This window comes from Glycine soja, chromosome 10, assembly GCF_004193775.1.
Source record: "Glycine soja cultivar W05 chromosome 10, ASM419377v2, whole genome shotgun sequence".
In the NCBI taxonomy this organism is placed as follows: Eukaryota; Viridiplantae; Streptophyta; class Magnoliopsida; order Fabales; family Fabaceae; genus Glycine; species Glycine soja.
The window spans coordinates 48560839-48632083 of NC_041011.1; the positions used below are offsets into that span (position 1 = coordinate 48560839).

Here is a 71245-nt window from a genome sequence, read left to right on the forward strand (position 1 = left end):
AATAAGTTGAATAACACATATATGTAAAAGCTTTTTACATGGTTAACCAATCAGAATTTGTCAGGTCTAATAACTTTATTAATTTTTACAATAATTACTTTAGAAGTCATATCTAACATATTTTGATTAGCTCTCGAGTGTATAAACATTAATCTCAATCTTAAATGATATATGAGTGGACTATTCCAAATCGAAAAATTGAATAGATCAACAAATTAATATCCAAACTTCAATATATGATGTTGATTAATTTTGATTTCATATATAACTATATACTAGCATGGTAAGATATATTGATGTAAATAATGAGAATTGAGAGGTAAAAGGAGCACATACACTAAGCCTTCTGCAGCTCCAATTGCTATACTCATTCTTCTAGGCCAATCTAGTAAACAATCCGTGGCAAGTTGACCATGCAAATGGGTGAGTAAACTGTGATTAGGCATGTAATCATAGACAATCAACCGTTCATCGCCTCCTGCATAGAATCCACGCAAGCCTAACAAATTCTTATGCCTCACTCTTCCTAGTACTTCCACTTCAACTGCAAACTCCATCTCTGCCTTTGCAGTCATAGTCTTCAAGCGCTTCACTGCAATCTGCAAGTTCCATTCATTATATATTAGCCCTGCAGGTTTTTTTGTGCACAGGAAAGATGTCTCATATCTTAAATTAAGTTTAGCAGAAACAAATTATATGATCAAAATCTTAAGGAAAAAATATATTTTATATATTTATAATTGCCTCGACGCCTTTACTTGTTCGACCCCAATAAACACTTCCAAATCCACCCTCTCCTATCTTGCTATCTTGATGAAAATTGTTTGTTGCACGAAGCAACTCCTTCAAGGTGTATATTTCCCATGGATAGTCCCTATTTTTCTTGTTGGCATTCCTACAAAATAAAAAATAAAAAATGAAACTCAAGAGCCGGAATATGTACATATTTGTAACAACTATCATCCCAAATTTGTGGACATAAAATGAATTAAGCTGATGAAGCATACTGTATTTCTGATTGCTCCTTTTCACAAAGAAAACAACTGAAACATTTAAACTGCATTTCTTTCTTGAAGAATATGGTATTCAGAATATGAATTCCCTACTGGAAAATAGATGAATAAGTATGAGAATTTTTTTAGAGAAGTGGGAAGAAGAGAAAAAAATAGATTTGCAAGAAAGGACCAAAATATATCGGCAAATGCAAAGAAACAATATAAGAATTAAGAACTAATAAGGCCCTACAATAACGACAAAAGGCCTGCCTTGGAAGTCAAGGACTTTGAACACAAGCCAATTTAGTGAGTATTATATGCCTCTAATGGTTGTATGCTAGTGTTTACAAGCTTCTGTCGAGCAATATTTTCCATTGAAAATGTCACACTTTTATAAATATTCCTGTCGGAGTAAACATTCTTATTTAATAACTATTTGTTTTATCTCTATTATATCAGCTATCTTATTTCATAAACCTTTTCTTTTTAACTCTTTTTTTGTTGTATAATTTTTTTTTAAGATTTTAAATTATGGTCACAATTGCAATTTTATCGTATTTAATGGTATTTTGGAGAATTGCAAACAAATGCAATTGATGTAACCACAGTTTCAGTCGCGTTACGTTTGCGAACATTCCAAAAACCGTGATGTTGTGGATAAATTACAGTTGCAAACTACTTTTTAAAAACTTATTTATTTATATATATATATATATATATATATATATATATATATATATATATATATATATATATATATTTAATTGCTTCTATACCAGTTGTATTGGTAATTTAAAATTTAATGTAGTAGGATAGTAACACACGCAATCATAGCTAATTCTTCTCTTTTTTCTAATAGAACATTTTACTGGCCATAGGGTATGCATACAAGGCTAATGAAGCCTGTAAAACGTTCGGCTTCTAACAAGTTGACAAAATGTCTTGATCAAAGACAGTTAGCAGTGTCTCGTTGATATTGTATTAAGGAATTAAAAAAGAATCGTTATGGGTAATTACTTATGCTTTTGGGACAAGTTCTATGGGAATAAGGGTCCAATGAAGCGTTTTGATGTAAGCAATCCATTTTTTTTTCTAAAATAAGATTGCTAAAAAAATATTTTAGAATAGTTTGTAAAATATCATAGTTGTTGTCATCTTAGTTTATTTTTTGAAATTTATTAAGTCAATTTGCATGACAACTATAATAAGCATTGCGTGACATGAAAATAAACGCAATCTTTGTTTAAGAAATTTTTTAAATTAACACAGAAAATACTACATGCTGTTTAATTTGTATTGATAAATAAATTATAAGAAACTAATTATCCTAACTAACAGATAAACTTCTATAAATATACTATTTGTTTAAAATTATTACATACATTAATAAAAAAGAAATTAGTTTGTTTTGCCTCTTAAAAAAACAATAAAGTAATTACTGATTACATTAATGTCCGTCACTTTTGGGTTACACTCTTTAACTTTTAGTAACTAGTACTGTAGTAATAATAATAACGAGAATTTAATTTTAATAAATTGTAATTTTTAAAAATGTTGAATCGAATTTTCAATCAATTAAAATTAATCTAAATGTAATTTTTAAAAATATTATTATAATAAATTATAATTTTAAATTATATAACATGCAATTTATGACTAAATGACATAGCAGTATATAAAATATTTACCTTGATAATATATTTCATTTAAATTTTAATATTACTAGTGTAATAAATTGCTGCTGTTAAAAAATCAGTAATATCCGTTCACTTTTTTTTTTATAATAATCTTCTGAGTTAAAAATTTATCAAAACTGAGCCTAACGTATTCTTCAGATTAAGAATGAAATAGAAAAAAAATAAATATGAAGAAAAAAAATTACAATGGTAGAATTAGAATGGATGTGTGTTATTTGGATGGATAAAAATATGATAGAAAGAAGTAGATGAATTATTTGGAAGAGTGAAAAAATAAGTATAAAAAATATTTTTATACTTAGTAAAAGATGTAAACTTTAATGCATTATCTTTTTAACTAAATAAAAGAAAATGCATTATTATCTATATTTTTTATATTTATTTATTTCCCTTTCTTTTTTACTCACCATTCTTGTAGTGACCGGCATTACATCAGTAGTCCATTTTTCCCGCCATTATCAAAATAATAAATGGTGTTTGAAGATAAAGAATATATAAATATAATTAATAATTAAAATAATTTATTTGAAATTACTTTCTACATATATTAATACTTTCACATATTTTATCTCTCTCTATCATTTGATTTTTTCCAGCCATTTTATAAGTAAAAAAAACTCAGGTTTGTGGTGATTAAGTAGAATTTAATTTGTTGACGTACTCAATACTTTTACCTACAGACTTCTTCCATATGTGCCTTTCCTCATTTTTGCTTGCTTTCTTATGTCCATATCCTATTTGTTGTGAACATCATAGATTATCCTAATTATTATAGGCCAATCAAGGTAAGTAAGATGTCAATTTATGACGACAACAATATAAAATTAGTACTTCATATGTTCTTTTTTCCATTCATCATATGTAAATGTCTATTGTCATGTCAAGGATAATCAGATGACATGTTGGAATTACATTACAATTTTTTTTGTTGGTATTCCATATCTCTGTGTTAAACGCTTTTTCTCATAATTATTTGTTTATATCACATGGTAGTATGAACATATATTAGTTTTTCAGTTATTAGGTATTGGAGAGGGATTTTTCTTCAAGAATAACATGGACTGCATCCAATAAGTTAGAAGTGAATAGTTCCATTTAGAGCAACAAGAGAAAAAATAATATAAAAAAATCAAGAATAAAAAAAAAAGAGCAACAAGAGAAAAACACCTCGCACGTGATTCGTCAGTTAACTTGTTAGATAGATGGTGCAAATCAAAACATATATGTAAAAATTTTGGCAACAAATGATCATGGGCTTCACATTACTCATATCTTACTAACAATTCATTTGGATCATATCTCATAATATGGGCCTGGGCTTTGTTATTTTTACATCCTTTTTGTTAAGTTCACACATTTTGTTAGGATTGGCCTAAGAAGGCCTAAAAATGCCTTGAAAGTTGAAACCAAAATTGTTAAAGGACTTTGTTGGATGAGAATGAGATTAAGATATTAGAATATTAGGATATTTTTTTAATATTATTTAGTTTTTTTTAATTTTCTAAAACATTAGATGATGACACCTGTTAAGATTGTCATTCATTAATTTGTTGTTTAATATATGGTTTGCAATGTATTCAGGTACCATCTTCTTCACAGCTTCCTAAAAAAAAATCTTCTTCATAGCTTTTTAATGCTAGTTCTAGTTATAGTAGGAATAGCTCTTTTGCACTCTGCCCCAACCCTTTCATAAAAAAAACTCTTTTGCACTCTATCACCTCCTTTACTTTTTATTTTTATACTTTGACAAAAATATTCTAGATGAAAATGCATTTTTTGTGTGTTTTTTGACAAAATCTGATCAAGATACACAAACATGATTTACGGAGATATACAACAAAAATGTGTTTCTATCAAGAGTATTTTTGAAAAAAAGAGTATAGAGGTGAACTTAACAGTAACAGTTGTGTTCTGTAAAGAAAAAAAAAACTAGTAACAGATATGAGAATAACAGCTCGTTTTGGGCTTGCGTTATGGCAGATAGCCAGATACTATCCTATGCAACATACTCAATACAATATACATCATGGATTACCTCACGCATCTATAAGGTGAAAAATCTTCACCTTTATTTTCCATTTAACCATTTTTTTAATGTTATAGTATTTATTTTAAATATTGTAATTTATATTTTATTTTTAATCAAATGTTTACAGTAATAACAAGGGTTCAAAATTTACTTAAAATCTAAAACTATAATTACATAAAATTATATTTTCACTTGAAAATAATATATATATATATATATATATGTCTTTTTATATAATCATATATTTATTAGTTAATTAAAAAAATAATTTTAATTTAATAATTATCACTAAATTAAAAATTAGCTGTTTAACTAGTTAACCATAAGACCCCAAGTCAAATCTTAAGTTAGCTTCGATCGGCTGAACTTAGCTCGACTTACCTTCATTCATATTAAAGCAGTCTTCAATTCATTTATTTATTCTTTTTGAACGAGTCTCATAGCTAGCAGTGACTATGAATCACTCAATCACTCTAAACCCCAATTAATTTTAATCGAATCAGATAAAGACCCTTAGATTTGATAAGTGTTCTCAACATTTATTATTATTTTTTCTACTTACAAAACTCTAAACTATGTCATTTTTGTTTGCAAAACTCCACATCGTTCGGATCAACAGGTGTTAGATATAATTGTTTATTAGTGAAGACAAGACATACATACTACATAGTCATATTGTGCCGGCAATTTTACAATAAAATAAAAAATACATATAATTTTTTTTATAAACAAATATTAGTTGTTAATATTATTAGTTTTTTTAGCATTAGATTTAAATTTGAGACCTTTTTTCTCTTTTCTTATTTTTTTCTTTTATCATTAAACCAATCTTATATCTTTAACATAAATAAATATATGAACAACTGATTAAGCCAACCTTATATCTTTAACATAAATAAATATATGAACACCTGATTCACTCCCCAGTCCACTCAATTTGGCTATAAGATATATTTTTTTTTACGTGAGAAATTTAACACATTTGTGCTCCACTAATACTGCTACTGGGTCTTTGTTTGTGGAGGCATTCCCTTGCTAGTTCCGAGCATGATCTTGTTATAAATTAGACGTCTATCACTAATAATATAACCAAGCAAACAGATCATATCGTATCGATTAATTAACGATCCTTTAGGTAGTGTGGGACTGTGGAAGATTTGAGATCATTATCCTCCATCATTATCTCTCTACATCCCAAGATAATTAACTATACGAAATTGAAAATGAAAAGGCTTTTTTTAATCAAAATAAACAATTGAATAAATGTTGTAATTTTCTTTGAAGTTAATGTAAAATGATGCAAGTTGTGCCACTTTTGCAATGGTCACAACAATTAATGAGCCAGAAATTTAATTATTGAAAGATATGCTAGCTGAGTTCACTATATCCAGGAAACTAATTACTGGTTTGAAGTGGCAAGAGTTTGTCTATACTTCTTCCCAAACTAAAGGTTATATACTCGTTAGGGTTAAGGAGATTTGGATATGATCATATGATAGAAATCAATATGCTAACCGTGCATGTGTTAATACCTCAAAATTGAATCAGTAGATACATTAATTAATAACAAGCATGTGCTCATAAAATATTGCAACTGTGTCGGAGATTCCATAAAGATGCATCACTGCCAAGATTAGCTTAGTTGTCATATCTTTGCTTTGCTAATATAAGTTGCTTAGTAGATACTTAGTGGTTACAAATCCATCTTAGGATATGGAATTCATTACATAATATAGTAGCTGAATAATGGGGATACTGTTTAGTTTAACGCATACATCAAAATCAAGTTGTTTGATGCAAAATGGTCCCAAATACAGAATGTAATCACTTGATATGCAGTAGGTCTGAGCTGATTTTAAATTGTTTAGGATGCCAAAAGAAATATTATTAGGATTAAATGATTTCTCTACCATTTGTATTTTCTTTATTTTCTTTTTAGTCCTTTAGTTAATAATTAATTCTGTTGGTCAATTATTGACTTATCTTCTTAGTTAATTATCTTTTGAATCATAGCTTTGCTTGTCTTGTAATCTTTTTTGGTGATTTTTTTTATCAAAGCATAAGGAGAATTTTCCAGAAATTATTTTTCCCTCTAAATTCAGATTATGTTGTTTCATATATCGAAACATATTTTGTTTATAGATACAGTAACTTTGACTCAATGGTGCCCATATATACAGTATATTTAATTCTAACACAACTGCAACAGACGGATAAAAAAAACACAACTGCCACAGTTAACATCCATACATTTCCAATCAAAGATAAATGGGGAGATGCTCTAAACAATTAGAACGTTTTGATTTAATATATGTAATCCAACCTCTCATATCGTTCGAGACCGTGACTTACATATACAGGGAATGTTTTAATTTAATTCATTATGTTTATAATTGCTAAGATTCAATTTTGACTGAAGCTGCGTTTCATTAATTAAATTCCCAGCATATGTTTCTGTAATGCCTGTTTATGTAATTTTATAACATGATTAGATCATTTTTATTTTTTAATATTAGTTATTTCCATTAATCAACGTGTGCTATACGTGTGATATCAATTTTGACACTCTTTTTGCATTCCACCCATGTATAAGATTAGAGATGCATGAAATATTTAGATACTCATTCCCAATTCTTTAGAAAATAATCATTTTTCATTGCATTATTCCCTAAACATTATATGAATTGTCAAATCATAATAAACAATTAAGCACAAAAAAGAATAATAAAAAAATGATTGCATTAAATATATAATAAGAAAGAGTTACATTACAAGAGTTGGTGTTCGAGGCTCCCAACAATGGGGGTTTAGCCTATCATCACCATGAAGGGTTTTACACTTTAAGAACTAATATCGATAGAAGAAGGGAAGGGATGAATAAAGGAAGAGAAAGAGATAGTGAACATAGAAACAAGATTTCCCTTATTAGAGATGCTCAGACATAGGATGTATTCATTAAAGAGCTCTGAGTGACTGTGTCCTAGTGTGTAGGGATTCATGTTGGTGTCTTTCTCCTTTGCTTCTTACTCCTTTTATAGGCTTAAGGTAGCTTAATTTTCACGCAATCTTGCGCTTAGCGCAGACTTTCACGCTAAGCGCGCCTTTGGGCTTCTTCGTGGGCCTTCTTTGCGTTAAGCATGAGCTGGTCGCTAAGCAAGGAGACGCGTTAGACCTATCTTGTGTGCTAAGTAAACTGTCATAATCTTCAACTTTTTCTTCAAGTTTTTGCATCAATTTTCCTCCAAAACATTTGAAATTTTCTTCTTTTAACTTCTGTTAATCAAAAACTATAAAGATATTACTTTCTTTATTATTTCATTAAAAACAACGATAAAGTAAAGAAATTGCAATCATTCTTGACCAAAATTAACTATCAAATTAACTCAAATTTCGCAGTTATCAGAATCTTATTTTAGACAAAAAAATGAAAATAAAAATACCCAGTGAGTGTGAAAAAATATTGTTACTCTTTCTAGAACTATTTTATAGAACAATATTATAGATATACATGATATATTGTTCTTTTATTGAAGTATTACATGAGTTGGCAGCAGGCCTTGAGTTTTTCAAAATCTTTATATAAAATCAAAGTAATATTCACCCTAAAGAAGCTTAATATAAAAAGCCAAAACTTCACCAAGACGATAATAAGTATTTTCTTATGCAACAAGTATATATATACATTGTGCCCAAAAAAGTTAATATTGCAACAAAAAAATATACAAAAAATGTGCACCGATTATTATCTTTTCATCTTCGAACCCCTCCAGTAAATTCATAAACACATAAGATATTGTTTAGATTCATGCTTGATAATTATTATGCATACGTAATTTGAATATTTAAATCAGATAACAATTATATAAATTTTTTCTCTTTTATTGCTTCTTTTATGTTAAAACATTAGAAATTTAGCTTCTTCTGAGTTTTTATCTACTAGATGCTAAAGTTAGTTAATTTATAGTGTTTTTTGTTGTATTTTTTTGTAGAATTACATAGCAGGAGGCCTAGAAAAGGGTTGAAGAATTGAAGCAGAACGCTTAGTGCATCAACAACCGCTCAGCGTGAGGAGCTAACTTGGAGGCCAGGCTTAGCGCGTCTTTGGCAACTTAGCCCGCATCTGGAGGTTTAGCGCACATCCGATGACTTTACCCGCATCTGACGACTTAACGCATGGTCACTTATGTCAGCTAGACTTTGCATGTGTGCTTAGCGCATAATCAATGTAAAAAAACATGACTACGTTGTGTTTTAAAGGACAAAAAGGGAGAAATCAGGGACAATTTTTTTGGGACCAAATAAGGGGCTAGGGCACGAGAGAAGAGGGAGAACCCATTCACTTGGGGACCTTTTACTCCATTTTCTTTCATTTTCTTCCACACCTCTTGTTTTTTTTTTGTAGGAGAGACTAAACCATCCATTGTTGGGAGTTCAGTAATCAAATATTCTTGATGTAATGATCCTAACTATCTATTTAATGCTATTTTGATATTATTGTCTCTTTTCTATGCTTAATATCTTGTTTATGATTTAATCACCTATGCTCATGTAGTGTTATAAAGTTTATCTCCTAAGAACTTGAAAAGAGCTCCTAAGAAAATGTTTATTTCCTAAGAACTTGAAAAAAGTATCTAAGTAATTCATGTCTAGGGATAGAATGATATTATTTAATCTTATTTATGCATCTTTATTCTTAAAACAAATGATTTGATGCATCTCTTAAGGGATTAAGAGTGAAATTAAGTAATTTAGGCTCTTTCACAAAAGGAATTATGGTTAAGGTAGATTAGTAGATGAATGTAATAATCGGAATAATGTTAAATAGTGAAAAATCCTTAATGTTACATCAAGAGTAGTTTCAATAGGCTAAATCCCAACACATTATCTAATTTTCCTTCAACCGACAACTCACCCCCGAGTATTTGTGTTCTATCTCTTTAATGTACTCTGCTTAATTATCTTTATTTATGTTGAATTTTACATTCCATATTATTATTCAACCAATATTAAATTTAATTTATTAATTGTTTAAAATTAGACACATACAAATTCTGAGTATTCGACACTCAGTTTTACTGTTTTAAAATATTACTTTGACGAATTGATACACTTATCAAGGAATTAACAATGTTTTCTTGCATAAACACATAATTATTAAGTGAATGAAAAACATTGCTTGTCAAAAGTGATTGCAAAACATTCAACGATTATGCATGACATGGTTCTAACTCCACAAAAAAAGAAATTAAATGAGCTCATGGAATATACTGCATGACCATTTTGAACTTTACTCTTTCAACTGGATTCGCTTTAGCCTACTCTAATGGTCAATGGCAGCCGGCAACAAGTGGTACAATAACATGTACAAATGACTCAAGTTAATTGTCTACGACATCAGAAACTTCACCACACACGTACAATACACCTTTCTTATATATAAGATATCAGCAGTTTTCAGGTGCAGACAGTCTCTCCTCCAAACCTACAATTGTAACAAATTCTGTAATATTAATCTTCGGAACCAATCAAAGAAAAAAAAAATGAAAATCTTGTAAAAAGAATAATATATTACTTGAAGATGATATTGCTTCAACAAACTTTCTTTGCAGTTCAGTGTAATTATTCCCAGTCATCATATGCGGAACCTTGAAGGCCGATTATAAAACGATATCAATAATCAAAATTGAACTAAAGACAACATAATTATAACTTCATGCTCAGTGACAACTAACAATTAATCAATCTTGTATGGTACCTCACATCGGATAGTGTGTATGAACCTATCATCTGGTTTGGTGGAAGTACAGTTTACCACATCAAGCCCTTCCTTAAGCACTATGTCTAGCACTCTTGACAAAGGACACGCATATTTCCCGAAGCTATAACTACACTTAATCTGAACACCTCCTGGACAAGGATGAACAATGACGCATACTGGAAGATGGGTAGTACTCAAGCTTCCACTCTCAGAACCAACGGGACTCAAATTGGACAACTTCATAAGTTTGTCCCTCGTGGCTTGCAACTGTTTTACCTTATTCTGAAGGTACTTGATGTAATTTGTACCCTCATGCATGTGATCAGAAATTGAGCGCTTTCCCTGATGATAATTAATAATCAAGATATAATATACTCAATATTGTAATAATGCAATAATACCCTTCAATATGACTAATGAGATGAACAACTACAAAGAAAAATGGTAAATAATTGTGAGTCTAGGGTGTTAATTAATTAATTACCTTGATGTATTCAAGAGGAAGGAGAGATCTAAAGTTGGTGCAAAGCCTGGTCATTTCTTGCCTTCTTTGTTTTTCTGTCTCTCTATGCATCCACTTCTTGTTTTCATCTATGGTTGTAGTCTTAAAATCTTCTCTTTGCTTGCCCTTGGTTCCCATTTGACTCGTAAAATGGATTAGGGCGCTTCCATCCATCACAGGATCATGCAAGATCTGATTTTCTGGGGTAGTTTGGATTGGTAGGGAATAATAATTATTATCTGGTGCTATCTGAAAGTACAACTCATCAGTGGGGTGTAAAGGATTCATCGTAATCTTCCTTTGGGCTCTGAATGGCTTTGGTGAATTAGGGTTTCAGATCGCTTCCCGTATTTGACTGATATATCCTAGGATCCTCAAATCCCCTCCCGTATAAGATAAGAATCCATCATACCTGCCATATCAATGTTCTTGTTTCCATTTTCTTTGCTTTTTTGTCCTTTTCTTATTTAATTATTGTTTTCGTGGGACACGGTGTTTGCTCTAGTTTTATAATCAGATGATCAACTTTTAAACAGTGTCTTTTGAAACTTTTTTGATTTACATACCCAATTTTTGTTTGGACACTTCTAATTTTGACTTTGTCGGTTGGTACGTTGTGAATAGAATCTGAACCTTGAAAGTATTAATCCAACCATATAAAGGTGGCTATATAATTTTACTCTTTTATTGAACACAGTGAAAGAAATTACAAGATGTGTATACTATTTTTTAAGAGTTCTTTAGTGATGGTCTTTGGTTAGAAATAGAATTTCATTTCAATAATCTATATAATAAAAGTTTATATTAAAAATGAGTTTAGGTTACTAAGGTAAAATTGTAATTTTGAAAAATACTAAAATATCTCGAAAAGTATAGCCAAGTTTTATTTTTAAAAAAATTATGCACGCCATGTTTGAAATATTATTATTTTACCAAAACTAAGTTAGTAAGTTTTATCCTTTTTATCCTAAAGCAACCATACACGTCATGCTTGAATTAATATTATTTTACTGAATATGACACTTCATAACTCAACTCGTTAGTTTTTCTTGTTGACAGAATATTATTCCTTTATTTACTTTGATTTTAATCTATGATTATATTTAAATTCTTAGGCCTTGTAAGTCTTAGGGTCTATTTTTTCACAAAAATATAAGTAAAATTTAATTATGTGCCTAAATTAATTTCAAACATATATAAATTAAATTTACATATATTACAGTGAAGATAATATATTGATTCGTAGTGTAAAACAAACCAATCATTAACATCCTCATAAGCTAAAGTTCTAAATTAAGGTTGCTTGAAGTTTAGTTTTATCATTTCATTTTTTTTCATGACGTCATGGTCTCCATGTATTTAAATAACACTTGTGATGTATGCACAAAGCTAAAATATTTATGATATGCTAGTTATTTTTCTTCTTTAGACAAAATGTTGTGTATAATTATAATATAGACAATTTTTTTGGTACAGACATCAGCGATGGTTAACATTGCCAAAGTTATAAGTTTTTAAAATATAAAAATTATCCATCATTTTATTAACAAATTATATATAAAGTTATCTTTCATTAATAACACACAAGTGTCATAATAAATTGAAAGAAAGTTGTACCAATACATATGAATCTTGGTTTGTTTTTGAGAATGAAATAAATAATGTTGGAAGAAAAATATTTATCTTGTGTGTATTAAGATCTTGACAAAAATTTATCATTATTTTCAATAGAGCAATTTCGTATTAATACCATCATTAAAAAAAAACTGAAAGAAATTCATAACAAAACCCTTACTAGCTTTCTATTAATGAAACTAATCAATGAGATATATCTGATATATTACAATTTTGGGAAAATTTACTTAATTTCTATAATTTAGGCACATGTAGGTAGTTGTATAAAATGTTACGTATGCTATGATCTTGACCTTTTAATGTTTCCATGATAAAATTAAATTACATATTATGCTAAACGTGCTTTTCACTGTAGTTTTAACGGCTTAATTATAGATGCATATATTATCCATTTGTTTGGTCAAACGGTAGTAGCTGTAAAGCCTAAATGAAAATAGAAATTCAGAAAGGTGACAAAAGAAAACCAAGGATAATGTCAAGTCAATTTTCCATTGATAAGCGCACACAAATTAATTAAATAATGTGTAATTTTAGTTATTATTTTTTAAAAATAATTAATTGTGTTTATTTTTAAAATTAAATAAATATAATTTTCTGTCATTTTAATTTCATACAAGCACATTAGGTTATATAATTTTTGTCTAAATATTTGGAAGTTTAGAATAAGTATAAAATAGTTTTCAAAGTTTAATAGTAAAAAATAATAAAATTTGAAGGAGTTTATAAATAGTAGTATTAGATAGGGATTTGAAGAGAGAGAAACATAAAATTGAATTTTATTTTCAGTAAAATTTAATGATTTGGTTAGTAAATTTTGAGTGGAAAAAAATTAAAACAACTTAAAAAATTTAATTTGTTAATTTTGAATAAAACATGAGAATTTGAAGCATTTAGACGCAAGAGATTTGACAAATTTAATTTAAAAAAGAACATAATTGATAACGGTTATTTATAGTTATATTTTTAAATTAAATTATATAAAAATTAGTAATTTTTCTCTTATATTGCTTTCTTTTTGTGCAAATAATTATTATTTTAATATTATTTAAATTTTTATACAGAAAATATTAAAAGTTGAGAATTTATGATGTTAAAGAGAACAAATTGGAAATCTAAAGATGAGTGCTTAGCGCGTACAAAGCGTTCAGCAGGAGGCATAGGCTTAACGGGGGAACTGGTTTTATATATTACCCAGCCGGGAGTAGCATCTTTCTAATTTATATATTACGCAACTGGTTTTTCTCTCAGCTTTCATTCTACTTGATCCGTTGTACTTAACTTTGAATCGTATGGGAAAAGTTAATCAATAGAGTTTTTTCTTGTCACGTTCCCAGCACTTCTCCTTGCTCATTTCGATCTCACCTACTCCCCCACAAACCTAACCTATAGCAAAATTTGCCCATCTTCAAAGTTTTATTACCTACAGTAAGTCTTAAACAGAACATCGAAGCCAGTATAATCCCTCTCAAATTCTTAATTCAAATTATTACACACGATGAAATTCACGATCAGCAATTGTTGGTATATATGTAGCCATTTTGTTCAAATTGGTTCTTCGACAATATTACTGAAAGACAACATTTGTATCAAGTTCTATATATATATATATATTTTTATTTTTTTTTATTTTTTTGATATGTCAGCCTCATTAATTATGTGAGATCCCACATCATGCATGTAAGTATCATAAATATGAAACTATCATAATTTTGGTGTACATTACAGTGTTCATGATGGCACAGGTTTTATACCAATGTGATTTTTAACTGTAAGATACGTACCGATTAGTTTCAACTGATCACCAACCAGGCAACCACGATTTCAATCGTGAGCTTCAACCTGCAAATCAAGAAAAAGAAAAGGAACTTACATGCATGCTTTTACCTTGATGCATGTGGTTTAAAAAAAAAAAGTCTGTGACTGATGCAATTTTAATTTGGCTACAACGTTAAGGTTTTTTAGCCTTATCGCGACCAAAATTGCAGCAGCATCATCAGCTGTATTTATCCACCATTTTTCACAATATCAAGGATCTCCACGAAACTGTAACTTTGATCATGATTGCAATTTAAAATCTTGCCTTGATGTATTCTTTCAGAAGGGACTAATCTAGGGAAAGCCTGAGGTGGTGTCTTCTGTCTTTTTTGCTTGCACAGAACATCATCTTACTTCATGCGACCTTTTATAGGTGGGGGATTATAAAAGGAAAATACTAAGTGATCTAAAGATCTTCAAGAAACCCAATAAAATGCTGTTTTTGAGAATCTTGTTTCACGTTAAACATAAAGGGGGCGGGGGGGACAATGGAAGAAAAGAAAAATATACTTCTTCTCCACTAAGGTGTTCAGTTCTAGAAACGCTGTAGATCCTTTGCGATATTATACTATATCACCCATGATTTACGGTGAAATTTAATTAAAAATTAAATGCCTTTATTATATTTACTATATTTATAAAAAAATTGACACATAAAATTAAAATATATTCTATTAATTGTATGTGTATTAAAATACTTTAATTAAAAACTGTATCAACTATTTAAAGAATATTATGATATTTTTCTTTTACGTGTGTATATATATTTTTATTATTTTATTATTTAGCTTGAGGTCTATTTTGAAAATATTATTAAAAAGATGAAAAAACAAACTAATATATCTAACTTATATATTTGACTTCTCTAAAAAAAACTTATATATTTCATAAAATTAAAGATATAAAATATTTTTAGTGAACAACATTTGTTTTAGTGTAAGATAAATATATCATTAAATTCGATCTTAAATTATTTAAAAAATAAATGTAGCATTTTTTTTTATCATAAATCATATAAGAGAGTCTCGATCACTTTATACGGTAAAATTAGGTATTTGACAGCTTCTGAGATGTTCGGGAGAAGGGTGAATGCATCAGCGAACATTCTAGAGAAAAACTCTCCATAAAACAGGGGAAACCACTGTTCTATTATTTTGGAGATGAATGTTTTAATAATGTATGGAAAAGGCTATCAACATTATTGAGAATATATAAAAGTTGGGAAAAGCAAGCACTCAGGTCAGGAACCTATCAGGCTTTACCATAGTTTTGGATTCAAATGGACCTACAATTTGATTAGCGGATTATTTTATTTGGGTTGAGGCCCATGTCTATGTTTTTTCTTTAGGTGATTCAATTACTTAGGACAAATTAAAACATGAAGGTGAATTGTTTAAAAAATAAATATTTAATGTGATTTTATTTTTAAGATTACATGAATAAATATTTAAATAAAAATTGAAAATTTATATTTAAATTATAGATAGATATTTTTGTTGTTGTACTATCACAACATACTGAACTTAAGTTTTTATGCATACTATTCAAATTTTCTCTTTAGGTCGACCTTAGTAGATGATAATGTTATGATTCTAAAATGCTTTAAGAAGACATGATTTTTATTGAAGAAAGCATTGTAATCTTGCAGATTGATTAAATTATATATTTTTATTTATTATTTAATTTTTTATTTGAAATATGAATGAATTAAAAATTATACAATAAATTTGACTAAATTAATATACTTACTAAATAAGGTTATAAGAAATAATTGACCAGATCATCATATTGATTCAGGTTGAAAGTATATAAACTCAAGAATCAAATTAGACGTGGCAATGGGACGGGGCGGAGACGGGTATTGTCTCCTCAATCCCTTATCCCGACTCCCCAATATGTCTCCCTACCCATATCCGATACCCGATGGATTAAAATTTATTATCTCATCCTGTACCCGTTGGGTATCGGGTATCCTAATTCCGTCCCGTACCCGATTCAAATTAGAAAAATAATTTTTTTTGTAAAGAAAATATTAAAAATTTGATTTTAAAAAAAATAAATTGATTGTTAAACATTTATTTTTAATTACTTATATATCAATAAATTTTATGTAAAAATCCTAAAATAAAATTAACTAATAATAAAAATTCTAGGCCTTTTGATTAAATTATGCAAAAATTCTAAAAATTAAGTGGCGGGACGGGTCCAGGTTTGGGGTCGGGGCAGATGTAGTAATCTCATACCCGTACCTGTATCCGACTTTTGGTTATCGAGAAAAACTCAAACCCGAATCCATATCCGATCAACTCAGATATTACCCGTCAAAGTCGGGATGGATTCAGACGAGTATCTACGGGTACAGGTTTTCTTACCATGACTAAATCAAACTAATTCTAATTAATTTGGTTTCGATTTGGAGTTAAATTAATTGATTAACTGAACCAACTCGAATCAATTTAATTGATTTAATATGGGCTATGAGATTCATTGGTCAATCATAATGATCCAATAAATTTGAAATAAATATAAAAGCATTTTAAAATTGAGTTAAAAAATATTTTAGCTAAATATGTTTTGTTTTAAAAATTAAAAACCAAAAATTCACAACCACCTTCCAACTGACCTCAATGTGTTGTTCATTCATGTTATATTATAATATGTTATACCAACATATATAATATGACATAAAGACAAATAAATAATTATATTTCTTAAACATATGATCAAGAGTTTCATCCTTAAACTCAGGTGTATACAGGAACATTTCTTAAAAAATGTCAACCTTAAATAAATCTAATTAAATACTTTAAGATATTATTAGTCTTTAACTTCTAACTAGAAATACCTTGATGAATTCAACCAATTTATTTTTTTAATGTGTTGTGTATCAAATTCACTCATAATATTGCTAAAAAAATTAAGAAAATTGAACAGATAGAGGTGGTGAACTTAGAGTGATATGTTTGTGATATGAAGTAAGCTATGAAAATATTCAAATCGAATTAAGCAATATTAAGATTGAGAATTATCATTTTCAGAATATTCCTACATGTCATTTTTTTTTTCTTTTCCGGGGTACAACTGCACACTTAAAATACTCTGATAAGCATTATGTAAGAGCACAAGATAAACTGCTCTAACCACTGTCTTTCCCCTGCTATGTCTGAAACATTTCCATCCATTGGGATTTTGTTTGTTTGGTGGGTACCAAAAGAACATCCAAAAACAGCTCATTCCTTTGGTGTAAACTGTAAAGGCAACATTTTCTTATCCTTCTATATACATATTTATTCGTTGTTTTAGGATGCAATGTTAGATAAGAAGGCCAGTTTGGATATGTTTGTTAGGGTTTGTGATATTTGAGGGGCCATATATAGATACAAGGATTCCGTCTTGTGTCTGACCTTACTCTATTGTCGGAGGGGGACTTCCATCGCTGTCGCTGGACAATTGTATATTCACATATAAGGCAATGAAAACCTTTTTTTCACATATAATCCCTGATCCCAAGTACAAAAGTTAGTTATAAATGTTATAATTTTTTAAATATTTTTATGCAATTAAAATTGTTAGATTTTATTTATATTTCGTACAATAAATGGTAACATTAAAAATTAATAAAAGTTTTCAAAATAAGACTTCAATTTTAATGAAATATATAATAACATAAACATACAAGAAAATAATTCATTAGAGAATTTTATATTATCATTAAATCATAAATTATCATGTCGTAATAAATTATCTATCATAACTTTTTTTGTTTGAACGTATAAAAAATATTCTAATTGTGCATAGAAATTAGACTCAAAACAAATTACGTAAATTATTGCACCTAAATTATAATTATAATATATATACAGCATGGCGGCAGCATGCAAGAGATCTACTACAGATCGAGTTCGCCAATTTGATATACCTATAAAAGCGAGGGGAGAATAAATGTTTAGTAAGACCCAGCCACGTGGTTGATAAATTACATTGTTTAAAGCTTGGTCAGATGTGAATTATATAAAAGAACTATATTTTCGTATTAGTTCAAGTCAAACATCTTAATATGGTGTTATTTAATTATAAATTTATTTAAAATTAATAATAAATTATAATTTGTACTAAAATTAAAATATTTTGCATTATATGAAAATAAATTTTTCTTAATATAATTTATTTTGGATATGTATTATAAAACATCTTTAAAAAAATTAATGAAAATTGCTCACATACATAATATCTGTTTTGGTGGCAGTGGCACCTGAGAGGGGGAAGTTACCTGGAAATCAACTATTGAGACATGCAATAACATCATATAGGATAAATCTATTTTATAAGTCGATTAAAAATATGTAAAAAGTTTAATCTCATATTTTGTTAAGATTCATAGTTATAGATTAGTTTAGGTTTGGCTTAAATAATATTTTGTTCTAGTAAAATAGGATGTGTTGTTTAGTCCTTTAAAGTTTTTCTTTCTTTTAATCTTAAAAATATAAATTTTTTTTGTTTTAATTTTTGTTGTCAAATAACAGTTTTAACTTATGATGTAATAGTGCCGATAACCCATTAAAATCACATTTTATAAATAATAAAATCACATTTAAAGATATAAAGTATATAATCTTGAACTAATATCTTTGTTAGTTTAATCACCAATTCTATTTTTAAAACATTAATTTTAGCTTCTTGACGTGCTGTTTGTAATTTGTAACTTTCCAATCATTGTTTCCCGGGGCCCATAAATTATTGTTAATTTGTCAATTGAACAGGTTTGCCGTTTTGAGTTTTAACGCTGAACTAAAAGGCATAGAAGAATTATATATATTTATTAATCAAAAGAAGAAGAATTATATATTTACCGAAATACACCACGTGACCTCAATTCCGTTCGCACTTTTTATCTTTTCACAATTAGCAATTTAACATGATATGTCGTTTATTTCAAAGTCACAACTTTACCAAAGGAGAAGTTAATTGCAGATGGAATTTTTTTCTTAGTGGTGATGTTTATTTGGATATTTTAATCTGAAGAGCCACAACTTTTGACCTGAAGATGTGATCAACACGCACCGCCAGGTTATGGAGTCGTAAACACCATTATAGCCACTAATTATCATTATTCTAATGCAATATCCCATAATTGTGTGCAAAGAAAATATCATAAAGCATCTAAACTCTTTTTCCCAAGCATTATTATATAGTGCTTCAAAATGACGTGGCAGCTTCGAGTGAATATGATAGCACACAGCAACATGGAGTTGGGTACAACACAAAATTGACTTAATTCCTTCCATAGAAAGAATATTGTTTTTATAGCGGTTAATTTTTTGTCCCATGTTGATCATTTATAAATTTTATTGAAAATGGAAAAAGATAAATTATGAAATTCAATTCGTTTAATGAAACGTAAGTCCATTATATTTTAATTTATTAATGTTAATATCATAGTATTAAGTTCATTATAATTTTTTACTACTGGTATATTATAGAATTAATTATGAAAGAGAGTCAAATCAACTTACTAGAATTGACTCATCACTCATTAACACTAAAGTGAACTAATCTAACTTTAAAAAAGTGAATTAATCTAAATTAGATGACTTTATTATTGAAGCAAGAATTTGCCATTTTGGCTCAACTACCATGAGTGATGGATTAATGGATTGACTCCCTGTATTTTTTATAAAAAAAAATAACAATTTTAAATGAAAGATGCTAAGGCCATTCATGTTTGTAGTTTAAGTTTGAGGTTATAATAATTAGGATAATTAAGGATGTTTAGTGTTTGGATCAAAACAACCAAATGAATTTAAGAATTTAAATCGAATCAATTAAATTATTTTTATTTTCTTTATTCAAACCGATTTAACTTGAATAAAATCAGTCTTTGTGTGTGTGTGAGAAAACTCTATTGATTCAGTTCTTATGTTTTTTTAAACTAATTTAACTTGAATCAAATCAATCACTTTTATTTTCTCTCACATGTGTGTGTCTCTCTCTTTTCACGTGCGCGTGTGTGTTTCATGATTAGATTAGTTAGCAAAAGACTATAAGATTAATATAAGTATGTTTTCATATGTTGGAGAGTCCTTGAATCTAGGACATCCCAAACCATGTGCATCATCAAACATTTAGAAACATTGTGACACAAGAACAATGTTGTTGCAATCAACAACGCAACAAGTGTCCTAACTCTGACAATTAAAGCAAAATTTTCCCACTCAACCTTGAATGATTAAATTCATGTATAACATTGAGTTAGAACCAATATCTTAAAACTCGAACCAGTTAGTGACTGAGTCATGATACTTGATCAATGGGTTAATCAACTAAAGGGTCACTTATTAAACTGCATGAATTTGTATTATGTATTTTTGTCATAAGCTTAAGTAATTGACCCTAATTTAGTGGTAATTATATTTAACTTTAGGACTTGTGTTCAATTCTTGTTAAGACCTTTTTAACTTTTAATTTCTATATTTTTTTTCTAACGTGCAATAGTGAGGACTGAGGAGCTTAGTAGGTCGCATGGTGCAACGTAGAAGAAGATTCAATCAGTTACCAATAAAGTCATCACTGTAATCTTCCCTAAGCTTGTTAATCATCACAAGTCCTTCACACAATTACAACAAGGCATCTTTCAGTACAAGATTGACCAAGAATAGGAAAAAAAAAACGGATAGATTGAGAAAAAGAATGACAACAGATTAAGATCGAGGCCTTGGGAAAAACTCAAAAATCAACATAATTAGGAGAATAAAACACAAAACAGTGATCCAGATGAAATGGATAAAAATTGGTACAAACTTGATAATTGCACCAAATCATACAAGTAATACAAAGTAAAAGTGGCATTATAAGGAATTATCATCCAAAGTATCAAAATAAAAACTTATTACAACCTTGAAACAAGAAATTTAACTCATTGTGAAAACTAAGCTAAGTGAGCATGATGAAAAGTAAATCCTAAAGTAAGGCTACAACATATAGCACTTCCCTAAACAAAATTAAGATGCTTGGATCATATGATTCCTCCAAACCTTCACCTAAAAAATAAAAAATTCATTCCAATCTAAATTCTAAAAGAACATCAAAAGATTGAATTCACAATAATAAATGAAATTCAATTTCTTAACAACACTCTGTCCTATAATTAGAAACCCTACTTTCTTAATTACAAATCACTAATCAAAACAAGTAATAAGTTCAAGAATTTACAGGAAAGCAATAAGTTTAAGATAAATGAACATTAAAGTAAAATGAATTGCACGTTACGTTTATCACCTTCACTGAATACTTTTTACCGAAACAACTAAGGGTTTCTTCCGATAATGATGATAGAATTGATTCACATTGTCTGTTAATGGTGTTGTCTTTACCGGTTCAAGTGTAACTTATTAAGTTGCGCAGAACAAGTAAAAGCTCGAGAGGAAAGTAAAAGGAGTTCTCATAAAGGATCTTATTGATGGATCCGGAAAAATGATGGGAGTTTCTTTTTTTTTTGGTGTATGATGGGAAATTGTTTGTCGGGTCAGTTTTAAATTTGGCAGCTGGAAAAGGAAAAAAAAAAAAGTAGAAGGAAAATTATGGTTGGTATAGAATACTGTTGTTAAAAATCAAACTAAATTGAAGTAAAAAAAAAAAAATCAAACTAATTTTGACAGGTTGAACGGTCTACTTATATTAGAAATATTTAATTAGTTGCAACTCAGTTTCAATTTATAAAAGTAAATTGTTTAAAACTAATCAAAACTGCATTCAATTAAATTAATGGTGAAATCAATTATTTTATCTTTTATCTTTTTTTTATTAGTTTGATTCTTTATTTTTTAGAAAATTTATTTTGATTTATTTATCTTTTTAAAAAAGTTTAAAATAATTTTTTCATCCATCTAATGTTAACGTTGTTAATATAATAAAGGCATTGACTATTATAAACTGTTACAAAATGTAAGTTTTTTTACCTAATTGCAACAACTTTGGAAACTAGGTTTGATAAAATGGACAAGTCAAGTCAGTCTGGTCCAGCCCATTGGGCCACACATTGAAAATGGGTTGGCTCAGATCTAGTTTATATTCTTTTAGGTTGGAATTTCTTAAGCTCAACCCAATCATATGGTGAGCTATCGAACCTATTTGGACCAATTTAAAAGTTAATAAAGAAAGTTAAAAAATTGATTTTATGTAACAAAAATATTCCAAAGGAAAAAATTATTTATTAAGCATTTATTCTACTTAACAATCACTGGCAAAGTCATTTTAATTATGTTTAATGAATATTCAAATTAATAATACTGTTTTGGGGTTGTCACTTCCTTTGGGCACACTTAATTTTATGTTTAATGAATATTTTTGCCTTTAAAAAATATAAATTGTAGTTTAAAATTATAAATTATGTTAATAAGTGTAGAAACAAATATCACAAGAATTAGGGTTGAATTGTATTTTTAGAAATTTAAAATTTTTCTTGAGATTGAAAAATGCATTTATCGTCTGATAAATATAAACATAAAACACTTAGAGAGGATTTGATTCAAATTGTATCAGAAGACGACAAGAAAAACAATTTTCTTGAAAAACAAAATGAGATATAAGATCTAAAAATAAATTCAAATCATTTGTCAATTAACCAACAAGAAAACGCACAATGAATTTATACTGATTCATCTCATTCTCGAGACTACATCCAGTTCTTGACAACCACCAAGTTCTCACTAACTTATCAAAGTTACAAGTATTGTTCACTGTCACTTTTGACTCTTACACTTGCATGCTCTACCCCAAGCTTGCCTTAAAACCCATTATTCTTTGTTCTAATAGGTCACTGTTGACTCTAAATAAATCAACAAGATTTTTTGGAAGATTGCACACTGACTAAAATATAAGATCGTCTTATAGACGGATATACCACTCAACACTTTTAGTTTTTTCTTTCAAAGTATACAACATGTTTTGAGATCTTTGTATCTTTACAAGAATTTGTAGAAAGCTTTACAAAAAAGAATGAAAGAATAATTCACATAGATTGTTCATTTTTTGATTCTTTAAAGTTTCTTCTATATATAACTTACATCTCCAAGTATTCGTTGTCTCACAACGGTTGAATTCTTCATTATGTTCTTCGTCTAAGGTCTTGAGTTCGTTAGAGCATTTAATGCTTGCATTAAATGCACATCTCTTCTTCATGTAAATTCTATGATGATAGGTTAGCATGTCTTGTATTTCGGCAGAGAAATCACTTTGTTCATCATAGTAGGTCTATAACAACAAAACACGTCTTTTGATGAAGATCAACGTCTTCCAAATCGTGATCTTCATTTATTTTTCATAGGACTTTGACAGATCCTAAGAAAATATTTTATGCATGAAAGAATCTCAGACATAAAGTATTAAATGAAGGTCTTAAATACATTACTTAAATGTTATATAAGATCGTCGTATGAGTACATCGTCTAAAAACTTCAGACACACAGAGACAGATCATGATCTGATTGTATATCAGACACAACTTTTATCATTTGTATCTATTTGCATCTAATCAAAATAATTAGGAATCATTATTCATCTTTAAGACATAAATATTTTTTGACTTAACAATAAGTTATTATATTTTATTTAATATTTATTATATATTACTAATTGGGTCATCCCGACCCAAATCCATTTCGCCCGTTAGGCAAAATGGGTTGGGCCAAAAAAGGCTTGTTTATATTTGAGTCGACTTTTTTTAGCACAACTTGATCCTAATTGCGAGCCAATCGGCTCATTGGATTAAGTCCATTTTGTTGGCCCTACAAGAAACTCACTCTATTCTTCACATCATGCTCTTTGGAAGCAACAATATCGGGGTTGCTCTTAATCTCTTTCTCATCAAAATTGTTGTCATCGTTGTCATGGTACCTCACTGTCTTGGAACTTCCCTCGCTGTTACCCACTTGCTGTAATGACACCGTTTTGGAATTCGAAGGCCCGTCTCCAAAATCCCTAACTTCAATACCAAAACACTTTTCCTCTCCTGCCTTTTTATTCTCCTTTTTCAAGAAACCTCTTTCTCTTCCATTTATTTTGTGTTATGTTTCATCTTCTAATTTGGGGTTACTCGCACTCAACTTGAACCGGTATGGATAACTTGAGTAACCATTATCAATGGTTGTAGATTTGAGTTGTTTTGGCCGGATCTAGGTGATGATGGTATTTTGGGGGGTAGTTGGGCACGATTGGTAGTGTTGGGTCTCTTGAAGGTGGCACGATGGCTTGGAGGTTGCAAATCTAAGTTGTTTTTAACATATCTAGGCAGTTAAGATTGATGGTGAGCATAATGTGGAGGTTTTGATGGTGCATAGGGTTGTCAGAGTTTGAGTCACGATGGTGATCATTAGGTGCATGCCAATATTTTAGGAGGAGATGGTGGCACGCTAGCTCATGGTGGTCATGGTTGTGGGTGGTGGTGATGGGTGCACGATGGTTGTGAGTGGTGGGGGTGGGGGTGTAGAAGAAAAGAAGGAAGAAAAAACTTACATTTTATGTCAATATCTTTATTTCATTAAATGTTAACATTATACGAACAAAATGACTATTTTGAACTTTTTTAAATAAAAAAGGATTAAAATTAACTTTTTAAGAGATAAATTATCAAATTGAAAAAAAAAAAAAATAACACAAAAGATCAAATAGATCATTTGACCTAAATTGATTTATCATTAATTTTTTCTAAAAAATTAATACTTTTATATTTCATTAATATTTTCATACAAATTTACATTATTATATACGAATTGTTCTTATAATATTTTCGCTCGACTAATTTATTTAAACACGACGTAAAAGTCCCTTCAATTTATTAATTATCCTGATTTTTTTTGGAGTACAGCTGAAACAAAAATTACTCAAATCAATTTAATTCAGAAAATTACGGTAGACAACAGTTCGGTTCTTTCTTTCTTATAGATCAGACCTGTTGTGGTGATCTGTTAGAGACACTATATAAAAATACAATAGCTGCATAGATATCCAATCAATTAAATGCCATAAAGAATGAGAGTTGTTACGATATTCATAAGATCAAGAATTGTACAATTGAGGTTTTCTATTTTTATTTTTTGTAGTGGAATTGTAATAGGTTGTGATCATGAAACATTAATCCTCTATATATTGGTTTTATATTTTAAATATTTAAAATCTTATTAAATATAACAATGAATATTAAATTAATAATCGAAAACTAAAGTTGGGTATATCCTTTTAAATTAAAAAAATTACTGGTTGAGTATTTTTTTTTATAAAAATAGATAGATGTTAAGTTTAAGATGATATTTTAGCAGAATTTAAAGAGAAAAAAAATACAAATTTAATTAATAATTCAATTAGAAAGAATAGTTTTTTTTATGTCATTTAAATTTGTAGAATAATTTGGTTTTTCTTGCAAGTTTACTTGAAAGTCTGGTGGGAGGGGACCAAATTAGACCAACTAAACCTACGTTATTTTTATTGAGTTATAAAAATTAAGAAATGAAACTTGATACTTGATTGAGGTATAAAATGTAGGGCGTCCGAATTCACCAACCACTGATTTTATCATTTAAATGAATAAAAATAAATAGATAAAAAAAGGTTTCTTTTATTTACCATATACAGGCTTTTTTCTCTTATCTTTCTATCTGTATTATGCAATTTTAAAAAAAAAAATACAATTTCTCGTGCTTAATTAAGTTACTAACGTCATTGATTATGTGAAGGCATAAAAAGGTGGGGTTGAATTATGAACAGTCGCCTCAAATAATTACAATATACTACTATACACCGATAGTGAGGTGAGGTCAGTCTCCGCATACTATCACTTTCCCTGCGTCGATATAATAAGACCCCCCATCCCATCCCCCTTTGAAAGAAAACAAGACATTTCATTACCCCAAACAATAATGTTTGTGTTACCTTTGCCAAACCAAAATTAAGGAAAATAATTTGGAACACTCTCGTTGTGAGCTGACCAACCATGTTTCCTTTACAACGCGGCAATGAGCTGGTAATCCATTTTTCTAATGGTCTCTACCCGCAGCACAAAATCTCCCAAGATCTCATTCGGGACGATCAAAATATCGATCAATCTCCCCATGTCGGCTATTCTGATAAAAAATGGCGTACAAGCCGCCCAAAAAAACTATTTTATCATGAGGCTGCAGCTACCAGCCACGCTAATTCTTCTAACCAAGAATATGCTAAAAAGATGGTTCATAGAGAGATTGAAAGGCAAAGGAGGCAAGAAATGGCTACCCTTCATGCCTCTCTTAGATCCCTTCTCCCTCTTCGCTTCATCAAGGTAAACCAATTCATTAATTAATTAATCACCATCTACATGTGTATATATATATATATAATATGTATTTATATATTCATTTTCTTTTTTATTTTTGCTTCTGTTGTGTGTTATAATTAATTAGGGTTATTGGGGTTTCAGGGAAAGCGTTCCATATCTGATCAAATGAACGAGGCAGTGAATTACATAAATCACCTTCAGAAGAATATTAAAGAGTTGAGTGACAAGAGGGATAAGCTGAAGAAGAAACCCTCCATAAATTCCACCCCTGAAGGCCATGAGAATTGCAAGCATGTATCTAGTGGTTTCACTATCCATCAGAATAGTGGTGGAGCTGTGGGGATTGAAATTAGTGGATTCAGTGAGGAAGAGGTTCCACTTTCAAAATTACTTGAACTAGTGTTAGAAGAGAGACTTGAAGTTGTTAGTTGTCTTTCAACCAAAGTCAATGGCAGATTACTCCACAGTTTGCAGTGTGAGGTACGTAGTACTGCAGGGATTCTTGTCTTGCCATTATGTTACACATTTTTTTCTTGTGGAAAAAGTATATGGTATACACTAAAATTTTATATTTTCCCTTCAATTATTGATGAAATGGGTTCACTACATACAGGTTGACAATTCCGACAGTGTAGATCTATCTGAGCTGAGAAGGAAATTTTCCAATGTAATTCCATCACTTAGATGTTCTGAGTAACTTTGTGGACTGGAAATTAACACATAACACATGTATCTGCCCTTTCTAACTAGTTTGTAATTTTGGTTGTGTGAGTTTGCTTGCACCGTATATATTTGGAACCCCTTTGACTCTTTGGTTTGGAACCTTCTGCTTCCATTGTCAGGAAGAGAAGGACAAAACATGTGTAGATAAAATTTGCTTTTTCCTTCCCTTCACAGCTGTCTTTGCTTTTCAAAATTTACACATGATGATGAGCGTTTTGTTTCATTGCTTTGATAACCTCATTTAATCTCTAATTGCATGTCAGATCTAGTACAGAAAATATATTGTCCACTATTATATAAATTTGAAGTTTTTTGTTTTTTTGGGGGGTAATGACCTTTTTCATGTTCAACGTATTTGACACCAAGTAATTAATTGGTATTAAGCCTTCTGATTTTGAGTCTTGCCAGTAACTTCTTTGCCGTTCCTCAATTCTGAATTGTTTTTATGTTGAATTTCCCAGACACAAAAAAATGTATGCAGCTACAATTCTACATAAGGAGATAAAGCCCGTCAACTACCACTAATAATTAAGACTCTAGAACTACCACATTCAGGAATAGAATTATCTCTAAATGCTAAACATTAATTTTATCTTGTATTGAAATTGAACTTTTTAAATAAAAGAATGATAGTATATAAACTATCTCAAAGCTTGTAAGTTTTTAGGTAAAAGCGAGCGTATATGATGATTTTCTATCAAACAAAAACCATATTGGCCAATGAGCTACTACATTATAACTTACAAAACTTATAAAATTTTATTAAAAAAAAACTAAAATTTATAACCTTTTATTCTATTCTCCCTGGTCTACTTTACTTTTATTGATGTGTATTAAGAGTATCTTTTTAACAGACAGGCAAAAAACTAATATCTTTTACCATATATAGAAATGAGTTTTATATATCTCTTTTAACCAAGTTTTTTTTTCTGACATATATGATAGCGAGTAAAACTTTGATCAACTATGCTCAAGGAATTCAATTATTTGCAACTGTATATAAGATTTTGTTTGTGTTCTTCCCAATGCATTTTAACTAGCACTAATCTATCTCCATCCAAAAAGAAAATATATAAAAACAAGCAAAAACGGTTCTGAACATAGTGCATGGCTAGCTTGCCTATACTACTGCGCCCTTGCATGTAATATGTGATGAGTTCAAGCTTCTAGGGTACATTCTGCTTATCGGTAACTAGTAGTTTAAATAGATATATAGAGTAATAATATAGTATCTATAGCGATACCTTGTATTCCCAGAATTGCTTTAGATAATTTTTCTTGAAACAATTTGGCGTAGAGAGAGTTTAGTTACTTTTCATATATATTGCTTTCAGTTTATCACAAAGTGATGAACACCAGCGCAGAATATTTTGATAATTAAGTCAGAAATCATAGCATAGAGATATAACGCTAAGAAGAAGAAAATTATTTAAATAGCGTAACGAATCTGCTTCATGCTTCGCTTAGCTTAATTATATTTCCATCATAGCATCATTGTTAATGCTCTGCAAATATGTGAAGATGTGTAGATGCCTCTTATTAGCCACTTCCCCCTTTCCATTAGTTTATCATCAGAAGGACCTTGTTGATATTCTTTAAGTGATTATTTCTGCAGTAGAATCTGAATATTTGGTTCTATATACATTACTTTTGTTTCATTTCTTTGTTCATTCTTTTAGCAGAATGTGTTGTATGTGCTTCTTATATATGGCAGTATAAAGCATATGATTTTTTTATTGTGTTAGGAAACTCCCAAGTTAGGAGTTTCATGTTCGAACTAAACGATGAAAATAAATATTTTCAAACTCGTTAGTTTGATATGGTTTTCCCACGTTGATTTTAAGTTAGATTAGACTACTTTAATTTGTAACTGATTGAGTGGTTGAATTAGTTAATTTTACATTCTACGACTAATTTTCATTCAGAAAATAAGAGAAAGAAACCCGAACTTCAAATCATTTAATATCTAATTGATATAAATATTGCAAATTTAAAGCTAAAAATGTCAAGTTTTATAATTTAATCTACTAAGTGGATCTAAGTTCGATAGGATAAACATGATACGTCTTGTAAAAAAATTTATATATATTTGTCTATGATTGTTATCGATAAAAAAAAATTGTATAATTAACTTTGACAGGCTCAAAATCATTTAATTCAATGACGCTGACATCCTATTCACAGCGTGTTTGGGTGGGCACTTACAAGCGCTTGACCGAAAACCTTCTAAACAGAAGCTGCAAATATTCATGGGTATCTTCTACCTGCATGCGACGGGATTCTGAGTGAAAGAATACATGTGTGTGTCAGTGAGAATGTGAGATGAAATGAAGCAGGAAACAAGAATGGAAGAATATAAGAATTATCCATTTTTTGTTTAGCTTATAAGCGTTCCAGAAAGTTAAGTGTGCAGTACTTATGGAATAAAGTGACAAGAATTCTATCTTCGGCTTCAACGACTTATGGAATTAATACGTGTTAATTACAAACTTGAGTTTCGTATGTGTATAGATTAATTCGATAACAATGCAGCCGAAGTTATCTAATGATATGGTTATATATATAAAACCTGAAAAGTGAGTTTATATAAAGGCGTAAAAACATTTAATTAAACACAGCATGTACCGTATCACGTCATATAATTAATCATATTGCAATAATAATAGAAGTAAAATATTCGCACAAATATTAAAAAATAATAAAAGTAAGGCAAAAGCATTACCCATTTGGCATGAGTTTTATAAAAGCAACATTATATTAGTGGCTTAATTCCTAAGTCAACTATATATCTAAGGAGTGCTTATTTTATGTTCCTGCCGATCGACGTACGTTGGGGCAGGGATCAAATCAATTTTGCCTTGATGATACGTCGTTAGACTGCAACCAATTAGCTAGCTAGTGACCAACAATGCTACTTTAATTAATTTGTCGTCGATCGTTAACTCGTTATACGTACCGTGCCAATGAAAACATTGGTGTTTTGCATTGCCGGTAGGATACTAGGATAAGTCTTCAATGCTGTTGACAAGACCAAATAAATTTGACTATGTTAAAGTTGATAGAGATTTAATTGAAATATGCTTATGTATGTAAATGTAATTATGGATTTTCATATGATTAAACTGGTTTTTCTAGTGTGTGTGCAACATTGCGCACAATAAAGTAATTAATTATTTAATTTTATTCAATTTAGATTAAGATTTATATTTTTTTATTTGTAAAAATTAAACATGATACTAGAGAGAGTTTATAACACTCACAAACTATCGAGTTAAATTTTCTTGGTGATTAAGACTTGTATTTGTAATGTTTCAAAAAATATAATGATTATTTTTTATTTAAATTAATTGAATCACTTTCAACCAAAATAATAAGTCTCTCTGTCTCATTTATTAAATAGATTAATTTCTTATAATATTATCTCTCTCTTATAATATGTACAAACATTATAAGCTTGCTCTTCTAAAGGGAATAGAGTTCGAAGTGATCTATGAAATTGAGTAAATATCTGACCTTACACACACACAAAAGTAGATATATTATTACTATTACTGAAAAAAAAAATAGAAATGAGTAAAATACATGATAGAATTGTAACTGTTGTCACAATGGCTCTCTTCTGTTTGTAGCATCTTTGACGTTTTGGGTTCAAGTGAATCCACTCTACAACACAAATCTATTGGAACATAGTAACCCAGACGGACCTGGGTTTGTTGGCTTTACACAATAAATAGTGTTGGGCTTATGGGCTCTATGAATGTGGGCTACAGAGGACTAATCTCCACCGGGATTGCTATTCTCACCCATCAATTGCTATTTTAACATTCCACCTGTTTAGAAAAATTTCCATTGTCATCATTAATTTAAATTTAAATTAAAAATAATTTAAATAAAAATTAATTATATTACTATTAAAAAATTATTATGTGTCACCATTAAGATAATTTGTATCATAATTCAAAAATAATTAAAAAGGTAACATATTATTAATTATAAAAAAAATAAATTATATCTACAATTAATTTAATTTTTTGTAAAAAAATAATAAAATGAAAACATATTTCCATTATGAAAGAGGTGTACAAAAAAAACACAAAAAAAAAATATATGTTTGTGCATAAAATATACAACGGAAGCATATTTTTGTTGTATATTTTTTTCACACTCTCTTACAAAATGAAAATATATTTCTGTTAAAAGGATATTCTTAAATAAATAAAAAAATGGAACACGTGAGAGGTGAAAATACCCAAAACGGGCTTATTCTCAAATTGGCTTGGATTTCGTGAATCTAATCCTTTTGCTGCTACTGTGGTCTGTGGACTAGCCGTTCCAAGTGATATATGGTGGCTATGAAATAACATCGCCAGTGGAACACTATAAAGTGTTAATCCCACCATACTAAGGAAACTTGATACTGTAATACGTCATGCAACCCCTATCCATTGTCATCATGTGCGCCTTCCATTTGAACAATCGGACAATGGAAATTGTCTGTGAACCATGGTATTGCCCATTACGAATCAGAATCCATATATATACAACCTTGTCGATAGGTAGAATAGACAAATTATTTTATGCATGAAAATTATCAAGAAAGCAGATTCGATCCCGAATTGATTCGTTCCACTTATTGTCTTATTAGTTAAGGAGATTTCTATCAGAAAAACAAGTTGCTTAATATCAGATTGCATATGTAGTTTGGTTTTCATCAGCTATTCACCGTGTTTGCTCCATTTTCCATACCCAACTGGGTCTTCAGAGTATTATAACGTCCAAAAGTAGTCATAAGTATCACCGTGTTGCATTTTCTTGTAGCACAGCACAATACTACCAAATAATCATCTCAAGCTTAGTCTGCTAAAGAGTAAAGACCTAGGAACTATTAAGTCAAACAGCAGCTTAAAACAGGTAAGGAACCCTGCTGCAGCATTGATTAAGGGAACATGGGTCGGTTGGGATTGGATTTGACATGAAATAACACATTAACACCCTCTTATGTAAAGCACAAACTTGTACCTCATTTAAGTATTATGAGCACATAATCAAATCGGATTGTGCTTCTATGCCTGTGCAAATCAAAATTCCAATTTCCAATATATGAATTACTTCTAGTAGGCATTACTATTCCAAAAGTAATGTGAACTAGTACAAAAGATGGCCCTCCACAAAACTAAAGCACGGACCATGATTTGCAATGCAAGCCTAAAAGTCAGAGGGAAAGAAAAATGGGTCAATCAATTTCCACCATCTAGAAGTCCACAACGTAAAATGATCAAAACCATGAAAAAGTGAAAAAAATAAAATAAAAAAGAACCAAAAAGTGGAACAGTAATGGGGAAAGCATCGAATGGCAAGAAGACAACTTTTCTGACAGTGACTGTTAATGAAAAAAAGTAAGCAGGTGTATGAAACTTGGAAATCATGGGCCTACTTTCGGAGGCTGGAACGGGAACTTGGCCTGTTGCTGCTGCAGTGAGTACTGCGGAGGCTCCATCTCCCCACTGAGCATTCCCACAACCTCCTTCATGGAAGGACGACGAGCAGGTGACTTTAGCAAACACATCAACGCAACCGTCACGCACAGACTAGCCTGCTCTTTATCCAACCCTTCAACGCTCTCATCCACCACTTCCAGAAGCTTCCCTCTCCGCTCGCATTGCCTCGCCCAAGACACCAGATTCGCACGCTTATACTCCCATATCGCCGAACCGCTCACCTGAAGCGGTCTCCTCCCTGATACAATAACCAGCAACAATACCCCCAAGCTGTACACGTCACACTTCTCTGACGCATCCCCATTGTAACCATACTCGGGTGCAACGTAGAAAACCGTTCCCCTCATACTCGGAGTGCTACTCACACCCCCACTCTTTGCTACTATCTCTCCACTCCCCGTCGCTGAATCATAACTATTCCACCCAATTCCACGTAGCTCCCCGCTGAACCATGAATCTACACTGCCACCACTTTTCCTACTCCGGTTCTTCTCCCTCTTGTAACCATGTGCATCACCGTACACATCATCTACCTCCACATTATTATCATCATCATCATCATCATCATTACCCTTTCTCTTCTTCTTCTTCTTCTTCTTCTTCTTCTTCTTTTTCTTCCTTGAAAGCTCCTCCGAATACTCCTCCTTCCACCATTCCCTCGCTTGCCTTCTCTTTTCCTTCTTCAAAACTCCACTATCGTCCATGGATTCCCACCATTCCAATTTCTTCCTACTACTTTTCTTCTTCTCCACAATTCCGCTACTCGATGCTGCAGCAACAGCATAACCATTCTTCTTCACCTCGTTCGGCCTTTCTTTTTTCACCTCCTTCCCAATCCAATCCTTCACATAATCCGAGGCAGTGTTCTGTCTACCAGCATCATCAAATGACTGTTCAGTGTTGACGCTCTGAGTTTCTAATTCGGACCCGGCGTCGCTCTCTGACTCTTCCTTTTTCTTTTCCTCGCGTTTTAGTTTGAATTCTTCTATCTCCGATTTTAAGCGCGCGAGGCCAAAGTCAGCGAGTTTTGCGGAGAAGGAATTGTCGAGAAGAATATTGCTAGGTTTGATGTCGCCGTGGATTATGGGGGGGTCGAGGGAGTGGAGGTAGAGGATTCCTTTTGCGACGTCGAGGATTATGGAGAAGCGGTTTTTCCAGAGCGTGAGGTGAGGGGTTTTGCGTCGCAAGAGAGCGTCGTGGAGGTTGCCGTTGTGCATGAGGTGATAGACGAGGAGGAAACGGCGTCGTTTGGGGTCGGAGGAGAATCCGATTGCGGGGACCACTAAAGGGGACCGGAGTCTGGATGCGAACAAGAGCTCGTTGTGGAACTCGCGCTCGCCCTGGAGGGAAGCGGAGTCCATGAGCTTGACGGCCACGGGCTCGCCGGCGAGGGTGCCGGAGAAGACGGGGCCGAAGCCGCCGTGGCCGAGGCGAGTCGAGAACGAGTTGGTGGCGCGGCGGAGGACGGGGTAGGAGAACGGATGAGGAGGGTTAGAGTCGGAGTCGGAGGAGGGGGTGGTGCGTTTACGCTTGCGGAAGCAGAGGAGAAGTAAAAAGAAAACAGAGCAAACGGAGGCGGTGGAAGCAACGAGAGTGGTTGAGACGCGGTGGTTGTGGTGGTTGGGAGGCGGTGCTAACGTTGACAATTGTCGTGATGGCATGGCGAGAGAAATTGTTAATTGTGGGTAATGGGTGGAAACTGGGAATGAAGGAATGAACGAAAATATGAGAAAGAAAAAGCAGAGTATGAAACAGGGGATGAAGTTGAATGTGATTTTGGGTTGGGGTCTGTAGTTGGGAGCAGAGACCGTTTCTTACTTTGTTGGGGTTCTTTTGATTGGGATTGGGACGTGACACGCGACAAACTAGTCTTATTTTTCCTTTCTTACTTTCCTTCTCCCCTCTCTTCTAATAGGACACTAGGATCATTATGTGCAGACAATTATCCCCTTCGTGCAAACACTACTTTGGAATATCTATATTCTTGTCAGATTAGATTATTTTTCGTAAGGTAAACATACACCCTCATTCCTTGTTCAGAGATCTAACGACAACTCTATTAACCTTTTAAGTGTGGATTAAAGTTTGCAAATTCTAATTTGAATAAGTTTCATTTTGTAAAATTGAGTTTGTAAAAGAAGCTCAGTTTTTATGTAAAAAATGCTTTTTATGGATAACTTGTGTTAGCCCCAAGATAAAAATTAAAAATTAAAAAAAAATCTCAATTGGTGAAATATAATTTCATATGTGATCAGTCATATGTTTAAGTTCTCACTCATCACTTTAGGATAATATGAACATTTTAAGTGTATTTTGAAGTCCAAAATTTTCTCTATCTTAAACTAGGATATTATTAGCACAAATAATTTGATACTTGATTTTTTCATAATAGACTGAGTTTGATTCACAATTTAATAATGAAGTTGTGGCTAGACGTACTATATATATATATATATATATATATATATATATATATATATATATATATATAAGTAGAGAGAGAGGGAGAGAGAGAAAGAGTATTAATTATGAATATTGCAAATTGAATTTCATGGTAAAATTGAGATAGAAATCAAAACATGTTTGATTCCAAATTGAATGTCACCTTATAAATTATTGAGAAGTAAAAGTTACAACTTACAAATAATTATATATACTTTGAATGTTTATATGAGCAGTTTACATGCGTCATAAACATTTTCCCAAGCTCCCACTAAATTTACAATTGGATTCAATTGAAAACCAAATATGAAACTTTTTCAATTTTACAGTTCGAACATTTAGGAGTTTAACCATGCCCTAATTTTGTGATTTTCTTTTAATTCAACTCACTCATAACTCTGCTTAATTATTGATTCACGATTGTAGATACACGTCTATTTTAAACAAAAGGAAAAGCTTTTATTTTTTGTAAAACTTGAAACCAGATCACATGTAATAAAATGAAAATGAATTTTTGGTTTTGCAGAAATGGATAAGATACACGTTATCCATCCTTTGGGATGTGTTTGTTACCTGCATAATAACTACAACGTAAGCACCCCACCTGTTAATCACTTCCCTCATTACCTGTAAACGCGGCCCCTTTTGAGTTTTTATGATTCATGCTTACCATATGAACATTATGACTAGTAAATGATTGCCAGTATTTCATAATACCTGCTTTGTGTAGTCATAAAGTTGTGTTCCCTCCTTTCTTTCGTTACAAGGAAAAGGCAACGGAAAATCACTAATTATTACACCTCCTTGGTCGTATCAATTTTTAGGACATAGACAATTACTAATTATAAGGTAACTTTTTCATAGGTTTTTTTTATTTTAAGGATACCCTCACTTGAAAATAAAGATTAATCTCTTATGATATCCAGATTTATTTAAAATATTAATATTTTTTAAAATATTTTTCTATACATATAAATTAGTGATTGAACTCATCATCACATATTTAAAAAAAAATATCTATCAATCTTATTATATTTTTTAGGTTTGATCAATTGGAGCAACACCCTTAACAAAAATATCTTTTTGATGACTATTTATAATGTGTGTAAGGTTATCAAGCTCGAGAATTTACGTAAACTCATGAAAGTTTCATAGACTCATAGAAGTCTACTTTATATAAAAATAATAACAAAATATCTATAAATAACATACTAATTAAACATTTCAACAATATAATACAGTAAAACAGTAAATCATAAAATTCAGAATATTTAAATAACTAAGTCTAGTAATAATATATCATTACTTGACAATAACTAGTAGAGGTGATTATAGTAGTGGTAGATCATTCACATTAAGTGTTTGATGTTATTAGAGAACAGAGATTTGATATTATTAAAGGTGAAAATTTTGTATTTGAGAATAACACGATAAATGAAAGTATGTTGAATACTAAATAGATAAAAAAACAATAAAAAATGACTTACATTTTGGTCTAATTTTTTTAACATACTAACTCATTGACTCGGTAATAAACTCGAGAGTCTACCAGGATTTCCTAAAAAAAGAATTTATTCAAAATTCAACTCGCAAAAGACAAGTAGACTTGTAAACTCGTAAAATTTAACGAGTTAACTCGAGATTTTAATAAACATAAACATGTGTGCTTACCATAGTATACTAATATTTTTTTAAAAAAGTTAAGGTTATACTCTTCTCTTCTAGTTTCTATTCCTCTTCAAACTTTGACACAGGTTCCCTGGATTGGTGTTGTGAAAACTTGTGTTCACCTATCATGATCATGAGGTCTCTGGTTTGCTTTTGATTGATCCACTTTGTAGTTTTGTAATTGTGAATTTGTCATATGAGATATTGACACGTTGGCCTGTATTTTCCTTTTTTAATTTTGGTCAACTTATGCTCGATATTAAAATATATATAGCTCAATGTGTCGCATCCCTTGAGTTTGTCAGTTTGGTAGTGGATTGCAAAATAAAATTGGTAAATAAGTTTGTCCTAATTTGTCTGAAGAATATTTTTTTAAGGAATTGTTACGACAATTCTCCTGAATCGACCGCTGACTAGCTAGTTACCTCGTAATTTTGTAGGGTGAGTTTTTCGTGTAATTGTAAAGGTCATTCGGTTCCATGTATGGGAGCTTAGACTGCATATATAAAGCAGACACTAAATATATATGTCAAACTTTCTAATTTAGAAACATTATTTAATTAACCAAATTCACAATGGAGATTCGTGTGGTTTTAGTCAAAGAATGATCATTTGGAAAATTCTATTCTCAAAAGGATAATCTTTTGTTCAGATTTCCGGCATATAGCCAACACACGTGCTCATTCTTAATATAACAACCAAATATTTTTAAATTAGCACACTTTTTTGATTTCGTCTATCATCTTAAATTGAAAATTGTATGTTGCTTGCAACTTATTTTGTAAAATCGTTTTTTTAAAAATAAAATAATATATAATAATTCTATATTCAAAATCAAAATATGAATTAAACTTGTGTGCTTTTGAACCTTACAAGTAGATAGATTTTTTTTGCTTTTGAAATAAAGGCTTGCATTTTAGGAAATAAAGTACACTTATAATTATCGATTGAAAAACTGAAATTATAATTTATTTATTTTATTAAATATATACATATATTTTCTCATAAGCTCGAAGTTATAAATATACGGGTGCACCGTGCACGGATGCGTTGGATATATAATGTTGTAAAGGTTTTGGAAGGTAACGGTGTATATTGTGAAACTGTATAGATGTACTACTTTTGTGTTTGAGGTTGGGTATATCTTATGCCCAACTTTAAGTTTTTGAATAAAATAAAATGTTGTTTATCAAAACAAATAAAAAAGGGATGCGTTTAGGGCGTGGTTGGTCTAATAGAAGATGCACTAATGTGCATACGATAAAAGAGGTGGGAAGTGGGAACTTCTTAGTTCTTACTTGCACTGAGACGTGACCCAGTCTTTGTCGTCCAAACACCAAAACAAAGTGTTTATCAACAAGCTAGTGATACACATTGTAGATAAAGAAACAATAATCTTCTACAATATAATCATTTCCTTATTCTGAAGACGAAAATGTTGAATAATTGTAGACCCACGTGTGCTTGTATGAATGTGGCCCATATATAATGGTTCTTTTGACTTCAGAATTGCTTGATTATATTAATTAATGCAATTTCTAAAATCTGTACCTTCTAGATTGAATATAATACCTCTTTTTGTTGACTTTTTGTTTTTTAACAACGAATGTAGGAAGAGAGAATAGGCCAACCTCTTACTTTCTTAATGTTTTTTGGGTTGGAAATAAGCCTGTTCCTTTTAGTTTAATGTACATGGCATGTATAACGACGTACAAGTTTCAAGGATTCAATCTTGCAAGTAACCATTATTATCTCCTAAATTGCCGACTTTGTACATGACAAAATAAGTAAATATGTTTTAAAGGGTTTTATATACCCACTCTTCTCTTAATTTTATGTATTACCCAGCTTTTTCTTTTTTTATACCATTGATAAAAAATTCCTTTTTTATATGCACATATACAATGATATCAATGCCCATGTACATTCCTCGTATCAAAAGTCTAAAATATTTTTTAAATGTCAAAAGTCTTGGATTAAAAAATATATTAAATATTTTCTAAAATTTAATATATCAAAGGTTTCTACAATTTAATATACTAGTTATTTTATTTTATAATTAATTTTTCAGGACATTGATTAAAAAATATTCTTTAAGGCATAATAGTAGGAAATTCAAAATAGTATGCATGAAATCTTAAGTTTAACTCTATCTAGAGAAATATTGTTTAATTTTATTGAGTTAGTCCGTGTTATTTGTAAATATTGTTTAGTTTAAATATATTTTTAATCCTTGTAATTTTTATTTTTTTGTTTTTCATTCTTGTAAAATTATTTTTTTTGTTTCTAGTCCTTATAATGCATTATATAATGTTTTTTATTGTTCACAATGTTATTTAAAATGATTTAAGAATTAAAAATAAAACAAACATAATTTATAATGACTAAAACCAAAAAAATAATTGTGTAAGGATAAAAATTAAAAAAAAAACATTAAATTATAAGGATTAAAATAATATTTAAACCATATTGGTTTTAGATTTAGTACAGGTTATTAGACTGAAATTGTTTTACCTTTGCACGTGTTTCTTTTTCTTTTGTTGATCTCTAATTAGTAATTACTAATGAGCAATGATCTAGCTCAGGTTAGACTGAAATTGTAATTTACACACTCCAGTCTGTTTTTTCCATGCTTTATTGATTTTTGGACAAACAGCCATACGAACTTTGTCATTGGCCATTTTAATGCATAGGGTACTTGCATCAGCCAAGTCACGTCGGTTGCAAACCATGGTGGATAATTAATGTAACACAACCCAGTTTCATTTTTCAGCTCTAAGTACCCTCCTCCATACCTCAATTGACTGACATAATGCTTCACACATTGAAATTTTTACCTTGGCATATGAGATAGTTCATAGTTGTGAACTTGTGCTATAGCATTTTGGGCCTCCGGTTGCCTGCCTGCTTTGAGAATAGGGACGAATTCGCTTAAAGAATAGGCCCAACAAAGATTGCAATGTCATGTCCATAGGGCAAAATTCCCATGTTGATTAGAGAAATTATTTTTATACAATAATATTATACTCTACAAAAGTTTGTAGACTGAAATAAGAAAAAAAAAATGAATTCGTATCCTCCCCAGCTAAATTATTTCAGACCTTGGTTGATTTAATGCGCAACAATCAAGGCGGAGAGGAAATAAAATACACATTCTTGATTTCCGTTGCAGAGAAAAACTTGCTTCGGGGCAAGAAAGGATTCATATTGGAAAAAAAAAAATGAAATAAGATAAATGATATAATAAGTGTTATTTTTTTGCTGAGTGGTCGTTATAAAAAAATGTTATAAACATGTTATATAAACAACCGAACTCGAGTATGGTCTAATGGCTTGCTTACCGTGCTAGATGGTCTAAAGATTTCATAATTCCTACGTAGTCAATAAGTTATATAAATATTATAATTCAATTGATATTAAATATCTTTAGATAAACGGTTTATTCAATAAATTTCAAATTTTATCCTAAAAATGATAGAAACAAGTTAAAAAAGAATCTAGAAAAGTCAGAGAACATTTTTATAAGTTTAAACTTCCTTCTTTTGAACGCCCCGTATATTTGTTTTTTGTTTCTTCCCTTCTACATATCTTATCTTTCTTGGTTCATCTGAAATGAAATTAATTTAACTCTACTTTTTGTAGTTCGCACGATAGTAGTTGGGTTCTAGTTTCAAGAATAAAATAGGTGTTAAATACTTAAATTTCTCATGACTGTCACTACTATTATTCATAAACAGTGCTCCTACTTTCCTGAAAAGTGTTTTATAGGACCATTGCATGCATATGAACTCTATTGTTTTTTCTTCCAAAGTTCCAATGCATATGAACTCTTTTGAGTCATAATGCATAATATCAAAAACTTTACTGGATACTCTTAATTTGGACCACAAATTGTTGATAGATCCTGCTATTCTGTTGATGCTCACATGCAAGGAGTACCTTCTGTCTTACTCAAAATGAATTCACCAGCAAAAAATGTGAAAATATAAATAATGCGAAAGCTGCAAATTAAATGTGCAGCTCTTTGTTAATTGAATGCTTCTCATTCCTTTCATGTTATTAATTATATAGTTTTTTGTCAAACGAGACTATCAAGAGTAATGGCTGAGTAAATGAGTTATCTCCTTACTTCTCGAGTAGAACAATTAATTATTGTAACAATTTAATAAGTGTATGTGCTGATGACACCGTAACTCATATGGTGTCCAACACATGATTCTATGATCTGAAAAATTAATTTTATCAGCATAAACAAAATATAGGACTTGTATACGTATGATCTTCCCAATGTTAAATTCCTTCAGCAAGTGAGTACTTCTGCATTATGCTATTGCTATATATGAATAGCACCAGCTTCGCTTATAATATATTCTTCTAGCTATCTTTTATTGATGAAAAAAAAAAAGTGTAAGGTGAATGTTAGCGTAGTTAGTAATAGATAATATTGATGAAACAGAAAATGATCTCATCATTCTCATGTAACTACAATATTTAATACAAAATCCATTTTGTTGATCCTTAATTTTAAGCAGTCTGCAACTTGAATCTGCACATGAATTGCATAAATGGGGCAAATTATGCTAATTCAGTTCTAAGATGCAACAAGAAGCATGCAAGATCGTTATTGAAAGCAGATAATATCCAGCATTTTTCCTGTAATAAAAATGCGTACACTTCATAGTACAGAAAATTTTGCTTATTGCAAAAAAAAAAAAAAAGAAAAAAAAAAAAGAAATACTGCTTAAGTTATACGTAGTCCCAAGTGAAGTTTTCATATTGGTGGCAGATACGTTATAACAATTGCACTCCTCACCTTCTGCACACCATCCTTCCACACCAGACCTCCAAATTCAGGTTCTGTTTGGCGAGATTGTGTTGTGAAGGTAACTTTGTAAGATAATTTCTGGTATTTTCTGGTAAAACTCAAGGTGTCTGGCTCAACCTTAACGGAAGCGCCTTTAAAAGATGAAACCACAACATGGTACTTGGAAACTGGAAGGCCAACATTGGTGGCAGTTCTGTGAACTGTCAAAACAGAAGTGGAATTTTTCAGTGGAAAAACTACAGATATGGCTGGATAGTTCAAGTCCCCTGGACTTGAAAGAGAGTGCCTGCAAGTTCTGTTTGAATACTTAGCAAAAACTCCAAGCTCAGATGTAGTCAGCTTCAGTGAGCACAGGAATTCAATGTAGTCCTGTGGCTGAATATCATAGACCAAACCTGGATCAAGAGCTCTTCTAGGGTTGATGTGTCCAGCACCATGATCATAAGGAGTTGAGGCTTCAGCATTTGAGGCATCTCTGAGAGGCTTGATGGTATTGTCATGAACATAAGCAGTGGTCATCAAAGCTGATTTTATGGCTGCAGGACTCCAATCTGGATGCCTAGCCTTGAGCAAAGCAGCAATGCCACTCACATGAGGACATGACATTGAAGTTCCTGAGAGTATGTTGAACTTCACCCTTCTGTGATCTGTTGGCAAACTTGATGGACCAATTGCCTCACTCCAAGCAGCAAGAATGTTCACACCAGGAGCCACCACATCAGGCTTCAGAATCTCAAGGGTGAGAAAATTAGGCCCTCTTGACGAAAATGCTGCCACTACAGGAGATGGTCTAACTCCCAACCTTGTGGCACGAAAACCTAGAGTTGCAGTAGCTTTTTTTTTACTTGTTAACACATAGTGTTTGAGCTCTTTTCCTTCTTTCTCTCCAATTGCAACTGCTGGAAGGAGGTGACAATCAGCAACCAGCTCCTCTCCATTGGCTGCAGTGTTTATGAGAATCATTCCCACCCCTCCTGCATTTTTCACCACTTGACCCTTCTGCACTCTTGGACTTATGCCTCTGTCACAAATAACAATCTTGCCTGAAACCATTCTACGATCCAATGTACCTTCCAAGCACAGAGATTTTGGATCAGGGATGCTTGAGTTAGTATCTCCCATGTATACTAAAGGGTATTGTTTCTTAACTGAGAGCATGCTTCTCCCTTTGTAGAGTGAGGTTCCGGTTATCTTTCTTCCATTTCCAAGACTAACATCTGCAGGAAAATCTCTATCCATTGTGCTTGCTCCAACTGTGGTGATCCAAGGTGACACATTTGTGAGGCTCACAGGGTCAGGTCCTGCATTTCCAGCAGAGCATGAAACAAAAACACCTTTCTCCATTGCTCCAAATGAGGCTACAGATAAACTATCACGGTAGTAAGAGGAGACTCCACCACCCAAAGAGATGGATAGGACATCAACTCCATCATCCACAGCTCTGTCAACAGCTGATAGAATATCTGAGCTGAAGCATCCACCAGTCCAACATACTTTGTATGCTGCAATTCTTGCTCCTGGTGCCATTCCTCTTGCTGTGCCATAAGCATAACCTAGAAGATTAGCACCATGCACTGGAGAGCCGGCAACTGTAGCTGCAGTGTGAGTGCCATGACCATCTTGGTCTCTTGGTGATTTGTATTCTGCTTGCTCATCAATTTTACCAGTTGCTGCTTCATATCCATGGTAGAACATTCTTGCCCCCACAATCTTGTTGTTGCAGTGATGTTTTCTGAAGCCTCTACCAGTCTCACATGCACCTTTCCAGTGAGAAGGTACTGGTCTCATGCCAGTGTCATTGAAGCTCTCACTCTCAGGCCAAACCCCAGTGTCTAGCACTCCCACTATGACATCATGGTTGGCTAGCTTTTCTGACCACACGTTGTTGGTGCTTTGTGTTGGTTCAAGTCCAAGGAAAGTTGGACTTCTTGTGGTGTGTAGTTGGTACTTAGTATCAGGGAATATGGCCACAACACCTTCTTCTGCCTCTAGCTTCTCAGCTTCTTCTTGGCTCAACTTGGCAGCCACTCCATGGAAAGCAGTTTGGTAAGTGTAAATGATTCTCTCTTCCTTGTCCATCTCAGCTTCTACTGATTTGGACAAAATTGATTTCACTTTTGATGAATACCAATCGAGGTGATTGGAGAAGGTGTCGGGCTTTGCTGACTTATCCATTTGAATGATGTAAGTCTTCTTGACAAATTCAGCATTAGCAGAAAAGAGTGTACTCAAGAGGAGATAGCTAGCTAGAATGAGAACCATCTTTTCCATTGGAGTGATTGGACTCATGAACATTTTTACGTGCTAGGAAGAAGAAAACTATGGTTTTTTAGTCATTGAGTTTTCTAAGGGAGAAAGATGGGTGGAGAGAATTTAATAGGGGTTCATGCTTTATTATTGTATTGTGATTTGTATGTTCGGGTGCCTTAGATATTTAAGAGTACTCTGCCACCATTGCAAGGGTAATAAAAGTGCCTGGTTGTTTTGTGGAAGCCAAGTTGAATGAAGAGTTATAAGAGCTACCTTGTGGTTGGTGCTAGAAGTTAATGTGGTTATGGTCCTCCGACTCTAAGTAATATTTTTTTTTTAATGGTTTGTGCTATTTCGCAATTTTTGCATCACACATACCAACAAGTAGCATCATGTGATCTCACAATTTCTTTTTATCTTCCAAACAACATTTCCATTATCGAACATAAACAAATGTAACGCCTAATGTGATTTCGTAATGAGTTTTATTTTGCACTTACCTTTAAGCTAGTTTGAATATACTCATTTAAAAAATAAAATATAAATTTTAATATTACGTGGTAATAAAAGGTCTTTTAAGGACTTAGCTCTGTTCATAAAGTTACTCAATCCAGTTTTCTTCACTCTGACAATGGTAAACTCTTTCTGATTTAAGTATAACCAAGCACTGCCATCGCCATAGTGATGGGTCTAAGATCATCAATCGGTTAAAAAAGTGACTCTTGCTATCAAGGGATTAATGGAGGAGAAATTCTTCAATAGATTTAGTCCTTCTTGCATAAAATTCTAATGATGGGTCCCACTTTCACAGAATGCATGTAATTCATCTGAGCACCCTGAGTTCAGATTCCCTAAGTGGCCAATGATTCATCCACTTACTCAATTATTTGTTTTGGAGTTGCAGAATGCATACTCATCTCTTTTCATGATGCCTGGTGCAATCTTCACTTGCAGTTTACATGTGTTGATCAAATTCTCAATGTACAATTACTGTTACACTGATATCTGCTAATTCAGTATTGGAAATGTCTGTGGGAGAGAGCATGACTGCTTAAAGAAAAAATAGGCATATAAAATAACAGAATTCCTTTAATCATTTGGTTTAAAGATGGGTCTTGCCAAATGTAAAGAACATTTCGTGAATAAAAAGTAGTAGTACTATTTTCTTAATTATGAAAAAGTTATAAGCCAAAGGGGTTAATGAGTGTTTTTCATAAGCCAAAGGCTCTCTCTCTCTCTCTCTCTCTCTCTCTCTCTCTCTCTATATATATATATATATATATATATATATATATATATATATAACCAAACGAATAATCGTCAAGAGATGAGCATTAATTTCTTAAATTGATAACAAAAATTTCTTATTCCTAAAATCGAGTATGATTTAAAGTTGAATCAACCCTAACATTATTCTACATTAATTTCAACCCTACCAAATTAAGAGTTGTTCCGGAGTAGTACTGGTCCCATATATCTTGCAGAAAATAAATGTAGAATTCACCATTATCAAGTTACTTAGAGACGAAGTAGTTTGGTTCATCATCTTTAACGTCTTTCCCTCAAAATGAGGATTAGTGCTATTATGGATGGCTTATTATCTGCTAGACTAGAACCCACTATAACAAAAGCAGAAAACAGTTCATCTTTATTGCTGATCATAGCAGCAGTAAGGGAAAGGACATCTCTTGTTGGACTTTAAAAGAAAACATATCCTATTATCCTCTGATTAATGCTTTATCATTCCTATTTCTAGTGATCAAAATAAATGGCAATAATTGTTTCTTAAGTGGTACAATGTTTCTTGCATTAACTGGTACGGAGATAGGGTCGGAGTGGAACTTATGAAATTTTAATTTTTTGGGGTGTCATTTCTTTTTCTTTTCAAAATGTTAGATAGCACAAATTTCATTTTGACAAAAGTATATATATATAAGAAAATTGCTGATTGATACCAATTTGTAAAGCACGAAAATAATGAGAGTTAACGTGAATTTTATCTCATAATAAAAAAACATTATTATATGTGGTTTCAAAAAAAAAAATTCGATACTATATGTGGTTTCAAATTGAAGTTATGAATATATATTTGAATTAATTATTAAATATTTAGAGAAAGAGTCTCCCATTTGTAATATCTTAAACGAAATTGCTTTCGGTGAAATATGTAACCCCTACCAAAACAAGTCTGAGTTTATAGGTTTAAATATCTTTAAATACAGCTGTAAAAAAAATCTACAAATACAATATTTTATCTCTTCCCTTCTCTTGAAAAAATAAAACAACAGTACCTTGGAGAGTCCCTATCCACTTCGTGATAGCCTTTCCTTGAAAAGTTGAATGAATAAAAAAAGAGTTTTGGTTTTCTAATACTTCCTGAGTTCCTTCTCTTAAAGTTTTCTTATATATTTTTTTCTTTTTCAATTTCTTCTTCTTTTTTGATATATTATAAATCATATCTCATTTTTTTTTTATTTCTCACACTTCTTATTCTATCAAGTGTGAGGCAAATATTATTATAAAACAAAAGGAACTATTCGAGGCCTTGCCAGCAGTTGTACAAATTAATATTAACAAAGATCACTTCATAGGAAGACAGTGCTCTAATGGCCCCTACTGCAATTAGTTAGGTCAATTTTCCAATTCCAATTTTCCACATGAAAACCTTTAACTTTTTTTAATAAAAAAACAACCTTTAACTTTTAGCCTTTTTCTTTATCAAAGAATGCATATATAATATACTCATCGATATAGAACTATGAACGAGTTAAAAGAAATCTAACTCGGTTGAATGAAGGGCGGAATTCATTAGTAATATTAGTTTGATAATCTTGATGTAATCAGTACGAGATCCTTCTCACCATTATGAGAGTGTTTTAATGGTCCTTAACAGTGAGGATTGAAGACTTTAAGTCAATGAAGACAGATTATAAAAAATAAAATCAATTGGTTCAATTATATAAATATAAATAAAATAAAATACAAAAATATAAGATTTCATTTATAAATTTAATGAATTTAAAAAAATGAGAGAGTGCAAGTACAGTTAACTTAGTGCAATTAGTACGAGATTCTTTTCAAATCTCAACAAAATTATTTAATAAAGTAAAGATGCATTTTTAAAAAGTACTGTAATCAGTCATCTACCTCCATAAACACCATTAATTTTGCCGAACTTTACATAAATTTGGCATTTTATTTTATGACTGAAATTGCCATGCTACTTAAAAAGTTAACATGAAAAAGGGAATACTTTATTACCTCTCTTTAATAAACCTGATCGTAAATAGTAATAACAGGGTGGGGAGGCTAATAGGCCCTTTCTCCAGGATGAAAGTTCACTCACAGCCTTTGCATGCATGTCTATTAGGAAAACACCTAATTCGTTAAAAATAATAGTAGTGAATTAATAGTGTGTTCGGATAACAGAGTAATTAATTCTACTTCATAAAATTATGAAAATACTATGAAAAAGTAGAAGTAATTTGTTGTTGTTTTTTAATCTTTATTATGAAAAAATATTATTTATCACTATAAAGTTAATTCAAATAGTATAATATAACGCCTTGTTTGGTAGGGCTGATTTACAGATGGGCAAAGACGGAAGCGTAGCTAGTTTGGTTGAGGTTATTGAACGTGGAAATAAGGTTGAATATGTGTGGGTCTCACAAAACATCTCTTCTCTCATGGGTTAAAGAACTTAACACGTGAAGCTTTTTTTTTTGTTGGGCATGTGTTGGACAGTAATGACTTGCAAATTTGCAATGATGGATATGCCCATGTGAGAGTAATTTTCGGTAATTGAGAGTGCTTTCTTGTAAGATGTAAGAGTAATTTTTATAGATTTGTTAAAAAATTTCTTCTTATTTCATTCAAATCAAATAGTTATATTATAATAAATAGTCATTTTTATCTTTAAAAGTATATGACATGAATAAATATATTCTTTAAAGATAAAAAAATAATTTTTAGTTTTCGAAAAGATAAAAAGTGATACAGATTGGTCGTTAATTTTCGTCCATTTAAGTTAAAAAATTCATCTATATGAAACGCAAGGATAAAAATGTCATGAAATTAATACTCATTCAAACGGATTAAAATTATTATCTAATACGTTTCTAATTTAACAACTTAGTGATATTTTTCTCTTTCAATTATACAATTTATTGACAAGATGCATGCACCAACAATACATTAGACTTAAAAGTTTTTTATTTTGTTATTGTAAATATTTATTATAATGTATTATAATTATATTAATATGATTAAAATATTTGAAAACATGTAAAACGTAATTTGATAGAAATAATTATGGTGTGATATTACGATGAAAGTGCATTTGTAATAAATAGCATTTTTTAAATTAATATTATAACTATGTCTCTATTTATTTTTACTTTATTATTTTATTGTTTGCTAGTCAATGAAAATATTAATTGAAATAGATGAATAAATATATTATCTCGCCTAATGATGATTTGTTGTGTTTTTCATATAGTAATTTAAACTACATGAAAAACACAACAAATCATCATTAGGTGACGTAATGTATTTTTTCATCTATTTCAATTAATATCAGCATAATTTGTAAGCGTAGATTCAGTTAAGTGATTTAAGTTAGAAGTAAGTAATTGCAGAGTTTTTCATGTTACTCTTGTTCTCTAAATCTTTAAGGTTTAACATGACTTAAAAAAGTCTCTTAAGAAAAACATGGCTTAAAAAGTAATATGGAAGAAATTAATGGCTTTGCTTGAATGGAACAATTATATCGCTTTCTACCAATTAATTTGTTTCTGATTGCAAAAATGCATCAATTTAGACATTAGATGAAAGGAAGAATAAGTGATTGACATGATTTGATAAAAACTAAACATGCAAATCAACCAAATTTAGAAGATCATCTCATGATCTCTTCAATTTCAGTCCAAATAGAAAACATTAAATAAAATAAATTATCCAAGTCAGGAAGCCAATATAAAGAACATGCTACTGATTAACAATAACATGTTTTTAAATAAAAAAACAACACATAGAATGAAGAAGGGGGCTCCATTTTTAGGATTTCACTATCTTAACTTCGACAATTCCTTTTATTTCAACTTTTCACTTTCACTTTCACTCAGAGAGAAAAAGGAAATATTATTCTTATTATCCCTTGGATTATGTCCTATGATAATATTGACAAAAGGTATATATTTATACAATATCATTCTGATTCACTCATTTTATCTCTAGTTGCTTCTAGGAAGTTCTCTGGCAGCAAGAAGTCATGAACAACAAGTAATTTAGTTCAATCACTATTGCACGGTTTGAAGTAATACAGGCTAAGGAGGTAATATTTTACGTGTTGGCATGCGGGGAAAGTGTTATGGTGGGTATTAATCTTGGACTATATGACTTTATTTTAAAGATATTTATGAAGGTTGGGTCAGCAGAACGACTTTGGTGAGAAAACTCATAACTTATTTTCCTTCATGTGAAAACATTGTTACTTAATTTTTAGATCAAATAGACTTTTTGTTGAGCGGCTGGTTATTATATATTTACATGATTTGCATGTTAATATGTAGTAACCTCAGAGATATGTATATATGTATATTTGCAGGATCTAAATCATTCTTGTGTATATAGGTTTGGGTCCCCTTTGTACCCCCATATTTTGTTGACCCAACAAAATTTAGGATCTTATATATTTTGCTAATTAAAAAAAAGAGTTCAATGACTGAAACACTTGTGCTGTGTCAAAAGAACACACTCAGTGAGTACATTGTCACATTAAAAGTGCTCAAGTAAATGACAAAACATTGATCTTAAATCATGTTCTTGTTCATGCCTCTAGTTTTATCACATTTCACATATGCATAGCAGTAGGAATAACATATGTAAGTGTAATTATCCCCAAGTAGTATAAAGCTTGTATGTTTTTTTCACTTGGGCACATAATGGTAATGACTTTTTTTTCGTAAATAATTTTATAGTTGTAGTGAAGATCTTTGGTTCCCAGAACCCACCATCCTGAAAATATGACCAAAAAAAAATGGATTCTGCTAAGTAATTCAACAAAGTGATTTAATTAAGAATGCTATAAAACAAAGTTCGATAACTTATCTTAGCATATGCTTTTGCTAATCCATTAAACATGTGGTACTTCTCTTCTGGGATGTTAGCACCTTAGTATTTTCCTTCAACTACCGAATATAAACACAGTTAATATTGACTATGCAGAAGGTTCTTTTTATTATAATCATTTTAGAAAAATGCCAAAATAAAATTAAATAATTATAATTCTGAGCATTTTTTAAATAAAACTAATCAGTATACCTATTATTTTATTTTAAAGAATGAATATGAATATAACTCCCCAATCCCAATTTTTTCTGCCTACAAATTACAAATTTAGGGATGAAATGCATAAGACAAAGACAATCAACATGTTCACTTGTCCATAAATGTCAAAGAGGCAGCAAACCAAACTGATGAAATCCAAACAGCCACGATAATTATAAATTAACCTGCAAGAAGCGAAAAATTGAAAGAATCAATTAACTGTCAAAGTCAAAAGTCACAAATAAATAATTTGTAAATAAGTTACATGGTTTATATTTTCAAAATAATTTGTAAATTAAGTCCTTGTAATAGTTGGGCAAGACAGAAATTTCTAAAATGAACTTAAAAACGTGGTCGCATGTTAAAGTCACAAACAGTGAAATGAAAATAAAGTCCATCCATTGTGGCGGTTAGGCAGAAAAAAGAACAGAGAAAAAGAGCAGCAGCGTGGAATTTTTATTTTTTTTTAAGCAGTGGAGCATGTAACTCAATAAAAAAACGGGATAAACAGTTTAGCACAGTTACTCTTTATGGCCATGTGCAATTCCTCTTTGGCAGTTGAAGGGTAAAACATGAAAATAAAGGTGTACATCAAATAATAGTAATTCAATTATATTGTTATTGATAACTATAATTATAATATATTATAATAAATATTTGTAACAAAAAAATCACAAACTTCTAAGTCAATTTTAATGTTAATATATATCACTTAGTACCGATGTTAATTAATTAGGTTTAATTTATATATTTTATGGATACATTGTCAATAAATTATACAATTGAAGGAAAAAAGGAAAAAAAATATTAATAAGTTGTTAAATTAGGGATATATTTATTGATAACTTTAGTTTTAATATGTTTGTCTCTGCAAATAAATTCTCTAATATTAAGGGATGAAAGTTAATAATAGAATGAATTTGTCTTACTTTTTATTCTTTTGAAAATTAAATTTTATTTTTTCATCTTAGGAGAATCATTGATTAGCCCAACACACTCTTAGGAATAAAAAATTAACTATTTAGCTTTATATTATTTTTATACTTATTTCTCTTATAATAAACATCTCAACATTCAATTTTATTTTCACTCTATTTCTTTTTTTACAAATTACATCTCTTAAGTTTCATCCATTTTATATTTTTTTCTTTAAAATCAAATAAAGCGTAATTAGATTAAATTTTCTCATGATCAATTCAAAATCACATTAAATGTCAAAGCAACAAATTACTGATTCCACTTTTTTTAATTTTTACACCAAGATTTTGGATGCCAAAATCAATTCTAATAGTTATCCGAGCATGTTATCATTCGTCTTAGTTCTTTTTTTAACTCGTTTATCCGATGAATTGAAGTTAGGATGGGGCAGGTTCAACCTATAATTCACCCTACCCAACTCACCAATATTTGAGGTATATATAAATAAATTTATAATTAAAAAATATGTAAATGTGTATAAAATAAAATAAGCCACGTGTTAAAAGAAATAAATTGATATTTAAAAAAATATTTTATTTTATATTTTATGCGCGGATTTTGACGTATGGGTCAAACCAACAACCAACCTCTAAAGGGGGTGGATTGAATCTCACCCATTTTTCATTGGCTGGTCAATCCTCACCACCTCGTTTTAGGCATATTCAAGGTGAGTTGATATGTGTCTCTTACTAATGCTTAATCGTTTTGCTTCTCGTTGTCAAATGAAGTAGAGATGATCATGGATTAAGTTGGTTGGGTCAGATTTGACTAATTTATGACCCAACGTAGTTAAAATTGTACTCTTCTTGTTCACTGTTTACTGGGATTTTTCTGTTAAAGCTTCATTCTTTGTTTTGGTAGGACCACCACCATACATAGTACAGTTCTTAATTCCCTCGTAATTTGTGTGGTTTCTGAAAATGGTAAAAATAGTTTTTATGACGGTCTCGAATTCCCTCTTGCTAAAAAGAAAAGAAAATATTGTGCTTCAAATTTCAATAATAGACTACTCCATTTTTTTTTTCCAGTTTTCTTGCTTTGTTTCTAGTTAAGTTCTTCGATTGTTAATTTTGTAAACTTGAAACTGTCATATTAATTTCTCAATGTATACATCTTTGATTGTTACATAAACAACACTCTTTCTTGACCTTTATATCAGAACAATTTCAAAAAGGGCACGCTACGGTTATACTTGATTATATAACAATATCATTTCATTTAGAAATTTCCACTCAAGAAAGATAGATTCATATTAACGCTATGTAAATATTAATGTACTTACGGTTCAGGAATCAGGACCAAATGTGAACAACTTTTAGTGTAAACTAGTACTAGAAAACCATGTACCATGCAGGAAGTGAGATAAGGTTTTTCTTGTTGCGGTTGCATTATTTCACAATGCGTAGTGCACAGTAAAGGTGATATGACAAACCCTTTACGTAAATGGGGAGATGGTGAGATTCCCAACTCGGTGCCATCACTCCCTGGCTGCAGAAAACAATCAATGATGCACTCAACCAACTCACTCCAACCTGCTTAACATTACTACAGATAGGAAAAAGATATGCACAATCATAAATGTGTCTGTTCACCCTACTAATTCATCTGCAGAAAAACATAGCTGACTTGCTCCTTTGTCTCTTTAAATAAGAAGAATTGAACAACACACTATTATGACACTGTTTAACAACTAGTAGTAAAAGCGATTAGCTTAATAAGAAATGCCTCAGTCATTTCATATTCATTTACTAGTAATATTTAAGTCATAATAGAAACACTAATTAAGAATTCTAGCTATAACCAAGTTAGAATTCCTAATCCAAGGCTAATATTGGGTACTGATTGATGCAATCAGCCCATGGTCCCTTCTTGTACTCTCCAACTATAGGCCTAATACACTTCAGAACAACACTGTTACATTTCGGTCCACTTCCCATTCCAAGCTGCCAAACCTTGTCTCCCTTGTGCACTCTTTCCTTGGCTTCCAAGTGAGCTAGTTCATACCACAGTGAGGAAGAAGACTGGTTTCCAAACCTGTGAAGTGTCATCAAAGCAGGTTCAATGTCTCTCTCTGAGAGCTTCAACCCTTTCCCTATTTCTTTTATCACTGGCCTCCCAGAACATGGCAAGCAGAAGTGCTGTATCACTGTCTTGAAATTTGGCACGTAAATTCCCTCAGACTTTATGAACCTCTTCTTGATAACAGAAACTCCATACCAAAACTTCTCTGAAAGAGGCAAGATTTCCGACCCCAAAATGGAGATGTTTTCCCGGAGTGTTTCTCCAGCCACCTGAAGCAAGTCCCTCTTCAGTGTCACCCCAAGTTTTCCATCAGAATCTTCTTCCCTAATGGCAGAAGAATAAGCTTTGTCATCAAAGGCTCTCTGGGTTCTAAGTGTCCTAACCAACCTGTACTTTGCAGTTTTCTTTGCTACTTTCTTGTTTGAGAGAAGGATTGCTGCACTTCCCATCCTAAAGAGGCAATTTATCAGAAGCTTGGACTTTTCATTGCCTGAATACCAACCTGTTGACAAAATCTCTGTGCTGAGAACAACGGCATTAGAGTTATTGTGAACACTCAGAAGATTCTGAGCCAAATCAATGCAAAGGGCACTTGCACTGCACCCCATGCCAGAGATATTATAGCTCTTAATGTCACTTCTCATAGAGTATTTGTTAATGACAGTGGAGGTTAAAGAAGGTGAGGAGCAGAAGCCACTACAGTTTACGACAAGTATGTCTATGTCAAGGGGTGAAAGGTTGGTTTTTGCTAGAAGATCGTCCATGATGGGGAAAAGTACCATTTGCACCTCTTTGATGGATTCTGTGTGGTCAGTGTTTGGAGGAATGTAGTGCAAGGAAGGGGGGAGGCATGTCTCTTCACTTTGTCCCGAGGAATGGAGGACTTTGGCCATGAAAGCTATGCTTTCACTGTCAAAAACCTCCAACATGGAAGCATTTTCAAGAAATGTTGCAAAAGGCACCCTGCAGTGGCTTGGAGGTTTAAGACATGAGAAATCCACAAGGTAAATGGGTGAGGGCTTTGAGAGGAAATGCTTCACCAGGAAACAAACAAGGGGGAAACATAGTAGCACAAAATGGAACATTAGTTCCCGGTTTTGCACAAGTAAGAAGGTACAAGGCCAAAGAAGATTTGAGAATTTTGAAAGAAGGACCTTTGACAGGAGGGAGAATTGGTCAGGGAGGGTTTCATTTGCATGGAAGAGAGGAATATGGTTTTGGTTGGAAATGGCTTCCATTAAGAGATCTTAGCAGTAATGTTGATATGGTCTTCTGCACAAGAAGTAGAGGTATAAATAGATGAAGTAAATGATGGCACATAGAAAATAGCATTTGGCAATGGTTAGGTGTGTGGTGTAGCAGTTGACAGGTGAGGTCCATCAGCAGAGTTATTAACCATGTAGAAAGAAGTAACCAATATTTATCTTTTCTTTGTTTTCTTTATTTTATTTTATTTTATGTGGCCAATGGTTATGACTTATGACTCATGATGTTATCATGTTAATTGTCAACCATACCATGTTCTTGAATACCATACTCATACTAGAAATTTCCTGCAAGAAGTAAAAGACCAACCTAGCCTTTTGCATGTTTTACAAATATTACTATTGTAGTCATGCAGGAAAAAGTGTGTTTGGTCCCCAAGAAAAAAGGATTACTTTCAACAATACTAGAGTACAATTTGAAATGGATTAGCTGCTGTTTCTATTGTTCACCAAGGAAACTTGACTTCCTCTTTTCTTCATCCTCTAGTCCGTGATAAAATAAAAAATGATTTTTGACTGCATCAGTTTCCCATGCCTATCGCGAAGCTAATAGATATGTCTAGACTATTTGGCTCCAAATGATTATAAAAAATCAATCAAAACACACGTACACAGTGCATTATTACTTGCTGAAAAGAGAAAACAAGCAAACCCGATGAAAAGAGAGAGCGAAGACAAGAAAATACCATAATTAAAAAGAGAAAAATAGTTACTTCGCTTCAAGTTAACACACATTTTTTATTATTTTGACTCAACATTTGATAGCTGTATTCAAACATCTGTGAAATAATGAAATTGCACTTGTGAGAGTTAAGATACGTGTCATAGTGAAATCGAACGCATTCTTAGATCATTGGTTGGTTTATTAAATCCCAAAGTTTGGATTTTTTTTATTTTTGCTGAGTAAATCCCAAAGTCTGGATTTGCAAAGAACTGATATAATAAAATTTTTTTATTTAATAGTTCTCCTTTTAATTTTTAACTGGTGATTTCTAAATATTGATATGTGCAGCAAAAGACTTTCTTCACTGGTGATTGGTGAAGCGATTGGGCACTAAAAGAGTAATAGGAAAAAGCTGAAAAACAAAATTGGTCAGCTGCCTTTAAGCCCATCTCGTTTTGGGCCCAGACTAAGAATTAAGAATATATAACCTTAACACTTTACTTAATTTTCTAAAGACTAATAAAAACATTACTTAATAATAATAATAGAACTATAATAATCTGTATAATGCTTTTTTTTTAGGGGGAGGACTCTCACACGTATTCTATTTCGAAGACAATAATTTTCAATCTAATTATTATATTATCAATTTGTCTTTTACTCGTCGCTTCTGTAATTGTCTAATTATTTTCTCTCGATAAAATGTAGCAGTTTAAAAAAATCTGTATGTAATTCAATTTTATATAATAAAGACTAAAAAAACTAAAAATTACAAGTATAGAGACAAAAAAAATTAAGATTAAAATTAAAAAAAAAACGCTGTAACTATAGAATCTAAAATTATAATTAAACTTTTTGTCTAATATTTAATATTGAAAGTTTGTTAGCTGATATTATTTTTCAGTTTGTTCACTTTTTAACTATTGAAATAACATTAAAATTTTACAAATATTTTCTCTATATCTCTCTAAATCATATCACATATAACTTCTTACATTTCTTTCTCTTTTTCTCTTTACCATATATAGTAGCAATGAATGTCAATGCATATTTATCCTAAATGGACCCTAGGTATGGCTATCGGGTCCAAATCCACCAGATCCGTCTCAGACTGGTTCCTTTAATGTAGAAAATTCGAGTTGATCAAGAGTTGAGATTGGATTCAGAGTTTTTCCAATAATCAAAGTTATGTTATTTTTAAATTAAATTTTATGTTGTTATGTATAATCTAAAATATGTTATGATTATTATTTTTTTTTTCATTCTATAAAAAATTATATATTTTTTATATACATGGCGGGATGAAAAGGGAAAAACCCAATCCAGGACCAAAAATGAAAGATAAATCTACACTGGCGTTGCCATGCCTAATGAACCCAGTAAAGTAAAAGCCGCAGGGTAAAAGACACCTTTTGCCTCGTGAGAAGTAACCGGAAACAGGAAATTGAACCCGTGAATAACTGGAATGCATCTATGGCATGACGATGAGATGACTATCAGAATTCATAAAAGTAGGGACCCCCAACAAAATGCAAAGCAGAATTGATGGCATCTTTACTTCCCGTGTGTCCTTACTCCATTTTGGATTCGTGCCACATAGAAACACCAAACCCCACTTATTACACATTCCTTCTATAGCACATTCTTTTTATATATTAAAAAATATAATATGATATAATTAATAGATAATTTTATTATTAAAATATTTGACTAAGAATTTAATTTTTGATTTGTGCGGATGTAAAAACATATATACGAGAGATATCAACCTCTTAAATATATTTCAATACTTCAATCTGAAATTAATTCTTAACTCTAGATGAAGGGATACCGTGGTTAAGAAAAAGAGCATATATTAGTACCTACAGAGGGCACAAGAACAAGTACCAGAACAATAGGAGCATCATGGTTAGGCTATGGTGCTCTTCTCTCTCAATTACACTTTTATTCCAACAGCTCATCAGATTGTGCATTTCTTGGAGTGTGCAAACCCCAACACCCCCATTGCCAATCCTCCCTCTCCCAACATATTCCCAGTTGAAATGGCAACAAAGGGAGATCATAATGTTTTTCCATTTTGGTGTGAACACATTCAGTGACAGAGAATGGGGCACTGGCCAGGAAAACCCAGCAATCTTCAATCCAACGGGGCTCAACACCACCCAGTGGGCCACTGTGGCAGCAGATGCAGGAGTTTCATTGATGATATTAACTGCAAAACACCATGATGGCTTCTGCCTCTGGCCTTCCAAGTACACTGACCATTCTGTCATTAGCAGCCCCTGGCAAGGTGGCAAGGGTGATGTTGTTCAAGACTTTGTCAATGCAGCCACTGCACAAGGAATTGATGTAGGGGTCTACCTTTCACCTTGGGATAGACATGACCCTAGATATGGCAATGATTTGCTCTACAACCAATACTACTCGGCTCAACTACAAGAGTTGCTCAAGAAGTGAGTTGAGTTCACCTTCTATTATTGTGTTTTCTAATTGATTTCTTCTTTTTTTTCCTATATAGAAACTAGTCAGACACTAAATATGAAGATCTTTCTTTAAACAGATATTAGAATCTCTGTCTATCATGTTAGCGGAGACTAGTCTCTTTTGCTGGACACAATCCAATTGATTGTAATTGATTTGCTAATTACTTTATTTGTTCCATTTTTTTTAACATTATGCTGTGTCGTTTTTGCCTTTACAGATATCCAAATGTTAGAGAGATTTGGTTCGATGGAGCAAAGGGTGCCAATGCAAAAAATATGACGTATTACTTTTCAGATTGGTTTTCCATGGTGAAGGAGCTGCAGAGTTCCATCAACATCTTCTCTGATGCAGGTCCTGATGTTAGGTGGGTGGGAGATGAAACAGGTTCTGCAGGGTATACATGTTGGTCTACCATTAATCGAACCTCTCTATCCATTGGAAGTCCAGACATCATTCAGTAAGTTCTACTTCTTACTTCTAAGCAAAGCACTAAAAAAAAAAGGTGCCACCTTTTTCACTTTGTTAGTTGCACACTTGCACTGAACTCTATAGAGATCTACAATGATAATGTACGAAAGGTGAAGCTTCATTGTGGGCTAAGTACTTTTCTTTATTGAGAAAATGCGCATGCTTTTTCACCCATAAGAAAAAAAGTAAAGAAACTGCTTTCTAGTTTGAGCCGTGTTCAATTATCTCAACCGACCAAATGGGTTACCAAACTTGGTTATCATTTATCGATATAGGAACTTACTAAGCATTTATTTCTGCATCAAACTAATAATTAATAAAATATTTATTGGAATTAAAATCAAATATCTCGAATGCACAAGCCATAATCGAGAAGATATTATTGAGATACATGCACCTAGGGTACATACAATTTTTTTCTTTCTTATGCTTGAGAGATAGTAGTTGGAGGGTTGATTTAACCAGTCTGGACACTTGATTATGCAATGCAGGTATATAAACACTGGTGATCCAAAAGGGACAGATTGGCTACCGGCGGAATGTGATGTATCCATTCGAAAAGGATGGTTTTGGCACAAATCAGAATCACCAAAAAAGCTAAGCGAGCTACTTGACATTTATTACAATTCGGTTGGGAGAAATTGTGTGTTACTTCTCAATGTGCCTCCTAATACAAGTGGCCTTATAACTGAAGTTGATGCCAATAGATTGAAAGAGTTTAGAAGTGCAATCAACACAATTTTCCATCAGAATCTTGCTGAGGATTGTTTTGTTAAAGTTAGTAGCCAAAGAGGGGGTTTCGGGCCAGAAAAGATGCTAGACAGTGACCACTTGTGGTCGTACTGGGCCCCAAGGGACGATGATGATGAAAAGGACCATTGGGTTGAAATTTGGGCCAAGGAAGGGAGATTGAGATTCAATGTGGTTAGAATACAAGAGGCAATTGGTCTTGGTCAAAGGATCAAACGGCATGAAATCTATGTGGATGGTAAATTGATCATCAAAGCCACAACGGTTGGTTATAAGAGGCTTCATAGGCTTGATGGGGGTGAAGTGCACGCTCGTGGTGTGAGGATAAGAATTAGAAAGGCAAGAGGAGTGCCTCTTATCTCTTCTATTGGCTTGCATTATGATCCTTTCTGGCACTCAAAGTTTACTGTATCCTGAAGAGTTAAGTAAGTTTAGGTAAAGGAGCATAACTGCAATAAATTAAGTAGAGCCTTAAGAAGAATATTGAAATATTGTTCTATCAGTAAAGAACAAAAAATAAATTTACTTTAAATTTCTACATCCTATGTGTTCATATTGTTTTATCTTAACGAGGAACTAATTAAATATTGGAAAATTTACATGCTTGGATATGCTGTTTTCCATTATCTTAAATAAATTATGAATAATTCCCACCGAAGTTTTACTTTTTCAGTTTTTCTTTTTTTCGGTGAACATTCAAGAGCTTTTTTTCTTATGGAGACACGCTCATCGTGATCGTGAGATTGACTCCAAAATTCTAGACGAACATTACACCAAAATAATTTATCAATAATTGAGTAGTGATACTTAAGACTTTTTTATTTTAAATCTCATAAAAAAAATTTATCTTTCTCTTTTAATAATATCATAAAAAATAATTAAATAATTTGATCCAAGTAATTAATATATTGAAATTAAGATTGAATAATTTAGATATTATTCGAATTCAATCATTGACAAAAATAATTTTTTATCTGATTTTACTTACTTCTCTGGCCAAACTCCGATTTAGTGTTCGTTTTTCCTTATGAACCGAATGATTAAGATAAAAAAAAATCTTATTTTTTTTTCACTAAGTGTTTAATAATAGATAAAATGAGGGTGTTCAAATTTTGTGTCTTAGATGTACATAAAATGATAGATATGCAAGCAGAGTGGACGGAAAAAATTGTAAAAAAAAATTACATACATAAGAGCACCTTTAGTATTAGATCTTGAGCTCAAGATCTGATCATGTGTAGATCTTACAATAAAGGTAATACAAAGTTCTTGTAGAAGAACCTGAAGATCTTTGTACAAACTTAAAAAATAAATAAAAAATTACCAACAAACCAACCTGTGGGAAGAAAGAAAATGGAAGAATGAAAAAATAAATGCAACAACAAAAAATAGTTTTACATAAGAGGAATAGAGGTCTCGGGAGGGGGAGGGAGGAAGAAAGGGGAGAGAAAATCGTGGGAAGGGGAAGGAGGAAGCGGGGGGAGGGGGAAGGGCATGTTGGGAAGAAGGAAGGAGGAGAGAGGGAGAAGAAAAAACTGAAGAAAGGCAAGAGAGAGAGGAAGTGGAAAGTTGGGAAGAAGAAGCTCAGTATGTACACAACGATCATTACTGTGTACATAGTAACGTTCCAAAAAATTAATAGGAAGAAATATGAACGTTCGGAAAAAATTAGAAAGCACGACACGAATGTAAGAATAATCAGAATAGTATAAATTGATTGAAACGGTACCAATTTCTACACCTAATCGTCATTCTCATTTTTTAATTATGAATCTCTATTTTTCAAATTCAAACTCAGTTAATTTTATTTTTTTTAAAATTCAAGCTCAGTTTACTTTATTTTACGAAACTCAAGCTCAATTAGTTTTTTTTTTTCCAAATTCAAGCTTTGTTATTTTTTTTTAATTCAAGCTTAGTTAATTATTTTCAAAATTCAAACTTGGTTAATTTTTTTCCACAAGCAAGCTTAGTTTTTTTTTTTCTCCATGGAACCAAATCAATTTGATTGACAAAAGATATATAAATTTTTTATAAAATTATAACAGGCCTCCTTTAACCCAAAATTCACAAAATCGTCCTCTTTTTTTTACCACAACCACCACCAAATTACCACTACCATTAATTCTCAAAGTTCACAAACATTTCTTTCAATCCCAGCAAACAGTCTTACGATGGTTTCAAATGATGACGTTAGTTCACAATTTCCACAATTTTCTACCCAAATTGGGTTAGACGAGATCGTCATTGACGAAATAGGAGGGTCGTTGACAAAAAGGAAGTCTCAAGTCGCCTTTGCAGTTAAAGAAGATACACACCTCATTAGTTGATGACTTAGCATCTTAACTGATCCAATTGTTGGTGGTCTAAGATCCCAATTTGGGATCTACCACTAAAGATTATCTTAATTGTTTTCCCATCAAGGATAAAACACCACTTCAAAGTGTTGTCCTGTTGACTAAAACTTTCTAGCAAACTTTTAGAACACTCTTTCTATAGAAACTTAATTCAAAACGCCTTTATTTTATTTTATTTTTTGTTTAATAAAAGGCATCTAGGACACCCAATTAATCATCTCTCACTGAATTGGTCTATTTTAAGATAAAGTGATACATTCAATAATAATTTCATGCCCGAATCAAGAATTGAATTTCAAATCTTATTTAAGAAACTTAAGTGTCAAATCATTTGTGCCAACAAAGAGTTACCAGAAATTCAAAAAACAAAAAGAAGAAAAGGGTCCTAGGAAATGGAAAGCGAAAACAGATTGCCGGGAAGACGAGGGGAGCAGAAGGGTTCACTAGTAGGTCATGAAAACACTTGTTCAATTAACAACATATTTTCTCTCAATTTCTCTCTCCTAGAGTCATGGCAACCTCCCAATGATAGACCTCTTATGTAAAGAGTTTTTTCTTGTCCTCTCTCTTGGTTGATCTTCCTGTCCTAAACTAATTAACCAAACGCACAGCTAAAGGCTATAATAGATCCTACGTGTTGAAATGTTTGTTCTCTAATTTTAGGATAATTTATCATATTTTCCTTGTTAGTAAATTTGTGAAAGGTTGATCAGTCTTAAATGTATTATTAGTTAAATGATTGACTAATGTACAGAACCTGACTAAGAAAATAAGATAAAACAGATTTCGTGATTTTGTACTTAATATTCACTCAACTTCACAGTTTTCTTTTTTCCTCTGCTTTTTGTTCTCCCCTTTTTTTCCGGACCAGCTGCTTTAAATGTTTAAAATATAAATACTCAGTTAAGAAATCAGTTTTATAAGAATTAAACCTACCTACATTTTCTTCCAAAATATTAAACACTGAGTTTTTACTCATTGCATTACCTGCAGATGCTAGAAATATTATGTTCGCTGGCTAAATGGAATTTGCCACGCTTGATATCGTAAAAGTATATACTACTACATCAAAATTTCTCCTGTGAAAGACAGAATATAAAAATCTAAAATTACGCTTCCCCGCAAAAGAATAAAAAATAACAAAACAAAAATGAAACATAGAGTATGTTGTTAGGGGACACATTGAATCCATCTTGAACTCGAATCCTCCGTGGGCCTTAACCAACATCAACTGTTTCTTCATTCACGACTGAAGTATTCATCCCCACGTGGTCGTCACGCAGTTATGATCCCACACCGAGCAGAGTGAAAACACTCAACTCCCAAAGTCCCTTCTCAGCTTCACCATCTCTTTCCACCCCAGTTGCCGCCACGACCACCACCATTGGAGAACCTACCATTCCTGCCTCCTCCACCTCTTCCACCAAACCTGTAGTTCCCACCACGACCACCATTATCACCAAATCTGCCACCTCTTGATTGTGGCTCTTTCTGTTGCAACTGTGGCAGTGTTTTCACTACCTCTAAACATACATTCGAGGCATTTTCCTGACCTGAAGAACAAACGTGATTCAATTGAAAGTGCTCAAATCCTACGTTAACAGTTAAGTAGAGCTTTACCATTAAGATATATGTCTAAATCTTTAGCTGGTACATCAAAAACAACGCCATTTCCATCAGCAGTGAGTGAAAGACCTTTCACAGCCTCAACCTTCTCTTCAGGCAAAAATCTCCTCAAGATTGAATAGCCATAACTGAAAACAGCCAATGAATTAGCAAGTCAAACAAGTTGAATATGTTCACACAAGTAACACTCAAAATTTAGTTTTGTTTTTATTCACATAATCAGAATATTTACATCGCAATGATTGTACGCATCAATATAACCACATAATCAACAAACAAATTTTAAACGGATGAAAAATAATCCAGTCTACATTAACTTGAAATTTTGAATGCTTGATTTCTTAAGTTTCTGCACTTCTTTTAAAGCAACATGTAAATGTCATAAGGGATTGTTGTAAGGTTCTCACGATTGGGTATAGATTGGTTTCCCAGTCTCAAGGACTAATGTAACATAGTTCTCCATGGAAGTGAGAAGTGATCTTTGCTTTACATCGGTATAACCCTGCATATTACATGATAAGACAATTTTCCAGGTTAGAAAAATAACAAATGAGGGTTTAATATAATTTAAAAGAAATTTTGCAAGAAAAAATAAATGGAGAAAACGTGGGAGAACATTGACTCACAACAGCCTTGGCAAGAGCCTTTGCCAGTAATTCAATGACTGGTAAACCAGAACTGTTCAAAAGCTCTTCAGCAGCAGACTTGAATGCAGGAACCACACTACATTTTTATGATGATATATGTTAACAGCAAAAGACAGCATTAAACACTTTAACACAATTAGCAAATAACAAGCATACCTATCAGACACTTGGATAATCATTTCAGCAGCTTCCCCACTAACAGCTTTGGCAATATCATCGGGCTGAGGGGCGGATACGTGTTCAAATTTTACACCGGACTCTCTTTCTATTCTAGGTATGTTAGATCTTTTTGGATCATAAAGCATGACAGCAACCCCAGTATTACCTGAATAAAAACAAAACCACAGTATAACCTTAAATCGATAACTCCAATATCACAATCCCATAGTAAACCAATAGCAAATCCTGTAGAAATACCTGCTCTTCCTGTGCGTCCAGAACGATGGATATAGGCTTCTACATCTCGTGGGGGTTCACACTGATACAAAATACAAATATCAGCATACCAGGTTATGACAAAAAAAAAGAATAATCTGATACATTGTATGTACATTCATCAAAAGTACCTGGATAATTAACTGAACATCATTGATATCAAGACCTCGAGCTGCCACATTTGTGGCAACTAATGTCATGAATTTCCCAGACCTAAAGCCAGACAGAGTAACCTGCCGGGGACAGGATACAATAAGAAAACACATGGGTGGCAAACACTATAATTAAAATAAATTTTGAAAAAGAATATACAACAGTCCATAAGGATACAAAGTTTAAAGCAGCAGTTCATAAGTCAATAACTAAACCAAAATTCAGGTAATAGCTCACCTCACGTGTTGATTGCTGTATGTCACCATGGAGAGCTTTTGCTCCATTCAAGATCCCTGCAAGCTGAGAAGCACATTCTTTTGTCTCGGTAAATACAATTGTCCGGCCTCCACTGAACCAGATCAACAATGAAGATTAAAATTCCATATACTCCAAATAGATATGATATGTGAAAAAAAAAACACATTGAATCATATAATCACCTGCTATAACAGCGAATAATATCTGGGATAAGTTGGGCCCTGGCAGAACTAGTACAAGGAAGAACAATATGCCTAACATTGGTGCTGGCCTTCATTTTTGTATTTCCAACAAGGTCAGCAGTTTTCTTGTCTGGCTTCAAAAATTTTAAAGCAATCTGGCACAAATAGAAGCAACGTAACATTAAAGACCCTAAATATAACATCCAATAAGTATAAGGAAGTAATCATCACATAGAAGCATACTTGCTTAACCCAGTCTGGCAAAGTAGCACTGAAAAGAAGTGTCTGAACTTTATTAACATTTTCTACCTTGCCTGCAAAATATCAAACAAGAGATCATTGTAATACTGAAAACATCCTATCAAAGCATCATGCACTAAAAGATATGAGGAAATGTTTTGAAACATTCTTCGGAAAAAATTTAGTCTTGTTGAACTGCAAACTAGCTCAATTTATCAGAATCAAAAGACTTGCAGAAAGAAAATTGGCCTGCCACTGATAAAGTCAATGCTATATTGAGAAAGCAAAGTCAAAGCTATAGAGTAACTAAATAAAATGAGCATGAAAACAATAAAAGCAGGGGATTTGCCAAGGAAGCATAGGGAACATTGTCTCAACTTCAATTCCTGGGTTTAAAAAAGTGACCTCTACAATGAAGATTTATTATGATTTATCAATAATTCAGAAGATAAGTTGTAAACAGTATTAGTATCACAAATTCACAATGAGCTTAACATAATTGATACAAAAATTGAGACTTGGCAGCACTTGATGCCCATGCATTGAAAATAAAAGGAAAAAAAAGATACCTAGAATCATTTCAACATCTTCAACAAAACCCATCCTCAGCATTTCATCGGCTTCATCAAGGACACGAAACTTTAGTTGGCTCAGGTCAATATTTCCCTTCTCAATATGATCCTACACCAATACATCCAAGATGGAAATCACAAAATATTGTCAACTTTTGTCTTTAAAACACACAAAGCCAAGCTTTCGTGCAATCTACTTTTGCAATAATTTACATTCATATAAGGAGATAACAAACTAGCTTCGTATAATCGATCAACTAGTGTTACTGCAATTACCTTCACACGGCCTGGTGTGCCAATGACAATATCAACACCTCTCCTCAGCTTAAGTTCTTGACCTTGATATGGAGCCCCACCGTATAAACAACATGAACTCAATCCCATCGCCCCACCATACACTTCAAAATCAGCATGCACCTAAAGAACAAAACACTCCTCATTTAAAAAGAACAATACATTCACCCTGCAATGCACAGGTACCGATACTCATGCATACAAGTACATACCTGGCAAGCCAATTCCCTAGTAGGTAGAAGCACGAGAACACTCGGAGTCCTCCCGTAGCCAGTCTTTCTCGCAGATTTTGCTGGACCATTTATTAAAGACTCTAATATGGGCAACACAAATGCCAGAGTTTTACCCTACATTTTCACCAAAGAGGAGACAATTGAGATAATAAAACTAAAACCCTTTACACCACTCAAAAAACATTGACATCTTTTCTCTCAAGTGTTACAAAAGTCAAAACAAATCATGCGCAATTCAAATAACAACAACAACAACAACAAAAAGCTTATCCCCGACTACGTGAAGTTAGTTAAAAAAACAAAACTTTAGGAATACTAATAAAGAATTGAACAAAACAAAAATCGGTAGGAATTAGGGTTTGTGATAAGAAAAGATACAAACCTGACCAGTGCGAGCACGGCCAACCAAATCAGAACCATCGAGAACGGTGTCGAAGGTCATGGCCTGAATGGGAAACAGCGATTCGATACCCTTCTCCTTCAATTTCTCCCTCAATGGTTCCGAAATCCTGAAGTTGGAAATCGCGTTGGGGTCATCCTTCTTTTCTTCTTTAGGCTCCGTTACCAACAAAGGCTGTTCTTTTTCTTCGGACTTGACAACCTTTTTCTTCTTTTTCTTTTTATTCTGACTGTCGTCTTCTCTGGAAGCAGGTTCGGGTTCGACGAGGTCGGAGCTGGTCTCGTCGTCCCCATTGTTGTAGCTGTAAGCGGCGGGCATGGCCTCTGGTTCTAATAAATCTGAAGCCTTGCGCTTCTTCGTCTTCTTCCCCGAAACCCCATCGAGGTCGGGATCAGTGAGGGATTGGGTCTTTGGTTTCTTTTTGTTGGAAATAGGTTTAGGGGTGGTGGTGTCAGTTTCAGAGAGAGAGAGTGAAGGCATGGTGATGGCGGCGTGAAGAGAAGAAAGAGAAAGGGAGCGAGAGATTTTCTCCTGCTTGAAAGGGGGTATGGCAATGAGGTGCAGAAGCAGGAGAACAAAAAGGAGTAAGCGCCGACGAGGTTTTCGGATTTATAGCTTTGGCGGTGGAAACATTCTTATACATCTCTCCTCAACTCTAAACCTAATTCTTTTTTTATGCTTTTTCTTTTTTTTCGCCAACGGCTGATTCTAAACTGTCGCAAATTGCAACTCTTACTTATGATAAGTTAGGTTAGGTTAGGTTAAATTTTTTTTAAAAAAAAAAGGGTTAATTTGATTGCCACGTTTCATATATTTACAAAATTTCAATTAGATTTCTCAATTTTTTTAATTTGATTTACTATTAAAATTTTATAATAAATAATCGTAAAAATTATTGAATACAATTAATTTAATTGATAAATAATCATTTTAATCACAGTGTAAATAAATGTATATACATATATCTGGAATTTTAAATTATAAAATTTCAAAAATTATTTCACTCAATAAAAATCTATGTTGATCATGATTAACAATACTACAAACTAACATTTATTGATAAATAAATGATAATCATGATTTATGCATATTTTATTGTATTTAACGACAATCAAAGATTTTAATTATTGATTGATGAAATTATCAATGAAATATAAAGGTATTATTTGAATAACAATAACAACATTGATTTTAAATTACCATGAATACTAGCACAAGGCCTCTTTTAAGTTATTAAATTTTTATATATTTTAAAATTATTAGATAATAAATTTTATTATATTATTTGTATTTAATTTGTTATTAAAAAATTAATAAAAATTATTCCCCCTCTATATACAAAATAAAATAATCATATTAAATGATAATATTTTTAAGAATTGTTTTTAATAAGAATTTTAAAAAAATTTAAAAAAATATTTAGATTTTTTTAATTTATTTTCTTTTAATTTATCTTCTTCATTGAGATACAATGGAAAAGATAAATTGAAAGACAAAAAATAATAATAATGTTTTTTTACACAATGAAGAACAGGTGATCAATTACTAGAGCTAGAGCTAATAATATGAATCCAAAACTCATGGGTCAATCCGATCCACTATGGGTTTGGATCAAACCCAAAATAAAGATTCACATTTAGTCGTAAAACTTATCCAGTCTTACTCGTCTGGAATCCATGATGAGTCGAATTGACCCAACTAACTTACTTTAAAAAATAACATATTAGTATTTTATAATATTTTTGTAAGACTTTAAAATGTTTAATTCATTTAACTAAAAATAGAGTAAAACTTACATAAAATACACTTTTAGTATTTTGTAATATTTTTTAACATTATTTTTTTTAGTGTTTTGTTCAATGCTACTTTTAAAATTTTCATTATTATAGTTCTAGGCTTCTAACTTGTTTGGATAATCAAAGATTTAATTTAACTATTATTTTTCTAATTTATTTAATACTTTCTAAAAAATGTTTTTTTTAAACAAATGTTTTTTTTTTAAATTTTAAGTAGGTTGGTGGGCAACCCGTTTAAACCACAAACTTTGGTAGGCCAGGCCGTGCCTTTTTTTCTGAGATCAACATGAAGTGAATGAGGTTGGGTTCACCCGTTTATAAGGCCAGTCGAATTTAATAAGTTGGACCAGTCCGTTATTCCAGCTCTATTGATTACCTATATTATTGTTCTTATTTACATTCTTAAAGATATAATAAGGACATGCATGTGTTTTATACCAATTACATAGTAAATTAATCGGCACTAAGTTTGTCCATGTATTATGTCTCTCAATTTCGACACAATTGTAAATGTACGATTTGGAATAATCAAATTGAAAATTTTGAATCTCTCTTAAGAGAAAGAACATGCTACGAGATAAGAAATCTAACAATAATGTTGAATAGTTATAAATACAAAGCCACCAATGATCAATATCGTTTATATTTTAAGTCGAATATCTCTGCAAAGTCAATTGTTGTCTAATTAAGATGTTGTAATTGATTGATTATCCCTTAATATTATTTTTAAGATAATTATTTACATATATTTTCATTCAACTTATATCATTTTACTTTTATCAACGAACTTATTAGTGAATCTTATCAAATCCTTTCAATTCAACTTTTTCATTGTTTTGATCCACTCCATTTCTCTACCATCAATTCAAATATAGTCTTATTTTTCTCGGCTTTTTTTTTTAAAAAATGTGAAGAAATTTTAGCAATTTTATACTCAAGAAAAAAAAAATACAACTCAATTTCAAGTTTAAAAGCAACTGAGGTGAATATTGATACTCTAACAATTGCAAATCTAACCAGATATATCATCTTCCATGTAATTGAATTAGCGTAGAAATGCAATCCCCCTAGCCCCTTCATCTTTTGCCATATTATAGCATTTGATGATCCTCGAGAGAAAGTTAGATGTGTTGCTGGCCTATATTATACAGATCATAAGTTAGCTACTTAGTTTGATGGTGACTAACTAGCAGAGCATACAAGGAGTTGAAGAGTAAACAGTTAATTGGATTAGCTCATTAGTTGCTTAAACAATTCAGAAACAATGCCTTGTTGGTCAAAATGAAACTAAGAAGAATGACACTGAATCACATCATATCTTAAAGTTAGAGATTATTTAGAGCAAATTTTTTCCAACAATAGTCAAAAGAACAGCGATAAATCAACTCTTACTCCGATAGCTTCCATTCAAATTAAAGTTCATTTCAATTTTACTCCCTCAGATGAAACATGAAAGGTTCAGCAGATACTATTGGGGGCCCTTCTTGTTCAAACATTAAACACACCATAAACTGAAAACAAATTTAAAAAAGAAAGCCAAGTAACTTTTGACAAGGGTTTTACACATCCGGCGTGTCTCTACTTCTGCATATGGTGCTAAGTTTCATGGCTACAAGGTATGTGAAATATTATAAAATGAAAATTGCATAAACTTACAACCAACAGCTAAGAACAAATCCTAGAACCATAAATATAAGCCATTTCTGCATTGATACCTGATACGAAGAAGAAGAAGCACCATTGCACAAATTAAATCCATACCATGTATCTCTGGGGATATATGTGTTGTAATAGAAAGTAACAGCCCTGCCGTTATAACTATTGATTTTCACACTTTCAGGCTTCCAGCCATCTAATCCAGATCTATATAGGTACACATAACATATCTGATATGCACACGGACCAGTTATCTGAAATGTATCCGAAGAACAGCTCTCAAATGTACCTGAAGCTGGATCATCCAGTCTTGGTGCATATATCTGGTAATAATTGAAAGAAGTAAAATATGAATTTCCAATTATTCAAAGAGTTTATTTTTTTATATAGTAACACGCTGTGAAGCATGAACTAATCAGAAATCACTCTACATATAACTTTTAAAACAATCATTACAAAAGTCAATAATCTTAACATAACAATCTATGATTAGATGACAAAGTAAAAAACCTTTATACTATCAATACATTTTAATTAAATTCTTGTTCAAATTTAAGCTTCCATAGTAAGCTAGATGCATAAGCTTATTGAAGCCCTTCTCTTTTTCAGATTCTTTGAATCTGTTAAGCGCAATGTACAAACATGGATTCAAAAAACATCAATCTGTTTAGTGATTTGGACAGACTCATGGCATGCTTGACCAAAACTAAGCAACTTTCTATCATTAACGCCTAAAAACTTTGTCAGTTAAAGATTCTAACTTAATCCAAGCTCAATAGCTATCCAACAAAAACGAAGTCTGTGTTCAACCGTTAGCCTTTCTATACACAAATATAGAAGCAATTCGTGCACTTAAGAACCTATAAGAAAGTGACATGAAAGAACTAACCACAGAAGGACCTAACAAAATATCTAGAGAGGAAATCCAAGATTCATCTGCCTGACTGCTAGATGCCAAAAACATCAACTCCACCACCAACAACAAAAAAAATAAATAATGGAAGTTAGCAAGTGACAACGATAAACTCCAAAAAACTACCGAATTTCCATGATTCTGAGTGCAATTTCAATTGTGGGTTTATTCCTAATTCCTCAATAACCAACATACTTTAGAAAATTTCACTCAAAATTCAACCTTGAACCAAATAAACATATTTCAATCCATAACATTTCTGACAAGCTCTTTCACTCACTGAAAAAAAAAACAATAAATAAGTGGAAAAATTCGATGAAGAGAAAGCAAAACCTGATTGCCATAAGCATCCCCAAAAGAAATACTGATCTGATCCCTTGTATACCT

The 71245-nt window shown here is 31.7% G+C and overlaps 9 protein-coding genes across 12 annotated transcripts in view; 2 read left to right on the forward strand and 7 right to left on the reverse strand.

Annotated features, from left to right (window-relative positions):
• The window catches only part of LOC114370435 (PTI1-like tyrosine-protein kinase At3g15890), a 1997-nt gene extending 792 nt beyond the window's left edge, over positions 1 to 1205 (reverse strand). The window contains exons 1-3 of the mRNA XM_028327785.1: positions 1008 to 1205; positions 745 to 895; positions 337 to 599 (exon numbers count right to left, since the gene is read on the reverse strand). Coding sequence (XP_028183586.1) covers positions 337 to 599; positions 745 to 895; positions 1008 to 1063 — 470 coding nt within the window. The 5' untranslated portion in view covers positions 1064 to 1205. The remainder of the gene's footprint in view (positions 1 to 336; positions 600 to 744; positions 896 to 1007) is intronic.
• An 8670-nt stretch (positions 1206 to 9875) lies between these two features.
• LOC114370846 (transcription factor bHLH36-like) lies at positions 9876 to 11395 on the reverse strand. Its single transcript, XM_028328237.1, has 4 exons — positions 10964 to 11395; positions 10477 to 10821; positions 10294 to 10366; positions 9876 to 10203 (listed from the first exon to the last, which is right to left on the reverse strand). The coding sequence occupies exons 1-4, from the start codon at positions 11267 to 11269 to the stop codon at positions 10166 to 10168; spliced, it is 762 nt and encodes a 253-aa protein (XP_028184038.1). The 5' UTR covers positions 11270 to 11395; the 3' UTR covers positions 9876 to 10165.
• A 14890-nt stretch (positions 11396 to 26285) lies between these two features.
• Positions 26286 to 29914, forward strand: LOC114370452 (transcription factor bHLH118-like). 4 transcript variants are annotated; one of them, XM_028327807.1, is made up of 4 exons: positions 26286 to 26738; positions 26877 to 27215; positions 27349 to 27402; positions 29643 to 29914. In XM_028327807.1, the coding sequence occupies exons 1-4, from the start codon at positions 26415 to 26417 to the stop codon at positions 29745 to 29747; spliced, it is 822 nt and encodes a 273-aa protein (XP_028183608.1). In that variant the 5' UTR covers positions 26286 to 26414; the 3' UTR covers positions 29748 to 29914. The 4 variants fall into 4 exon arrangements, with proteins under 4 accessions (XP_028183608.1, XP_028183610.1, XP_028183611.1 ...); XM_028327809.1 differs by having other exon boundaries at positions 29599 to 29733; XM_028327810.1 differs by lacking the exon at positions 27349 to 27402 and having other exon boundaries at positions 29599 to 29699.
• A 2616-nt stretch (positions 29915 to 32530) lies between these two features.
• Positions 32531 to 34886, reverse strand: LOC114370229 (receptor-like serine/threonine-protein kinase At4g25390). Its single transcript, XM_028327525.1, has one exon. It carries the CDS (start codon positions 34615 to 34617, stop codon positions 32881 to 32883), a length of 1737 nt encoding a protein of 578 aa, XP_028183326.1. The 5' UTR covers positions 34618 to 34886; the 3' UTR covers positions 32531 to 32880.
• A 6675-nt stretch (positions 34887 to 41561) lies between these two features.
• Positions 41562 to 44451, reverse strand: LOC114372294 (subtilisin-like protease SBT1.3). Its single transcript, XM_028329780.1, has one exon. The coding sequence runs from the start codon at positions 44184 to 44186 to the stop codon at positions 41838 to 41840; it is 2349 nt and encodes a 782-aa protein (XP_028185581.1). The 5' UTR covers positions 44187 to 44451; the 3' UTR covers positions 41562 to 41837.
• An 8503-nt stretch (positions 44452 to 52954) lies between these two features.
• LOC114370306 (3-ketoacyl-CoA synthase 6-like) lies at positions 52955 to 54780 on the reverse strand. Its single transcript, XM_028327616.1, has one exon. It carries the CDS (start codon positions 54704 to 54706, stop codon positions 53261 to 53263), a length of 1446 nt encoding a protein of 481 aa, XP_028183417.1. The 5' UTR covers positions 54707 to 54780; the 3' UTR covers positions 52955 to 53260.
• Positions 54781 to 57180: 2400 nt separating this feature from the next.
• On the forward strand, positions 57181 to 59708 carry LOC114372581 (alpha-L-fucosidase 1-like). Its single transcript, XM_028330223.1, has 3 exons — positions 57181 to 57850; positions 58099 to 58338; positions 58841 to 59708. The coding sequence occupies exons 1-3, from the start codon at positions 57303 to 57305 to the stop codon at positions 59514 to 59516; spliced, it is 1464 nt and encodes a 487-aa protein (XP_028186024.1). The 5' UTR covers positions 57181 to 57302; the 3' UTR covers positions 59517 to 59708.
• A 2699-nt stretch (positions 59709 to 62407) lies between these two features.
• Positions 62408 to 67146, reverse strand: LOC114372229 (DEAD-box ATP-dependent RNA helicase 7-like). The gene is made up of 14 exons (XM_028329697.1): positions 66476 to 67146; positions 66073 to 66207; positions 65843 to 65983; positions 65564 to 65675; positions 64998 to 65068; positions 64755 to 64909; positions 64552 to 64663; positions 64293 to 64394; positions 64144 to 64204; positions 63883 to 64051; positions 63706 to 63802; positions 63487 to 63581; positions 63074 to 63207; positions 62408 to 63006 (listed from the first exon to the last, which is right to left on the reverse strand). Exons 1-14 carry the CDS (start codon positions 66971 to 66973, stop codon positions 62795 to 62797), a joined length of 2094 nt encoding a protein of 697 aa, XP_028185498.1. The 5' UTR covers positions 66974 to 67146; the 3' UTR covers positions 62408 to 62794.
• Positions 67147 to 69666: 2520 nt separating this feature from the next.
• LOC114372231 (embryo-specific protein ATS3B-like) overlaps positions 69667 to 71245 on the reverse strand; it is a 2152-nt gene continuing 573 nt past the window's right edge. The window contains exons 2-3 of the mRNA XM_028329699.1: positions 71192 to 71245; positions 69667 to 70268 (exon numbers count right to left, since the gene is read on the reverse strand). The exon at positions 71192 to 71245 is cut by the window's right edge and continues 60 nt beyond it. Coding sequence (XP_028185500.1) covers positions 69942 to 70268; positions 71192 to 71245 — 381 coding nt within the window. The 3' untranslated portion in view covers positions 69667 to 69941. The remainder of the gene's footprint in view (positions 70269 to 71191) is intronic.

Excerpts from the sequence above, each read along its gene's own strand:
- LOC114370846 (XM_028328237.1), bottom strand. The coding sequence starts at position 11,269 with ATGAATCCTTTACACCCCACTGATGAGTTGTACTTTCAGATAGCACCA. Across the intron at positions 10,822-10,963 it reads TTCCTCTTGAATACATCAAG|GGAAAGCGCTCAATTTCTGA; the intron begins GTAATTAATTAA and ends AATTATCATCAG. Across the intron at positions 10,204-10,293 it reads TGAAGCAATATCATCTTCAA|GTTTGGAGGAGAGACTGTCT; the intron begins GTAATATATTAT and ends TTACAATTGTAG.
- LOC114370452 (XM_028327807.1), top strand. The coding sequence starts at position 26,415 with ATGTTTCCTTTACAACGCGGCAATGAGCTGGTAATCCATTTTTCTAAT. Across the intron at positions 26,739-26,876 it reads TCCCTCTTCGCTTCATCAAG|GGAAAGCGTTCCATATCTGA; the intron begins GTAAACCAATTC and ends TTGGGGTTTCAG. Across the intron at positions 27,403-29,642 it reads TGAGAAGGAAATTTTCCAAT|CGTGTTTGGGTGGGCACTTA; the intron begins GTAATTCCATCA and ends TCCTATTCACAG.
- LOC114370229 (XM_028327525.1), bottom strand. The coding sequence starts at position 34,617 with ATGCCATCACGACAATTGTCAACGTTAGCACCGCCTCCCAACCACCAC.
- LOC114372294 (XM_028329780.1), bottom strand. The coding sequence starts at position 44,186 with ATGTTCATGAGTCCAATCACTCCAATGGAAAAGATGGTTCTCATTCTA.
- LOC114370306 (XM_028327616.1), bottom strand. The coding sequence starts at position 54,706 with ATGGAAGCCATTTCCAACCAAAACCATATTCCTCTCTTCCATGCAAAT.
- LOC114372581 (XM_028330223.1), top strand. The coding sequence starts at position 57,303 with ATGGTTAGGCTATGGTGCTCTTCTCTCTCAATTACACTTTTATTCCAA. Across the intron at positions 57,851-58,098 it reads CTACAAGAGTTGCTCAAGAA|ATATCCAAATGTTAGAGAGA; the intron begins GTGAGTTGAGTT and ends TTGCCTTTACAG. Across the intron at positions 58,339-58,840 it reads GGAAGTCCAGACATCATTCA|GTATATAAACACTGGTGATC; the intron begins GTAAGTTCTACT and ends TATGCAATGCAG.
- LOC114372229 (XM_028329697.1), bottom strand. The coding sequence starts at position 66,973 with ATGCCTTCACTCTCTCTCTCTGAAACTGACACCACCACCCCTAAACCT. Across the intron at positions 65,984-66,072 it reads CTAGGGAATTGGCTTGCCAG|GTGCATGCTGATTTTGAAGT; the intron begins GTATGTACTTGT and ends TTTGTTCTTTAG. Across the intron at positions 63,208-63,486 it reads AAACCAATCTATACCCAATC|TTATGGCTATTCAATCTTGA; the intron begins GTGAGAACCTTA and ends GGCTGTTTTCAG.